Source organism: Arachis hypogaea, chromosome 17 (genome assembly GCF_003086295.3).
Source record: "Arachis hypogaea cultivar Tifrunner chromosome 17, arahy.Tifrunner.gnm2.J5K5, whole genome shotgun sequence".
Lineage (NCBI taxonomy): Eukaryota > Viridiplantae > Streptophyta > Magnoliopsida > Fabales > Fabaceae > Arachis > Arachis hypogaea.
In genome coordinates, this window is record NC_092052.1 from 39,932,278 (window position 1) to 40,004,366 (window position 72,089).

General features: G+C 35.8%; 3 protein-coding genes across 3 annotated transcripts; 1 reads left to right on the top strand and 2 right to left on the bottom strand.

The window, feature by feature from the left end:
- Positions 1-6,085: 6,085 nt before the first annotated feature.
- LOC112765053 (kinesin-like protein KIN-4C) lies at positions 6,086-14,605 on the bottom strand. Its single transcript, XM_025810916.3, has 26 exons — positions 14,131-14,605; positions 13,634-13,780; positions 13,181-13,333; positions 12,849-13,093; positions 12,586-12,725; positions 12,276-12,400; positions 12,136-12,172; positions 11,953-12,044; positions 11,719-11,835; positions 11,518-11,631; positions 11,321-11,404; positions 11,025-11,223; positions 10,575-10,684; positions 10,296-10,394; positions 10,098-10,211; positions 9,909-10,025; positions 9,711-9,791; positions 9,466-9,537; positions 9,272-9,388; positions 9,053-9,138; positions 8,612-8,683; positions 8,293-8,520; positions 7,975-8,119; positions 7,688-7,774; positions 7,026-7,574; positions 6,086-6,802 (listed from the first exon to the last, which is right to left on the bottom strand). The coding sequence occupies exons 1-26, from the start codon at positions 14,248-14,250 to the stop codon at positions 6,380-6,382; spliced, it is 3,873 nt and encodes a 1,290-aa protein (XP_025666701.1). The 5' UTR covers positions 14,251-14,605; the 3' UTR covers positions 6,086-6,379.
- Positions 14,606-17,020: 2,415 nt separating this feature from the next.
- On the bottom strand, positions 17,021-18,791 carry LOC112763187 (RING-H2 finger protein ATL43-like). The gene has a single exon (XM_025808922.3). The coding sequence runs from the start codon at positions 18,648-18,650 to the stop codon at positions 17,238-17,240; it is 1,413 nt and encodes a 470-aa protein (XP_025664707.2). The 5' UTR covers positions 18,651-18,791; the 3' UTR covers positions 17,021-17,237.
- Positions 18,792-42,477: 23,686 nt separating this feature from the next.
- LOC112763189 (uncharacterized mitochondrial protein AtMg00860-like) lies at positions 42,478-43,184 on the top strand. The gene is made up of 2 exons (XM_025808924.1): positions 42,478-42,490; positions 42,598-43,184. The coding sequence occupies exons 1-2, from the start codon at positions 42,478-42,480 to the stop codon at positions 43,182-43,184; spliced, it is 600 nt and encodes a 199-aa protein (XP_025664709.1).
- The last annotated feature ends 28,905 nt before the right edge of the window (positions 43,185-72,089 follow it).

The following is a 72,089-nucleotide window of genomic DNA, read 5'->3' on the forward strand; positions in this document are numbered from 1 at the left end:
GAGAAGTTCGTTGTAGTCTCCAACAATTTATTGTCTCAATTTGTTTGACCTACCAACGATTTAGTAGAGAAGATGAGCCTATAAATACTTATTTAGACGTAACCTGTAGAATAGCAAATACAATGTTTAATAATAAGTTTTTATTTTTTAAACTCTTGTACACCACAAAGGGAAGATAAAAAAAAAAAATTAGAGGGGAATAAGTTTCACAAACAAAGAACGTATTTTTTTATTTGTCAATCAACTAGTTTTGTTGAGTTACAATTTGCAACTAACATAATACAAAGACTTGAAGTGTATAAAATCAAGCGTGTAGAGTAATCATTTTACAAGATCTTTATTGTTATCATGGTAGATTTTGTGAAGGTTTCTTTAGTAAAACAAAAAGTAGTTACACAAATTTATGGAAATTGAGAAGAGTTATACACGAGAAACCAAGATAGGTTCTAAACATGCAGATAACCATGTTCGACAACATTGCAGCGTTAAAGACTTTTCTGGTTAGAGTTGGGATAAGGTTGATGAGTCGTCAGTGCACTTTTACTGTCTTTTTCAACACATGTTGAGACTTTCAAACATTACAAGCTACTCATTAGTATTGATGGGACTCACTTATATGTCAAATTTGAGAGTATATTACATCTAACGATTGTGCAAGATGAAAATTCTAACATCATCCTAGAGGCTTTTACACTTGTTGAGGGAGAATATGTTGAGTAGTAGTTATTTTTTCTATCCAATCTTTGTTAGTATGTGACATCTTAGTAGGATATTCTTATTATATCAGAAAGATCAAAGCACATATCACATAGTAATTAAGCATTTAAGCTAATTGTGATTTCTCAATATCCTAGTTGATAGACATATGTGAGGTCTGTTATATCTTCCCTCGTAAGTATCTTTTTCTTGTCGAAATGTGATCTAATTCAATCAATTGCAATATTTTTCAAATTTCTTGCACTTTTCTAATACTTAATGTGATCTGACTTCAATAATTTATACTCAATCCTACCATGAATGCTATAACTCTTGACATTAAGTATAGCTTCCTTTTTATTTTGGAAGGATTGTCCAATTTAAAACTCAGTTAGAGTTGAAATACCATGCGAATCTCCAGCCTCAAATCCAAATTCTATGTCCGAAAATTCTTGTTATGCCATAAACTCCAAATTTAAAGTCAAAAAATGCATCGAGTATTATTGTGTTTCAAAACTTGAGGAGCCCTCATGTTGAATTGGAATGCTCCTAAAATCTTCGTCGATATCTTAAACAAAACATGATAGGCTCTGTCTTCATCATCGTCTCATGAGAGTACCTCTTCTATAAAATTTGGTTCTGTACTCTTCTATGCAGAAACTAAGATCATATGAGGAGAATCTATCATGACAACCACAAATTTACTAAACAAACGATTATCTTTGAGATTACAAGAAGCATCAACAAGTGTCTCATTATAACCTACAACGAATTTACTAGAGTCGTTCTCATATTAAATCGTTGTGGGCTAAAACATACTATATTAAAATATTGTTTGTTTTTTACTACAACAAATTACAAAGAAATAAAAGAAGACATAAATGTATGTTACCAAATTTCATTTCGGACATTTCAGTAAATTTTGTTGAAAGCATTTTATGTACTTAATTTACCCAAAGTTTGACTTACTATATATATATATATATAATATATATATATAAATTGTGATAATAATTTTGATATTTTAAATTTAATTTAATTAATATCCGAAAAAATGGTTCAAGAGATGTTATTAGTAAATTTTTAAAATCCATAACTTAAATTTTTAAGGTTTTCAAAAGGATAACAAAAACATTGTTTTCTTTTAAATTTTCTTTTAAGTCTATCCCCTTTTTCATTCTAGAGTTTAGTTAATATATGTTGTAAAAACAGATGTAAAATTATTAACTGAATTTTTTTTTATAAACATATAGAGTCTTAAATTTTATTGTGTTTATTACATATTTATTATAAAATTTAAAAACTTTTACTAATATTAACTAAACTCTTTCAAAATATCATATGGACATTTAAAAATTTTAAAAAGTAACCAACGTAATATTAGGCAATATGATAAATATCTTGATTCCTTAATCAATAGAAGAACACTACTAAGAAAATTTTTAAAACTTAAGTAAAAATGAATTAAACTAGTCACATTCTTGATAATAATAGGGCTCGAATAATATTGTTAAATTGGACTTTTAGAAAGTCTATGATAAAGTGAGATGAAACTTTGTGGATATAGTGATACAGAAGATGGGTTTTGGTATTAGATGGAGGACCTGGGTGAAAAAATGTGTGACTACAGCATCTATGTCAATATTGATCAATGGGTCACCAACCAAGCCGTTCAAGATGGAGAGGGGCCTCAGACAAGGCGATCCTCTCTCTCCATTCCTGTTTGTTCTCGTTGTTGACGTTCTGCATAGGATGGTGGGGGAGGCGGTTAGAAATAGCAGAATATCTCCACTGCTGGTGAGAAGGGACAATATAAAATTGTCGCATCTCCAATTTGCAGACGACACCATATTATTTTGTCCTCAGAAAACGGAGAGGCTAGTGAATTACAAGAGGCTCCTGCGTTGTTTTGAGTTAATGTCTGGCCTGAGTATCAACTTTGAAAAATCGAGCCTAATTTCAGTCAACTGTGAGAAGGAATGGGTGACGAATATGTGTGGTCTGTTGGGTTGTGGCGAAGCGGTATTACCTGTCAGGTACTTAGGGATTCCTCTTGGTGCTAATCCTCGATTGGTGAAGACCTGAAAACCAATCATTGACAAGGTTGAAGACAAGCTGAGTTTATGGAAAGCTAGGTCTCTCAACAAAGCGGGTAAGTTGGTCCTTATAAAATCTGTTCTCAATAGCCTGCCGGTTTACTACTTAAACTTATATAAGATGTCAAAGGGGGTTGCAGAAAGGATTATTGGGCTTTAAAGAAGGTTCCTGTGGAGTAAAGAAGATGGGAATAATGGGATACCACTGGTGAAATGGGAGATAGTTCAAGCTCTGAAAAAGCTAGGAGGTTTGGGGGTGGGGGATGCTCTAATTAGGAATGCGGCGCTACTGTTCAAGTGGTGGTGGTGTTTTTCAAAGGAGGACTGCCCGCTTTGGAAGAAGATTGTTTGCTCTTGTAATCAGTTGGACCCAACTGTAATGTTATCAAACCAACCTGTGCCATCAAGAGGGGGGCCGTGGAAAGATATTTGCCAGCTTAATATTAAGGAGCAACAGGCAAGAGATATGATGATCAGGGGTCTGTTGATAGAGGTGGGAAATGGCAGGAACATTCGTTTTTGGGAGGATGCGTGGTTACAAGATGGCTCTTTGAAAGAATATTTTCCAAGACTCTTCTCTATTTCAAATTAACAAGGGGACTGTGGGTTTTGGGATGGGTTAGAGTGGGTATGAGACTTCCAATGGAGGAGGGAACTCTTCCAATGGGAGTTAGAGTTGCTAAATCAATTACACGACCGGTTGAGGGTTGTGAGGTTATCGGTTGATAGATAGGATTCAGTGGTATGGAAATTTGATAAAAATGGAGTGTTTTCTACTAATTCTTTTGTGCAGGTGCTACAAAATGAGACGCTCCCAACCGACATCACAAGTTACAACTTCACAAGCTCCATTTGGAGAGGCTTGGTTCCACCAATTAATCATCATGACAACATTTGTGTTTTGTGTAAAAAGAACATAGAATTTGTACATTATTTATTTTTTACCTGTGAGTTCACGTGGCAGGTGTGGTGTGCATGGCTGACATTTTCTGATAGAGCTTGGGCCATCCCGGGAACCACTAAAGAGTTCTATGAGAGCTGGATCGAAGCAACAGGTAGGAAGTCTGAGCAAAGAAAATGGCTGATAGAATTTTGTGCGGTTATTTAGAACATCTGGTTGAAGTGAAATAGCAGAGTTTTCCAGCAAGTAGAGACAAATGTTGAAGGAGTTAAGATCATGTCCTTCTTGAGTTACAAGGATTAGTGTGGAGTCGATCCGTTCGATTGTTGATGACAATGCCGGAAATGACAACGAATACCAACTTTTCAGTTATGTCTGTGTTTATTTTGGTTGTCCTTGTTCCTCTGCTCTACTTTACTGTGTTGAACTATTTTGTTCAAAAAAAAAAAAAAAGATATTGGAGGAGACGATGAGAGGTGAATTTGATCACAGCTTAGCATGCATTAGCATGAAGACAAGAGTTCCTCCATCATCACATGTTCACATCCTATAATATTTTGTCTTATACGATGATATTGGAACCAATCATTCAATTAGCAATCTACCATCCAATCCACTTGCCAGAGGGTCCTTAATTCCTTATTCGGTCCAATAAACTCTACATGCATATTGAAAGTTTGAAACCCATCCACGAAATGTTTGTGGCTTATTTTGATTTCCTCATCCACATCCACGTGTCACTCACTAATTTAAACCTTTCATAATTGACACGAAAATTATCACTTGTTCCTCCTGTGAAAATAGGAACAAGAAAAGGACTAATATAACCCTAATTTTTTAGGTAAATTGACAGAAAAGGCCAGCTCAAAAACACTATTTGTGGCTCTCGGCTATCATAATTTGTAACATAATTCAACTATTATTCAATGATATATATTTTTTCAATAAAATTTCATATATATGTTTTATTAATATTTAACATTTATTAATATTTACTCATCAACTTATTATCTATTACTCAATTTTATAATTATTTTCACAACACACAAGTGTATAAATGAGATATTTAAAATATAATGATATAGAATGCTTATACAAATATTTTATGATATCCATTTTAATATAGAGTTTTAGATCTACCATTCAACAATGTCAATGGATTATATTAACTACAATACTGATGTTCAAATTTATTTATTGGAACATTTTAGATGCAACCAAAATTAATAGCGGCGAGGTTCATGTTGGTGGAAAAGTATTTAATTCATTTTGTGAAAATACCAAAATATGCTTATAGTGAACTTTTCTTTTAAGAATAATTTGGTTTAACTGTATTATAAACTAAAAATTTAAAAACAAAACGACTAATATACCCTTTAGTTGATTATTACACTAAAATGCTCCTTAAAACATTAACTTTAAAAATGCTATATTAGTATCTCTAAAATTAAATTCAAGTTTATTTAGAATAAAAATGAAACAACTTTAATCTTATAAGGTATATTTTAGTATTTTAAAATAAAACTCAAATTTTCGGCTAATAATTCAACTAAACAACATTAATCTTAAAAAGACATTTTCATTTTTTTAAGATTAACCAACCTTTTAGTTTTGACTTTTTAAGTTCAAATTGAAATGTCTATGACTAGTTTAGTTAAACAATCCTAACCCTAAAAAGTCATTGTTGTCTTTCTAAAATAACTAAAAAGATATTTTAATTTTTTTAATATTAAATTCTAAATTCTAATTTCTAATACAAATTAAACGGTCTTTGTTCTAAAAGATTATTATAATCTTCTTATAATTAATGTTAAAATGAATTTTTGTCTTTCATAATCATCAGAAATACTATTTTAGTCTTTTTATAATCAAATTTTAATTACTAATACAATTAAAGAATCGTAATATTTAAAAAAGACATTTTAGTATTTTATAATTAACAAAAAGGTATATTGGTTTTTCAAAAGTGTTTTGACCTTTTAGTTACCAATACAATTAAAGAATCGTAATAATTAAAAAAATATTTTAGTCTTTTAAAATTTTATCAAATTCATCCTAAATCACCTTGTAATTCACTTGCTAATTAGTATTAGTTAGAAGTCTAATAATTATAAACTATAATAATAAAAATAAACAAATTTATAAAATTAAATAAAAATCATAATAAAGATAGAAAATGAAAAAAAATAATTGAAAAATAAAATGAAAATAATTTGCATGTAAAAAAAATGACAATAAAAAAAAGTTAAAAAATAAAATAAAATAACCGTGTACGTAGAAAAAAAAAGGTAAAAAAGAATAATTGAGAGAATAAATTTTTTAATCAATTCTCAACGGTAAGAATTGAAAGCCAAAGCTACAAAATGTTGCTTCTTGATTCAAATAAACCTACTTTTGAAAGTAAAAATCATGTTTAAAAGAATCATTTAAACAAGTTTGGTCTAGCATTCAAGATTTGTTCATGCTCTAAACCAAACATAAACTACACTTCAGTAGTTAAGATGTGATCATCTGAAGATCAGCAATCTCCAGCATAGAATCGCTTACATGAACTATCTAATCTAATTAAAAAATGAAAAATAAAAAGACAAGTTTTCTATATTTGTCTGCTTAAGACAAAAACAACAATTTGGTACACATTCCTAGTCATTTCATACCCAACCGTGGAGTAAGAAAAAGACAAGATTTAACGACCGTTGTTCTCTTTTTCCAGTGCTCTTTTCTGTTGGATTGGACTTCTGGCATCAAAAGCTTCAGGCTCCTTCTTACTGACAGATTCTTCTTGCTTACTAGCATTCCTGTCACCCAATGGAATGCTGCCACCAATCGAAGGTGCTTGTTTTCGCATGGCCCGTGGTATTCTCAAAGGGATATCTGTCTCAATGAAGTTATTCTCTACCTTGGGGATCACTAAAGCATTTTCAGATCTGAATGAGTGCACTTTCTGTGGTATGTTGTTAGAGGCAATAGCTTCAATAATTACATTATTTTCTTTCTTAATGGCTTCAGAATTATCGGGTTGCATGGATGTTGCCGGAACTGGAACAAGCTGTATTTTGGATTTCCGCCATTTCTTTCTCTGGGTATCCTTTTGTATGTTTGATTTGGCCTGCAAAAGTAACACAGTATTAATTTGTTAATAAGACTATCATTATCATAACCTTTTAGATTCAACAAAAGCGCAAGTAATGGCAGCTATACCAAAAAAACAAAATACTGAAACTAATGGCAGTTTGAAGCAATTTTACATTCAATTACAATCTAATTAATCGGGGAAAAAGAATTAAATGAATTTCCAATGTTGAGAGATTTTTAAAACATAAATCAAGCACCTGTGTGTTTCCAATGTCAGAGAGAGCCTTTCTTGAACCATGACCATTGTTGTTGGTCTCAGTAGGCACATCAGTTAGTGCACCCTGCAGCAATTCAGCACCTTGAGTAGCAAGAATGCGGTCTTTCTCGGATTCCTCAGTACTAGAATCATTTCCAGTCCCTTTAACCAATCCCAAGTATGCCGGTTCTTCCGATGCAACTCTGTTGGCACACTTGCTTGCACGGCAACCACAAGAGCTCCCACAAGAGCTTCCCAGAGTTCTACACTTGCATTTTGATGTCTTGCAAAGTGAATTTTTACTGCACGAGCAGCAAACTTCCGATGCAATGTTGCCAGATGCACCAGATCCTTCTATTGAATCATCTTTAACATCTTCTTGACTGGTATTTGGTGGATTGCTTTCCACACTTCTTTTAGATTTTCTTTTTCTAACATGTAATTTTCCTGACTCTACCCATTCATCATCAGTTGCCTCTACCTCATAGCCATCTGATTCTGATTCTGATATATCCATGTCCTCAAATAAAAAGGTAGATCGTCGATTTTCCTAAATGATAACCAATTGATTAATAACTAAAAACATCCCCATAAAAAATAAATCAGACAACATATAATCCTTTGGAGGTGTCATCGCAGGAGAGTCAAATATGTGAAACTTACCGGCTTGCGCAGGTCATACTTATGTGCTCCAACACCTATGTCAGCATATCCTGACTCTCCTATGGATTCAGAATATCTCTTTGCACTCTGCATAAAGTTTAATTATTATTCATTTGAGAATGGAGATGCAAAGTAACATTAATAGATATATTTCTCCATTTGTTTTTGGTGCATCAAGGAAAATCAACATCCACATCAACATTTTTTATAAAGTACGGTTAAATTTGGAAAAGAAAAAGGTTTCTTAGAAAAAAGGGAAATACATGAGACATCTCAATTATACTAACCAACAAATTCAATCGATGAATGAGCTCAGCCTTCTGCATTTCCATCTGTCTAAGGGAACAACTTAGTCTTACTACTTTTTCTTTCAAGTCTCTTATCTCGATCTCCTTCTCTCTACAGGCAACTTCTTTATCTCTCACTACACATCTGATATAAAGAAAATCAATGAATAAGTCCACTAATATCCTCATTAAATAATTAAGGAAAGTTCAGATAACGCATTTCAGCAAAATGTCCCAAATTTTACTTCTCTAAAAGACATCTTCATCAGACTAAAAATGAGTAAATGACAAATTCCCTCAGCAGATGAGATAAGCTACCTTGACGAAGATGCTATATTGAACAGAAAATTCATTAAATTCTTGGCATCAGCAAGGGTTCGGACATGGTTCCAACGTCCCTTGCCACTAAATACCCGTTCACGCTCTTCGGCCTCTGATAACTGAGATGCCATAGTCACCAGGGTTGTAGAAGACGTTGAAAGCATATTTTCGAGAGCAAAAATCCTAGAATTTCTTGCACCAGGAGACATCGAGATGAGACCATCGCTGCATTAAATACCAGCCAATTAGTTTGCAAAGAAATAAGGAAAAGATGGTTTGTTAATTACATCCAGTATATAACTGAAGCCTTTTTCACCTTGTATTGTTTTGCTTCATCATCTCTGCTTCTTCTCTTAACCTGCTGATCTCCTTTGCCATTTTAGCCCTCCTGAATCAACCATTCAAAGAGTTTGTAAGCAAAGCTCTAATATGAGTAACAAACAGCAGTATATGCACCAGCATTAAAATATTTATATGCACCAAAATTCAAGCTAATATATGCACCAGCAGTTATTCTTAAAATATTTATGCATAACATGATAATTTGTAGAATGATCCAGATTTCTCATATTTTCAGTTCAATTCATACAGAGAAATGTAATCAAAATCTTCTTACATAATAAATAGAAGCTCGGAAAGAATGACTTTGTACACTCTGTCTATTTCATGCATCATTTCTCTATTTCACATACAACCATTAACATGGTATCTACACTTCTGGATTTTAGAAGACACTATAAATAGAAATAACACATACTCTTCTATTTGACGCTCATATTCTGATCGTACTTCGTGTACTCGGACAGTGACTTCCAACTCATGTTCAATTGCCTGCATCAAAGCCTTCAAAGAGAAATAGATATGTTAGAGCAATAATTGCACTGGAAGTCAAGTTAAATAGCCAGCAAAAGAAAGCAATAATTGGTGTTAGGGAGGAACAAAATAAATGAAACATAAACTTGGAATTGGGGAGTACCTGAATTCCAGGACCATTCCCACCTGCGGCTTCACGCATGGAAGTTTTTCGAGATTCCAAAAGTTCTTTTAGCCTTTTTGTAGCCAAGGAAGCTTCTTCTGTCTTTCTTTGCAATACCTGCACGTGAACACAAAATTAGTGGGAATAAACAGCATCCAAATTAGATTACGGCAGCGATTTGAACTGCAACATACCATCTTTTGCCGTTGATTCAATGCCAACAGCTTGTGCATCTCATATTCATTTCTCCTCCCTTCTTTTTTCAGCTGGTCATTTAGGAATTTTTGTATTAGAAGATTCATTTTCATAACTAATTCATTTGTTAAAAACTCCTGAGAGAGTAGTCGCTCTTTATATGGTAGTAAGTTAGCAAATAAACTAAAGTATAAAAAAAGATAAAACTTTAATACCATTACTAAATTCTCCCGTATTACATTACCTGCATAACTTCTTTTTCACGGTTAGCTTTCCATAACCTAAATTGTTCAGATTCTTGTTTAATCTTATGCTGCAGTTGGACCTAAAGAAGAAATAAGCAGTCAGTAATGACCTTTAAGAGGGTGGGGGTAAAACAAAACTGAATCGCTCTGCTTCAAACTAAAAATGCAAGTTTCATAAACAACCAAGACCATTGCACCTTTTGAGATTTGATTCTATGGATCTCATCCTGAAGTCGTTTTGCAGCCTCATCACTTTTCTGTTTTTGCCTCAATAGTTGAGCCTGGGCATCTTGTTTCTTCTTCAGCTCAGAGACCTAAATGCCAAACAATCAGTTCAACGCATTGGATAACAATTAAGAATTAATACATTGAAATAATAATTTCACCTGTGCTTCAAGAGCATTCAACTTTTGGAGATAATCCGCCTTTAACTTTTGAGCACCTTCATCCGAGGTGGATGAAATATTTGCAAGATTGCACCTAAGTTCCTCAATTTCTCTCTACGATAACATAGAAAAGGAATGGAATTATGCAGTAAGTTTCAAATGCAATACAACTAAAATATAATTACAAAAAACAATTACCTGCAGAACTTTCTTCTCTTGCTCCAACTCGAGTACTTTCTTTTCATAATGATGCTTAAGGACCGATGTATCAGCATTATTATAAAGTTTCATTTCAGCCTGCAACAGCGGGAAAAAATTACCCAGTCAAACATCTTACAAGATCAGAATGAAACATGTACTAATTGCATATCACACCTCACATGTGTTCTGAATCAGCTAATTCTAGTAAAGATACTAGCATACAAAAGACAAAATATTTAGTCTATATAGGATAAAAACTATATCCAGCAATTTTACCTCCTTTTGTTCAAGTTTCTTATCCAATTCTTTGAGTTCCCTATCAAACTTCTCTTGAAGAGAAGAGTGTTCTATCTCCTTAGCATGATCTTCCACATCATCTGCATTACCTGTACATGTACCATTTTAGAAACCATCTATTGATATATTTAGGATCAGATATGATTTTCAAAATTAAAATGAAACTGCAAATACAAATTTATAATCAATTTTTTTAAAGTGGTATTAAAAGATCAAAATGCATTGCAAGTCTAGCATTAACAATCAATTGTAATCTTTTAAACTTCAAATGCAGATTTGCCATCCGTGAGTATTAAAATATAAAAATTCTACTGTAAATCTAGCATTAACAATCAATTGTAATATTAAAGATTTGGTGCAACCCTAAACCCAAGATCAATTAAAAATACACCGCATACTGCACAATAATATTTCCATAGTCATTGCTACCTGTTATGTCCGCAGATTTGGCATCATCAGATGAGAACTCATTACCACAAGCAAACGAATTTTTTGATGGGAAACCACTGTCAACCGAATCAACCCACTCAACCAAATGGTTTGGTGTTTTGCTTGAATTTTTCAAACGCAACAATTCACCTTCCAGATCTTGAATCTTTGACACATAAGATTTCACTAGGTCATAGTCCTACGAATAAGTTCAAACCATGAGTGAGTGATGGCTCTACTTCATTAGAAAAGAATAATTGTGCCTCAACAATGACTTGATTTATCGAAGTTCAAACCTGATTTGAATTTGAATCTATCTCATCCCAAGATTTACCATTTCGAAATGATTCTATTTTCATGGCCAACTGGTCTTTTTCCACCTAAAAGCATTCACCACCTTGAGTGAGACCCAACAGCTTGATGCAAAATAAAATACAGTATCGTAATTGTAATATTTTATATGATACTAATAAGTATAGGAATGTAGAAAGACCTGAGCAAGGCAAGCACGTTCAGCTAAACTCTCACAAGTTACTCGACGTTCTTGAAGCTCACGCTGTAGCTCTTTATTGCTTGCTTCAAGGATGGATATCTTGTGTTTAAGAATCTGGGAAGAAAACGACATTGGAACCTATAACTGACATATAAGGGTTCAACCATTTATGCTTTCTAGTTTCTAAGATAAATGAAGTACCTGAAGTTCCTCAAATGGTCTACCAGCATCACCTCGATAAAACAGAAGCTCAGCCTGCAATTGCTCAATCTGGCTTCGCATTGTCTGTAATTGAGCTCCAACTGGATCACGATTAACCTAAAATACAAGAAAATTTCAAAAACACCAAAACATAAGAAATGTGATACAACACCACCCATATGAAAGTAAAAAATTAAACTATATTCATATTAGACAATAATTTAAATCACTTACAACTGCCTTATTTTGAATATTGCGAGCACGGTTTGCATACTTTAAAGTGTTCAACGTCTCTTCGGCATTGGTGTCAGCAGGACTAACACATGCTGCAACATTTCCAACCAAGTTAATTCATACATGTCTTAAGGAAAAGAATTTCAAACTGCAGTCATAACACACTAAGCATGAAGACTTTACCTATCATCACTGTTTTGCTGTTTCCCCCAAGAGAATCCTACATATTATCGACCAATTACTTATCATGATAATATATTATACATTCATGGCATATGCACTTTAGCAGTATTGTTTAAAAGTTAAAATAATGTTGTACAAACCTGAAGTAGCCGAGTTAATTTGCTATCACGATATGGTACGTGACCTCCTTCTTTTCGCTTTCTTTCATCTCCTAATGCACTTATTACATTCCCAAGAGCCAATAAACCCTTGTTGATATGAATACCTAAACCATGAAATACCATAATTAATTAGTAAATAACATAATTCACAACTTACATTTATAGAAATCATCAAGCAGAAACAGAAAGAATTAGCTCAAATTTTGAAATTTTGTTACAGTTTGAGATAAGTTTAAGATATATTTTTGTATAATTGCATATACTGTTAGTAGCAAATGAAACAAAATACCTTCTTTCAAGCGCATGCCATCTGCACCAGTTCTTTTTGCACGTTCAGAGCCAGCAAGGTCCACTAAATGGAGTTTGGCGCATAAGACATCATCGCCACTTTTTTGCTCCATTGTGATTGTGAAAATGGCATGTGATCGACTAGACAAAACACATAAAACCACATTGTCATCATCAACATACTATAATAATATGTTGGATTCAATTTTTATCAAATAAAAGAAACAAGCTTATTCATAAAAAAATCATTTTATGGCCGGTTACCTTGACTGACTGTTCATGTTTGTGCTTCCAGTAGCACGTGACAATGAACCACGTGAGAGATAAGATGACATCTCCTCTTTTGTCTTAACCTCAGCTTCAGTAACACCCGCCAGTGTAATTCCTCCATTCACTGTTTCTCTAATTTGTATGGGAACTCTAGCTGGCACGGTGACCTTGGCAGTGGATGCCACTTCTCCTCTAGATGAATTAATGTCAAGTAAATCAAACACCTCTTCTTTGAATATCTATCATTGTAAACAGTTTAAGTTTTAAAGTTAATTTCTCTTCAGTTAGAAAAATACATTTAAAGTAGAAAACAATAATTTTGTTACCTCAATAAATGACACTCGAATCAAAAACTCGGTTGATTCTTTCATCGTATGAACCCTCTTGAAAATCGTCCCCATCACCTTAGGGATAATTCCACTAGCGCTCTCTTCCCCTGTGTAATTGGTGCCCATTGTATATGTCTTTCCGGATCCAGTCTGAGAACCAAAAAAACCCAATGACAAACTATCAAAACGTATATTAAAGTATAAAATGAAATAAAAACATGAATCATAAAAGCTTGAGTATTGTATTAGATACTAAACAATGGTTATGTATTTAGCATGCCACTTTGCTAAAGAGAGGGCTTGAAGCATAAATTATGCCCAGGTCTATTTTTGAAAATTCTATTTATATTTAGAAAAAATAGGATGATAAGAATCAAATCCTAACAGAAACAAGCTTCTAAATCATCATAGCCACTAATTCAAAACCATCTATAATAATGAAAATTATACCTGACCGTATGCAAGAACTGTTGCATTGTATCCATGGAAGAGGGCATCAACAAGTGGAGCTACACAATCATCATATATTGAAGACGAGGGTGAACCATTGCTACCGTAAACATAATCATAGGTGAAAGCATGAGATCCAATTTGCACCTATCAGTTACAACCATTACAATCAATTTCGATAGAAGATTTCATACCATTTCGCCATATATACATTAACATGAATTCAACACTGTTTAACAAGACACAGTAAACAACATATAAAGATAGATCATTTATACATATATATCTTCACAGATTCGTAAGCTTTCAAACGTAAAGTAAACTAATTATGAATTAAGAATTAAAAATTACAACCCAGCTTCCGAACATTAACCAAACAAAATGGTAAAGCTTCAAATTAGTGAGTATAATACAAATGTTCATAAGAAATCAGAAATTAATCAAATTATCAAAATAATTAGAACTAACAGCAAAAGGACCATCGGCTTTTCATATACCTGAGGCTCTCCGGGAACGACAGTGATGCAATCGGTGCATCCGAGAAGAAGCTCCGACGTGATCAGAGGGCGAATATTTACTGCTACTCTCACACACTGTGTTGAATCTGAATGCTCCATTCCGTAATAGATAGGTAAAAAATCAGTGTTCAAAAGGAAATCAGAAAAAATAAGAACCCTAGAACCCAATAAAAAATACTAGTGTCAACGACTCAGTGAAATTGGTCTTCAGATTCATTCCAATTTCGATCTATTACTGAACGTACTTAACGCAGGAGCTTGGAAGTTTCAAAACAGAATTTTTCGAACGATGTGAGAGAGAGAAAGAGAAAAAGGGGAAGAAGATGAAGAAGAAGGAAAAGAAAATGGAGGAACGAAAGGGTTCTGGCTTCTGAAGTTTGGTGTGTGATTTGAAGAAAGAAAGAGGGTGCGATTTTTCGAATGCGGACTTGAGGAGTTTGGATTAAACTGGATTTAAGAGAAAAGGCGCTCATGTCCGATTTCAAATGAAGGGTATGTCACGGGCGAGTCACGTGCAACAACGAATATTAGTGAAGTTATAACGGTACACTAGGCACATATATGAGGAAAAAATTTGTCCCCACTTGGAAACCCCACCATAGCTAATTTGATTTCATCATTGCTTTTAAAATTTTAATTTAGAATTTCCGCTGATAAACTGGTAAACTTATTATATTTTTATGCCTATGTTTTACTTTGATAAACATTTTTTTTTGTTGTCTAAAAAATTAACAATTTTGATAAACTTTTGATGTAACCTGCAGGCTTTTTCTTATATATGTTAAATTAATTTATTTTGATGAACTTATGATGTTTTTTATTTCTTAGTTTTTTATTAGGCCTTTATTTCTTTGTTAAACAACATTTTTTGATAAAATATTATTTTGATTTTTAAAAGATTCGATTTTTTATATCCAAAAAACACAATAACATTTTGGCTCTTGGTGAACTTGTGTTATATATATATATATATCTTTGTTTTCTTTGTTAGACTGTGTTTTTATAATAAATTATTATTTTGATATTTAAAAGATTCCATTTTGTACAAAATAATATTTTTGGTACAATGCAAAATGCACCAAATAAAAAACACATTTTAAAAAGTTTCTACAAATCAAAATTTGACAGTTTATGTTATGCATGTAGCAAAAAATTAAAAGGAAACTAAAAAGAGTCTAGAGTCTAGATAATTTTATTTCAATTTTTTGATACATACCTTTTAAATAATTGTACGAATATTTTCATAAAATTTTGAATTAAATAAATAAGACATTTGCTACTTATAAAAAAATACCTATGAAAATAGTTATTTTGTCAAATTTAAATCATCTTTTATCAGTCAAGATAGTATTTTTCTTTTAAAAATTATTTTATCCAAAATGAAATATTTTGATCTCAAAATAATAATTTCCTTTTGTCTTTTTTAAATATCCCAAGAGTATTTTTGATGATATCTATTTAATTCAATCAAACGGAAGACATATTGTATTAAAGAATATAGAGAGAAATTAGACTTTTTAATTATATCATGTATATTCATACTATTACATGATATTTTTATTTATAGTATAATTTTTTAATTCGGCTTATAACCCAATCTTAATTTTATTATTATCCTTCCCTTCAAAACAACTTTGCTCTCAAGATTGTAAAAAAAATTATAAATTCAAATTAAAATTGTAAATACAAATTACAATAAATAAAAAATAATTAATCCTAAATTATTATTTTTTATTCTACTGCTTAAAATAAAATATGCCACCAAAATCTTATTGTTTAAAATAATATCCACCAATTAAAAGATAACACACTTATTGGATCTGATCCAAAAACTCAAATAGATAACCCCTTTTTTTTTTTGGGGACAGAAAATAGATAACCCCTTAACAAACTTCAATATACCTTAAACAAAAATTGTCATTGAGTTTTGATCCATTAACAAAAAAATTGTGCTGCCTTTAAGCTAATAGAATTGGGCTTGCCATTGGCTCATTACAGACAACAAGGGTCTTCAATGCATAGCCTCATTAACAAAAAAATTGTGCTGCCTTTACGGGATCATTGTTTATGGGTTTGGGTTTGGTTCGGTTGGTCTCTAAAACTGAACACGTCCAAAAAAAAAAAAAAGAATTACAATTCTTTGCAAACGAGTTATAATTCAAATGGTATAGTCTCTCTTCTCCATCTAAAAATTTCGGATTCGAATCCCACCAGTTGCAACTGATTGAAAAAAACCTTCTAGAGCATCGATGGAGGAGAAAAAACTCTAAAGAGGGGGAGGTGGTGTTGGTGAAATGACTTATACCTGAAAAATAAATACATTTCTTTTATAGTGTTAGACATCCAACCTGATAGTCCCACTTTTAGATATACTATATTAATATTAATTACCTTTAAAATTGTCATTCTCTTCTAATTTTTTCTTCTCTTCACATACTTTTATGTTTGTGGTGTTAAAATATATATATAAGTGACCAATAACTTTTAGCGAACATGTAGCTAATGATTTCATTTTCAACTAAAAAAATGATATTTATATCACCTTTCGTTAAAGACAAAATTTTACTATATACAGTAATACAATCTTCAATCCAAAGAATTTGTCTTTTTCTTAAAGAAGTTGATTTTTTTAGCAAAACTATGTTTTATGTAAAAAAATGTGTAAAAGAGTTTACACAAAAAGTAATGTAAATATAATTTTTCTTTTCACTTTCTACTTTCCATCCTTCAAAAACCGAGAACGATGATACTCATTGGTTTCCTTATGTTAGCTACAAAATTGTCTTATAACGATTCAGATTCCAATCTTTGTGTGTTATGGGTGTCGAGAATCTAAAGAAACAAAGGAATCAATTAGCACAATAGCTCGTCCAAAAATAATAGCATTCTCCATTAGGATTTGATAACAAACAATCCCGACTATAGTTACATGAATTCACCAAGTAGATAGCATACTGAGCATCAATTTGCGCGTTTCATGTATCAGTTTATCTGCGTACCAAAACTTAATATGTATATTTTTCACGTAAAATACTTTACAAACGACGTAACTCGTTTCCATATCAGAACGTATTGGGTTCCTGTAACTATGATCCCGACTGAACATTTGCTTGCGGTCGTTGTGACCTTGAGCTCCAAGCTGACCACCTTGTAGCAACCCCCACACAGTGTTGCTTATCTTGCTCTTCGTGATTGCCATGTTCTCTTCCTTTGCTCCCTCCTAAGAACCTACTCATTCCCGTAACCTCTGAAAAACTCCTCAAATTCTTCAAACCGCCATTATTCTTATTCTCATTGCTAACGATGTGGTTATGAGTTGCTCTTCTTTCCCCAGGTACAGAAGAAGCAGCATCATTGATTATCATCTCAGAAGTCAAGTACAAAAGATCCGATTGTGGAACTTCACTCCATCTATGATGAGGATGTGATGATGATGACTCTCCTTTACCGTTAGATTTAACGAAAGAGGCCACTGGTGAATCAATAATAATTTGGTGCTGCAACCTATGGTGCTCTGCATTACTACCTATGTTGTTATTATTACTAAAATTACCTTCTTGCCTTGCCATTAACGTTTTGTCCTTTCTTGGGCGAACAAAGCCTCCGAAGCTTCTAGAAGAAGTGTGAAATGACCTGGTGCTACTAGAAGACTTCATTTTTTTATTCTTTTTCTCATTTGAATTATGTGTAATAATCTCCAAGAAGCCACCTTCTCTTTCCCCCAACACCGAGGAGTGCCTCCCCGAGACTCTCCGAAAGGTTCCTCTCTCAATATCCTCCACTAATTCATCTCTTTCTCCTTGTTCTTGTAATTGTTCCCTCGGGACGATGTCTTTAAGCTCCACCCTATTGCGACAAAGAGGGCAAGTTGAATGCGCATCGAACCACTTGTCTACACAATCTACATGGAAAGCATGATTGCACTTTGGAAGCAAACGAAGAACATCTGTGTGCTCGAACCTGTTCAAGCAAACTGCACAATCTAACCCTTCTTTTTGTCCTCTTAGCGATCCAAATCGAAAAATCGGTAGCTTTTCCACAACACCACGATCAATGCCAGAGTCATTTCTCTGCAGTGGCTCACCTTCTTGATGGGATTGGTTTTCGTTATTCCTATGGATGCAATGCTTGATGTAAAGAAGGAAAATAAATGTAAGAGAGAACAAGGTGGTTAAGACACCAACCACGATAATCGTGCTTGGCTTTAATGGCTCTGATTTTCTGTTCAAATGGTTGGAGTTTCTTGTCGATATGCCGTTGGTGGATGGTACCCTATTCGTTGAGTTTTGGAAACTGGGGAATGAAGGGGGAGATTCTCTAGAATCGTCGTCGGCGTCGGCAACAATGAAGGGGCCAATGAGGGTAAAGGTGGTGGTAACCGTGACGAGGAAAAAGGAAAATGTGAGGTTGAATATTGGATTGAATGAAAGGGTACCACCCATGTCATGTGCAAGAGTGAAGCTAATGGTTTTTCTAATTATTATTTCTGTTGTTGGCATTAGAAAAGTAGTATAAGATGGTAAAGGGGAAAGAAAAGGCACATTGTTATTGTGAGTGCATATATATGTGGATGAGGAAAACTAGAGGATGGAGGCTATTTGGGGAGAGAATCTATGGTAGGAATTTATGGAAAAATTAAAAAGAGAACATTTCAGAGCTTGAGACAACACAAACACCAAAAACTTGCCAAGCTTTGATTGAATAATGAAAAAGCTTATAATTTGGTACGTAAAATTTGCATTTTGCATTGTGTGACCTTAATTGGTCCCTCAAAATAAAGTTTGTATATGTGTGTGCGCTCTTCGTATTGTTTGTATTAGATAAAAATTTTCACATCTAATCCTACTTCGTCAATGGTAATTTACTAATTTTCCCTTAATATTGCTGACTCTCTCTTTATTAAAAAATGTTCTAAATTCTGAGTGCTTATAGACCACCCACTAAAATAACCCTCGTATCAACAACAATAATGGAACTTTGATATATGTAGAATTCAATTCACAAACTATACCTACTATCTTTGACCATAGTTGTTAAATCCCAATGTTTTGAAAACTGGTTCAAATCGGCCGGTCAAATTACAAATCGACGGAAATTACGGTTCAATCATATGTTAAAACTATAAAAATAAAAAACCTAAGTTGAACCGTTAAACTGGTTAAGAATTGATTGGTCGGACCAAACCAGAACTCGGTCGATTTTCTGAATTTGAAAAAAAATGCTGTCGTTTTGTTAGCTGATTCACTAAGCCCTTAACAATTACCAATCTAGCAACCCTAACTCACTCCAACAGCACAACAGCAACACACACTTCCTCCCTCCCATCACCCTCGAGCTCGTTGTTCCTCTCAATGCCAGCTCACTGACTCCCTCACTTCCAATCAGTCGTTGGACTGCTCCTGCCACCGTCGCAAGTTGGAGATTCGAAGCTCACTCCCTCACTCCTGGTCATGCAACTAACGTTTCAAGAGTGGAACCACAGTCGCCGGGATCGCCTCCTGCCTCCGTCACGAAGCTCTATTCTAGCGTCGTCAGCGCCATCTCTGTTCCACCGTCGTCGGCACCATCTCTGTTCCACCGGTCAGCGCTGCTCCCCCTTTTGCTTACGATCTGCTCTATTCTATGCTTCTAGCTTCTAGGTATTTTTTTCAACAATAATTGTTGAATAATCTGTGAATTTGTTATGGGTTGAATAATTGTTAATTAATCTGTAAGCCTTGCTGTTGTTACTGGGTTGAATAATTGTTGAATAATTCTTCTTAATTAATCTGTGAACCTTGCTGTGGTTACTAGATTGAATAATTGTTGTTAGTTAGTCTATAAATCTTGCTATTGTTACTGGTTTTAGGGTTTTCTATCATATTATCTCTTTATTCTTAATTTACTTTGGTGAAATTGTTAATTATTACAGCATTGTTCTTATTTTTGTGATTTATGTTAATTATAATTTATATTTCTAATTCTTATTATTCTTGAGATTTTGATTTTGTTCATTATAATTTATATTTCTGGATTATTTGTGATTTGATTTTTGTGATTTCTTTAAAATTTTGTGACAAGCTTCAATTCAAGATGGTATGGTATCATTTCTATGAATCAATCTCATTAGGGTTTGGTTTATTGATTCTTTCACTATGCTCCCAGGGGGTGGTGGATTGGTTTATTATTGATAAGATTTTATGACTTGTTCTGGAGATGGTGTTGTGATCAATATGATTGTTGGTGGGGAAGTGGTCGAAACGCAAAGTAATTTCCATTGGTAAAAAGTTTGAATTAGAGAATCTGTATGTTACTTTGTTATCAATTTTCTTTCGATGTGTACTAGTAATTTGTAATTCAAGAAAGGTAGCTTGCTTAGAATCTCCATTAGCCTAGGCACTAATAGCGTTATTCTGTTTCAGTAAACTAGTAATGTCTCTTTTGTAACTGTCTATTGATTCTAAAATTCTTACTTTACAAGAAACTGTAACCAAGATCAAGGAGCTTATTTTGCTGGAAAGTATCAAGAGCAACCCACCAGAAAGTAATCATATTTTTTATGATATAAATTAAATGTTAGAATTCATAGACGAACCTTTTTTTCTTTGAAGTAAATAAAAATAATAATATTTTCTCCACTGTCAAGAATATATTCAAACTTTTAAGGTAAGACTGTTAACTAGAAATATAGCATTGTTGATGCTTATGTTTGTAGTTTTTATGCTTCCGTTCATATGCTGTGATTGTGTTGGTTTGTTTGTTATTTGTGATGGTAATCAGTGGCTAAGAGAAGGGGGGTTGAATCTTAGCCCCTCTTTTTGCTGAATATTACTTTCTGCCTTTTAAGATAGCTTCAGGAGATATTTCTGCTTTTTATCTCATAACAAGTCAAGAGATATTTTCTTTTTGTCTCGTAACCGGTTAGGAGATATTTTTCAACTTTGTCTCCTATGCAACAGAATTAGCAATGGAGTAGATGAGAAAGAGAAAATCACACCCAGAAGTATCCTGGTTCAGCTGCTAAGTGCAATGCAGCCTACATCCAGTCTCCATCACAACAGTGACTGACGTGGCGAAAAATTGCCGATTAAGAAATTAATATAGAAATAACGTTGCGAGTACAGTCCTTAACCGACGAAAACTCCGCTTATCAATTTAGAAAGAATTGTCACAAATTGAGAATAAAAATACTAGGAGTAGAAATCCCAGGTCGTCTCCCAACGAGTTGACAAAAGAGTGCTATTTTATTAGTCAGAAATTTTCGAGAAATTTTAAGAGTTGGAGAACAGAAAATTAAATGATTGTAAATTAAAGCAATGAAAATTAGCAAGAGAATTTATATAATCAAAATAAAAAGCCTTGACTGGGAGAAGATTAATTGGAAGTTCTATCCTTGTTGAATTTCTCCCAAGTGTAATAGCAAGAGGTTGTTGTTTTCACTTAGTTAACCCTTACCGAATAAAGGAAAGTCAAGCAATTGAGCCAAATCTTATTCACAAGTCCTAATCCTCTTCTATGGAAGGATTAGCGTGAGTGACTAGAGAGTCAGCCAACAACTTCCAATTTCTAATTACACTTGAGTATTCCAACTCAAGGGTCTTCTTTTAATTAACTCCCAAGTCAAGTTAAGAGTCTACTCCATTGACATGAATGCCATTTTCATAAACCATAAAAGGGAATAAAAAGAAGACATGGTAAACTAAATAAGATAATAACTGAAAATTAATTAAAAGTAAAAATAATTCTTTGCATTAATAAATCCCAAAATCAAAAGTATCCATACTTAAATCTGAACAGGGTTAATGGTTGATTAAAAGAGTAAAGGAATAAGAAAACAACCTAGAATAATGGAAACTTCAATGGAGGTAGTAACTCTTCAATATCTAAATCAAAAGCATAAAACTCTAAAACTATGAATGTGAAGAAACCTAGAGGAAGTAGTGTTTCTCTCTAAGATTCAAAACTAAAACTAAAAACTATGCGAATGAGAATGTCTGTTGAGTCTCTGCTTGTCTCCTGGCTCTAGTATGTGTTTCTGGGCCAAAAACTGGGTCCAAACTCAGCCCAAAATCGCCCCCAGCGTCTTTTATGGTTTCTGCACGTGGCGCATGTCACGTGTACGCGTCGATGGTCTTCTTCGCGTGTCACGCGTATGCGTCAGGTATGCGCACGCATCGCTGTAAAAATCTCCAAATCACACGCACGCGTGATCCATGCGTGCGCGTCGATCCTTGCTGGTCATCTCCTTTATTTCTTGTGTTTCTTCCATTTTTGCAAGCTTCCTCTCCATCCTTTAAGCCATTCCTGCCCTATAAAGCCTGAGAACACTTAACACATAGATCACGGCATCAAATGGTATAAAAGTTCATTAAAAATACACAATTTAAAGGCTTAGGAAGCAAGTTTTCAACCATAGAACAAAATTGGGAAGGAAATGTAAAATCATGCAAATTGTATGAATAAGTATGCAAAGACTTGATAAAAACCACTCAAATTAGCACAAGATAAACCATAAAATAGTGGTTTATTAGTGACGGAATTTCACTATAATCAACAGATTACATATACCAATTCTTCCCTAGGAACTACCCATTCCTATCTGGAACAAGTCCAGAATCTATCCCCAAAACTAAACTTGACTTGGACAACTACCAAGCTTTCAACCGCAAAGTGCTAACCCAACTTGCAAGGGAACAAGTCCAGATTCTACCCCAACCTAAACTTGACTAGACCTCAATCTAGCTTTCAACCACAAAGTGCTAACCCAACTTGCAAGAGAATCCCCTCAGGATCATTACAACAAAACAGAAATACATACAAAGAATTTTTGAGATAATAATGGCTTTTTCTTTAACTCTCTGCCTTTTTTCACTCATTGGCTTTTTCTTACAAAACCTCACATTTTGCCTTTTACCAATGAAACACAGACAGACTCACTGAGAAAAAGAAATATTCAATGAAAGCCATGAAGGAGAAGAATAAACAACTCAAAGAGCTATAGAAACTCAAACGTGTGCTCTAACTCCTTGCTTCAACCCTTGACTGTTCACCCTTATTATAGAAGAGGAAGCTTCCAAGGTTGAAACCGGTTCAACCAAACCACCAACATTTTCTTCTTCAACACACAATCGGTTTGGACAGAGAGAAGAGAGAGGCAAACCGAAAGCAAATCAACATGCATGTACCTCTCTCTCATCCCTTCTCATCAAGCTTTATCAATCTGAGCCTTCCATCTTGACTTTGTCCCCAAGAAAGAATTCTGACCCTTGATGAACTCTTGATCCTTGACAGCTCTATCTGTTCCATTTTTGCTTTTTCCTCCACGTAGCTACAATAGCTACCTTTTGTCTTGGATGAACAAAAAGTGAAAATGAGCTTCACCATAGAGATCTTCTTCTCTGACTGAGGCCGATTGTTTCTACTTTAGGCATGAAGATCTTGAAGCTTCTTCTTCACATCTTGCCTTTAGTGGCAACAATCTTAGCCACTACATGCTTCGGATCTTCTTTCTTCAGAGGCCATCATCAAACTAGCTTTTTTCTTCTTCATAGCTTCACTATTTTTCTTTGAACTTCTCTTTTCTTTGATAACTTGTTCACTCTTCTTTCTTGAGTGAAGTGACAACCGAAACAACAAAGAGAGAGAAGAGAGAGTAGAAACAAAGCATTGAATGTTAGATTAAATAAAATTGAAATCCCACTAACAATCCCCAATGCAACGTGTGGTGTAAGAACCGCGACTAATCAACCGGTTAATTAAGTAATTAATATTACCCAAATTAGGCTTCAAAAAGTTAGAGAGAGAATTTGAGGATTTAAAGGTAATTTTCAGACTCAGTGGGTTTTTCTGAGTCAGAAAATGTGCTTTCTGCAAAAAACCGTAAAAAATCGTGAATCGGTAGTTGAACCGGTTGAACCGGTTCAAGTCTGCCCGGTACCGCAAGAGAAAAAGTGAAAACCGGCAAAAACCTTAGAAAAATGTTAGAAATGAAAAAACCGGGCATTAATTTTAAAGGTTTGGCCCGAAGTTGGGCCAAACGGACTAAAAACGCTAACGGGTCGGACCGGGCCCAAGTTGGGCCCAAGCCCAACATATAAAAGGCTTGTTAAATGAACCAAATCAGCCACAACACTAAACACACTCACACATGCTGAATTGAAGAGAGGAAGAAGAAACCCTTTTGGGCACTATTCATCTCAATCTTCCAAAGCTCATATCTTGAGTTAGAGAGCTCTGATCACCGCACTGTTTGCGGCTACGCGTTCCTTGTGAAGAGCTCTACAAAACTCATTTAAAAAACTGGTAAGGAAAGCTTGAATCCCTCTCAGTTTCTCTCCTCAAAATTTCGGGTTTATAGGATTTTTGATTAAATGAGTTTTTGTGATTCTTGGTGTTTAGGTTTGCTCTAATCCTTGCTTAGCCTTGGATTCTTGCTAGTAAATCTGTTGGAGAAGGTAAGAGCCACTAAAACCTTGTGAATTAATGTTTAATTGGAACCCTAGATTGATTTGAGGTGAATTGTATGTATATAGTTTGATTATTGTGGCTTTGGGAGCTCTTGGAACTTAATTGTGCTTATTGAAGTGGAAGTGAAAGCTTGGTTTGTGGTTGGGAGCTTGCTTGGGGTAAATTAAAGTTTTGGTGCATAAAGGGAATCGGCCAAGGTATGGTTTCGGTTTCCACTATGTAGTATATAATATTCATGGACACATAGGCTAGTGACCAATAAGATAGGTTGAACTAAAATGATGGTTGGTGTGTTAAATGTTGATGAATTGATAAATGTTGGGTTAATTTGTGATGAATTTTAATGATATGATGTTGTTGAATGATTGTATGGATTGGAAGTTGGTTCCTTATCAAACTTTAGAGGATCCAAATCCGGGTTTGATGGTGATTTTGATCATAAGTGTTATATAGTTGATGTTGGAATTGAGAGTAATGAAATGAGAAGGAGAATATGGTAAGGTTGGTGTATTATAATACAACAGGTATATTTTGATGAAAAATGGAGTTTTGGATGTTTTGGTATGATTTGGAATGTGTATGGTAAGGAATTGTGTACATGGTGAAAATTGGTAAATTTGGGATTTTGATGAACTTTGTACGATCATAACTTTGACCTCGTTTTCAAAATTAATTAAAATTTATTTATAATTAAAGATTTTTTAAAACTCTTTAAATTGATATAAAATTTGTGAAAATTGGAATTTTGTAGAGGAAGTTATGATCCTTCAAAGTTGGTGTTAAAAATTTGAAATTCTGCAAAGTTGCAGAATTTCATGATTTCTGATATGTGCGGGCGCACACCCTCGTGCGGACGCCCCCTGCAAATATTTTGACCTGTGCGGACGCACACACTTATGCGCACACACAGATAGGGAAGTGCGTTCTGTTCGCAGCGCCAGCACGGCTTGTGCGCGCACATATCCAAGGAAAAACTTCAACCTGTGCGGACACATAGGTCTGTGCGGACGCACACGTCGGGAAGGTCAATCTGTTGGGGGCGCTGGCACAGGTTGTGCGAGGGAACAGATTTTAGAAATTTTGTTACCTGTGTATACTCACACCCCTATGCGTACGCACACATCTTAAAACTTCCTGGGCGTGCGCACGCACACACCCCTCTACGGCTGCACACGTCCTGTTTCTTAAATTTTTCTTGTTTTTCAACTATTCTACCTTCCTAACAAGGTTGTAAGCTTCTAAAACACCATTTTAAGAGTTTTGGGCTTAATTTTGAGTATTAGAACATGGGATATAACTTAAGGGTTCTAGAGCATGGTTTTATGATAAATTAGAAAACGGAGGCTTAGGTTTCTGGCATGTTGAGAATGATTTGACTTTGGGTGGAGGATGATTGATATATGAGATAAGGAATGATGAACTTTTGACATTGGAAACTGAGTTATGAATGGACAGTGGCTGAGCTGATTCGAGCACTCGGATTGAGACAATGGATCTCTGTATACTGAAAATGTTTTTCTGAAAACCACTAAAATATTGTTTTTACTGAGAATATGAGACGCTGTGCGTCCGGCAGGGACGGCGGTTGGATCCCGCCTGTCGAGGTAGCGGCAGCGATGTAAGGGCAGTGGTTCATCCCGCTTGCATTGAGATGTGAGGTCTGAGGCAAGAGTATCTTGCTCGCATCCCTTCGAATCTATAGGCGAGCAGGCGCCGGTACCTGGACAGTGATCCAGGCACTATATCTCGGGGTTCCCATATGAGAAATTCGTAGGGCGACGTTTCCATGGAGATGTGTCGGGTTGGCAGTTGAACCGACAATGTGATATCACAGCCAGTAGGGCAGGCATTCATCATATGCATTTTCTACCTGTTTGCTTGCTTTGCCGACTTAAATTTGTATGTCCAATTGAATAACATGTCTAATTGCTTACCTGATCTACTTGCCTTGTATGCCTTTACTTGTGAATTACTTGCATTGTTACTAATTATGTTTTCTACTAGGATTGAGGAGGTTCGGAAGGCGGTGGCGATGGGATCGCATGGAGGATAGGTTGGTGAAGGCTGTGGGACAGCGGTGTTTGGTTAGAATAGAAATCCCTTAAGATAGATCACCCGGTTTAATTATGATAAGGTTTATATTATACTTATTTGTTTTAGAATGTTTTAAGCTTGAATCTTGTGATGGATATGGAGTTTAGGATTGTCTTTGGCGTCCTGGGGTCTTATATCCTACATCACTGGGCACTGTTACCATACTAAGAACCTCCGGTTCTCATACCATATCTTTGTTGTGTTTTTCAGATGCAGGTTACAACCCACCTCGGTGAGTTTCTTGGGATGGTAACAGAAGCAGAGGATCCTGGACTATTTTGGAGTCTTTTTGGTTTATCTGTTTATACATCTCTCTTTTGTATTTCGTTTTGCCTAGAGGCATATTTATGAGAGAAAAACTTGTATAAGCTGTTTCAAACTATCAGTTTTCTATATGGTTCTGTATACTTGTATATGGCTAGCCGGCTTAAACTTCGCGAGTCGTGGCTAGTTTCCTATGATATTATATACTTATCTTTTGATATATCTTATTTGTTTCTTGTGCCTCAAGCTAGTAGCTTTGTTAGTACGTTTTGTGCTTTTGAAATACTATTTTTGAGCTATATCCTTCATCGGGCTTCTAGATTATAATATTTCTTCTATATATTATACGTATGAGCTTTAGAACTGTTGTAATCTCTGATTAACATTTGCTTTACGGTGCCAGGTAAGACTTAGGGTAATTAGGGTGTTACATTTAGTGGTATCAGAGCGGTTCGTCCTCGTGAACCTGAGGGATGGACCGATTGTGCTTCGTTGCATACTCTGTGTGTCTTTTCTTTGATGCTATTAGGTTATCTACTTGATATATACATAGCATGCTTGTTTGTGAGTGCCTGTTTAGGATAATTGAAGCACTAGGCTTTTGATATTGAGACTGATCACCTTGATATCGATTGTTTGGTGTAGACAGGAACCCTACATGGCCACTCGCGGGCGAGGTCGAACACGTACACGGGAAAGTAGGAATGAGCAACTAGCTGATAACCATGCCGAGTTCATGGCGGCCATGGCTAACTTAGCGAACACCATGGAAGCAAATGCTACTGCGACTCTGCAAGCTATGCAGAGGTTAGGCCAACCAGCGGGGAATGGCAATGGGAACGGAGAAGGAAATGCCAATGATAATGCTGAGGGAAATGGCGATAATACGGGAGTAGTTCCGATGACCTTGGCGACGTTCCTCAAGGTTCATCCGTCAATTTTTTGAGGGTCCACAAATCCTATTGAAGCGGACCACTGGTTCCAGGCTATGGAGCGTGCTTTACAGGCGCAGCATGTTCCCCTCAATCAATATGTAGAGTTTGCCGCTTATCAACTAGCAGGAGAGGCCCAGCCCTGGTGGCAAGCTGAGTATTATTTGCTACAGCTTCAGAATGCCGACATTCCATGGGAGGTGTTCCAAACGGCTTTCTACAAGAAATACTTCCCTGAGTCTGCAAGGGAAGCGAAGGAGATAGAGCTAATGCAGCTGAAGCAAGGTTCCATGTCTGTAGCTGAGTACACCAACAAGTTCGAAGAGCTTTGTAGGTTTTCTCGGGTGTGTCAGGGTAACCCGGAGACTTTCGAGAGCTGTAGGTGCATTAAGTACCAAAGGGGCTTGAAGGACAACATTATGACTGCTGTGGCTCCTATAGAGATCCGTGTCTTCTCCGACTTGGTGAATAAGGTTAGAGTAGTGGAGGAGTATGCCAAGACTGTGGCAGTATCTAAGGACACTCATGGAGGGAGTTCTAGTGGTGGGCGTGGCAAGTATTTTCATCCGAGAGGACAAAGCTTCAAGAGAGGAGGATATACGCCTCAAGGCCAAGGGGGCTTTAGAAAGAACAATAAGAATCAGTTTTAGTATGCTAGGGTAAGAGGAAATCAGAGTAAGAGTTCTCCGGATTTAGCTTGTAATCGTTGTGGACGTTTTCACCCTTATGACTCATGCAAGATTGGTTTAGGTGGTTGCTTCAAGTGTGGGTTGCCTGGCCACATTACGAAGGATTGCCCTCGTGGGGGGAATCAGAATGCAGGCCAGAGTCAGCATCAAGGTCGAGTCTTTGCTGTGAATGCCAAGAATGCTTCTAAGGTGGATCCGTCGTGAGAGGTATATGTCTAATTGGTGATAAGCCCTTAGTTACATTATATGATACTAGAGCTTTGCATTCATTTATTTCATTTGCTAAAGTTGAGGAATTAGGTTTGAAAGTGTCAGAATTACCTTTTGATCTGCATGTACATACTCCGCATCAGACAGTTATGACTAGGTCAGGTTGTAGACAAGTAGGTTTCAAGCTTGAGAGTAGAGATTTTGTGCATGATTTGATCTGTTTACCAATGGTGGGGCTTGAAATGATTTTGGGGTTTGATTGGTTGTCGAAGAATCGGATTTTGTTGGACTGTTCTGAGCGGACCATTCGGTTTATGCCGGAAGGAGAGAATGGAGTGGTGGTAGCTACGGGATATTACCTGAATTCTGTAATGGTGCACTGTAGTGGGGAGGAGTGTCAGGGTTATATTCTGTTGGCTGCTAATGCGTTGGATGATGCCCAGAACTTAGATCAGATACCAGTGGTTAAAGATTTTCCAAAAGTGTTCCCAGAAGATATCCCTGAGTTCCCACCTCAGAGGGAAATTGAATTTGCGATCGAATTGGTGCTGGGAGCCGGACCAGTATCGATTACACCTTATAGGATGGCTCCGATAGAGCTGGCAGAGTTAAAGACTTAGTTGGAAGAGCTTCTGAACAAGAGGTTTATTCGACCGAGTGTATCATCGTGGGGAGCGCCAGTTTTATTGGTAAAGAAGAAGGATGGAGGGATGAGATTGTGTGTGGATTACCGACAATTGAACAAAGTGACTGTGAAGAACAAGTACCCGCTGCCAAGGATAGATGATTTGATGGATCAATTGCAAGGAGCTGGAGTGTTTTCCAAAATCAATTTGAGATCCGGTTACTGATAAACCACTATTTTATGGTTTATATTGTGTTTAATTGTGTGGTTTTATCATGATCCTTACCCACTTATTCATTAAATTAGCATGAAATTATAATCCCTTCCTGAATTTATAACATGTTTGAAAACTGCTTCCTAGAAACTTTAATTATGTATTTTTAATTCTCCTTTATTCCATTCGATGCCGTGATCTGTGTGTTGAGTGTTTCAGACTTTATAGGGCATGAATGAGTTGGAGATTGGAAAGGAAGCTAGCAAAAATAGAAGGAACACAAGAATTTGAGGAGATAACCAGCAAGAAGTGACGCGGTCGCATGGCTCACGCGACCGCGCGAAGGAGCGCAAATCGCAGTGACGCGGCCGCATGGCTCACGCGGCCGCGCGGATTGGAAAAGCTCAGGCGACGCGGTAGCGTGGACGACGCGAACGCGTGGCAAGGAAAAGCGCGAATGACGCGTCCGCATGGATGACGCGATCGCGTGACATGTGCGATCTGCATAATCTGCAGACTTCACTGGGGGCAATTTTGGACCTTATTTCGACCCAGTTTTCGGCCCGGAACAGCAGACTAGAGCCAGAGAATATGCAGAAACAAAAGAGAACATTCATTCTACACAGTTGACAGTTTTAGATCTAGTTTTTCCTTCTCTAGGTTTTTCTCTCTAGGTTTTAGAATTTTAATTTTGGGAATTGATCTTAGCATTGGAACATTGAGAAGAGTTATTTTTCCTCATCAAGACCTCGTCATTCTAGTTCGTTCTCTTAACTTGGTTTTATTCTTCCATGTTCTTTGCTTTGTTCAATTTTGTCATTTGAATACTTTCATGATTATTTGATACAAGGATTATTTCTTCCATTTTAATTTATTTTTCCATTCCAATAATCATGTCTTCTTTTAATTCCCTTTCATGTGTTATGGATTTATTATTTACAATGAGTGAGTAGTTCCCTTACTTGATGGGGAGTTGATTGAAAGGAACTCTTGAGTTGGAAGGATTGAAAGAAAAATTGTAATTGGGTTAACTATTGGATTGTTATCTAATCACTAACACCAATCCCTTTGAACTAAGTGGGTTGCAACTCGTGAACAAATCTAGCATTCCAACTTGTTTGATTTTCCTTTACCTAGTAAAGGATAACTAAACGGAACAACCATTAATTATAAATTAATCTTGAAATCATCCCATCAATAATAGAGATTCCAACTAATCAACTCCCAGTCAAGGCTTTTATTCATATTATTTAAATTTCCTCTTTTTAATTTTCCCTCTACTTAACTCAACTTCTTGGAACATCTGATTAATAAAATAGCACACTTTTCTACAACTCGTTGGGAGACGACCTGGGACTCCAACTCCCAGTAATTTTTAATTTAAACTCTTTGTGACATATTTCTAAATTGATAGGCAGATTTTTGGTGAGTTAAGAACTATACTTGCAACGTAACTATTTTAATAATTTTTAATTCACCAACTTCTGCGCCTCATCAATTTTTGGCGCCGTTGCCGGGGAGTTGCAATAGAGTGCTAAAGTTATTAATTAGAATTTATTTATTTGCATTTTATTTTATTTTGCTACTATGAGCTGCATGTTTCTTCCGTCAAATGACGTGTTCACTTCCTGATCCGCGCTTGCTAATATTCGATCCTGAAATTGAAAGGACTATTTCACGAATAAGGCGAGAACAGCGTCGGTTAGTCCACTCTAAGGGCGGATCTAAGAGTGAACTTGAGGAAGAAACCAGCCCCCGTTCTACTGATTCGGTTGTTTTACGTGCAGAAGACATGGCAGCTAGGAGAGTTACCATCCAGGAGGAAGGAGCCCCTGATTTTACAATGCAACCGTTTCAAGCGCATCATCTAGCGGTAGCTACAGAGATTTCCAGAGCCTATCAAGCACTTGAGAGATTTCCAGGCAGCCTGTTCTACTGTCAGGCATGATGGTACTGATGAAACTTCAATTTTGCTGAAAGCTTTCCCGTTTTCTCTCGAGGGAAAAGCAAGAGACTAGTATTACACTCAACCTCTGGCAAATGTATCCAACTGGGATACACTCAGAAAGGAGTTTTTGGAAAAATTCTTTCCATTTGAAGTTACTGATAAACTGAGGAAGGATATTTCCACAATTGTTCAGGATGACAATGAAACTCTCTTTGAATACTGGGAGCGCTTCAATAATCTTCTGGAAGCATGCCCCCACCACATGATCGACAAGATAGTGTTGCTTAGCTATATTACACAGGGCATGAGGCCCCAAGATAAGACCACATTGGAAAGTGCTAGCAATGGGTCTATGAAGAAGTACAAGACCACTGATGAGGCTTGGCAATTGATCAGTGATTTAGCTGAATCTACTAGGAACCACAGACAAAGGCAAGACCGTTCAAAAGCCGTTGCAGAAGTATCCTCTAACAGAGAGACTGCTGCTCTAACTCAAAGTATATGTGAGATGACCAACTTGCTGAAGCAGATGCAATTGAATCAACAACAAGCTCAGCAAGCTCAACCTCCTTCGCCACAGCAAAACCAACAATTAGTCCCGCAAAGAATTTGTGGAATCTGTGCTGATTACAGCCATTACACTGATGAATGCCCGCAGCTCCAACAAGAAGACAACATGGTGGCATCCACTCATAACTTCTATGACCGCCCCAACCAAGGGTACAATCAAAGTGGAAATAATAACCATGGATGGCAGGACAATTCTAACCAGAATTGGAGGGACAACAATAACAGAGGAGGCAGAGATAATCAGGGAAATCAGAGGTGGAATAATAACAACAACAACAGGCAGCAGAATCAACCTTACAAAGCACCTCACCTGAGGCAAAACCAAGGACCACAGAACAATCAACAGCAGACATCTCAATTTACTCATTCTTCTTTATCTCCTAATGAAGAGCTACTACAATCTTTTGAGCAAAGACAACAGACCATGGAAAATAACATGAATAGTATTAACGCCAGTCTGAATGGTCTCACTTTTACTTTGCAAGCTCTTATGTCACAGCTTGGATCAACGCAAAATTCCAGTAACCAACCTTCAAGCTCCACTGGAATCCCCTCTCAACCATTACCCAATCCAAAGGGAGGCATTAATGCCATCACCCTAAGGTCTGGAACCACACTGCAGGAGGGGAGTCAGGAGGAACCAAGCCCACCAGAACACACCTCAGCTGAAGAGGTAGTAGAAATAGAAGATGTTGAAGAGGAAGAGGACATACAGGACATAGCTGAAGAAGAAATAGCTCAACCACAGGAGGAAGCACCAAAAGGCGCAGACACCACAGAAGAAACCACTCCTATTCCATTTCCACAACTTGCAAGGAAGCCCAGGAAGCAGCTGGAACCCGACCCCAAAATAGTAGAAATATTCAAAAAGGTTGAGGTAACTGTTCCTCTTTTTGATGTTATTCAGCAGGTACCTAAATATGCAAAGTTTCTAAAAGACTTATGTATCCATAAAGACAAAATTAATGAATTAGAAACTATTCCTTTAGGTAGTTCTATATCTGCTTTAATGGGAGGATTACCTGAAAAATGTAGTGATCCAGGTCCTTGTATAGTTAGCTGTACTATTGGTGGTGTAGTAATTTATGATTGCATGTATGATTTAGGAGCATGTGTCAGTATAATGCCTTTGTCTATATATGATATTTTGAGGCTCCCTCCCTTAAGAAGGTCGGCAGCTCGTTTTGTGTTAGCAGATAAAAGCATTATTACAGTGGCTGGAATTGCTGAAGATGTTTTGGTGAACATTAAAGGACTTACATTTTCCACTGATTTTTATATCTTGGAGATGCCCCATAATGATTCAGATAAGCCATCATCAATCCTACTCGGAAGACCATTCCTGAAGACATCAAAATTCAAATTGGATGCCTTTTCAGGAACATACTCCTTTGAAATAGATGGCCGCATAGTAATCTTCAATCTGAATGGAGTCATTGACAAAAGCCCAGAAGATCGTTCCATCTTCCAGTGTGATGTCATAAATGAAAGTGTAGCTAAATTTCACAAGGAAGAGTTTGAAGAGAGGCACACTGGACAAGGTCCAAGAGTGGGGACCCTCTTAACTGACAATGAGGGCACTTCGTCATTTTCACAAGCTCCAGATAATCCAGAGCCTGCCCATGATCAAAAGTTAGAATTGAAACCCCTCCCTCCACATCTCAAATATGCCTATCTCGAAGATGAGCAGAGGTTTCCAGTTATCATTGCAAGGGAACTTACTTCTCAACAAGAAGAGCAGTTACTTGATGTGCTGAGAAAGCATAAGAAGGCAATTGGGTGGAGCTTGGCAGACATAGTAGGCATCAACCCTCAAGTATGTGAGCACAGAATATTTTTAGAAGAGGAAGCAAGACCTGTCCGTCAACCCCAAAGAAGATTGAATCCCACCATCTTGGAAGTTGTCAAAAAGGAAGTGACCAGACTGTTGGAAGTAGGTATCATATATCCCATTTCAGACAGTGAATGGGTAATCCCAGTACAACTGGTGCCCAAGAAGTCTGGAGTCACTACAGTGAAGAATGAGCATGGAGAGTTCATAGCAACTAGAGTTCAGAATGCTTGGAGAGTCTGCATTGATTACAGGCGTCTCAACCAAGCTACCCGTAAGGATCACTACCCACTTCCATTCATTGATCAAATGCTGGATCGCCTGTCAGGTAAATCACATTATTACTTTTTAGATGGTTACACAGGTTATTTCCAGATTCATATAGCTCCTGAGGATCAGGAAAAGACTACTTTTACATGTCCTTTTGGGACTTATGCTTATAAGAGAATGCCCTTTGGCTTGTACAATGCACCAGCTACTTTCCAAAGGTGCATGATGAGTCTTTTCTCTGATCTTATTGAGGACTGTATGGAAGTTTTTATAGATGATTTTATGGTGATTTTTTTAGCCTTTGCTTAGATGGATTATCTAGAGTATTAGATAGATGTGTTAATACAAACCTTGTATTAAATTTCGAAAAATGTCACTTTATGGTAAAACAAGGAATTGTATTAGGACATGTGGTATCTAATAATGGCATTTCTGTAGACCCAGCAAAGGTGAATGTTATTTCTAGTTTACCTTACCCCTCTTTTGTGAGGGAAGTCTGTTCGTTCCTTGGCCATGCAGGTTTTTACAGGAGATTTATTAAGGACTTTAGTAAGGTCTCACTTTCCTTATCCAGATTACTGCAGAAGGATATTGAGTTCGAGCTCAGTGAGGATTGCAAATAAGCGTTTGATAAGCTGAAGACTGCTCTGACTCAAGCTCCAATTGTGAGAGGACCAGACTGGAGCCAGCCATTTGAAATCATGTGCGATGCTTCCAACCATGCAGTAGGAGTAGCGCTAGCTCAGCGTGAAGGTAAGGATCCTTTCGTTATTGCTTATGCGTCTAAGACTTTAGACACTGCCCAGGCCAATTATACTACTACTGAGAAAGAGCTTCTTGCTATTGTTTTTACTCTGGATAAATTCCGAGCTTATTTACTTGGTACTAGAGTAGTAGTGTATTCGGACCATGCAGCTTTAAAGTATCTATTAGCTAAAAAGGAGTCCAAACCAAGACTTATACGTTGGATACTGCTGTTACAAGAATTTGATTTAGAAATAAAGGATAGGAGTGGTAATCAAAATTTAGTGGCAGACCACTTGAGTCACCTTGAGCATATTAAGGATGATTCTACTCCTATAGATGATAATTTTCCTTTTGATAACCTGCAAGCCTGAGGTAGTCCCTTGGTATGCACCTGTTGCTAATTATTTAGTTAGCCGCACATTTCCTCCGAATTTCTCTAAGCATCAAAGAGATAAGCTGAAAAGCGAGTCTAAATATTATATATGGGATGACCCATATTTATGGAGATGTGGCGCTGATCAAGTAATTAGACGTTGTGTGCCTCAATCAGAATTCTAGTCCATTTTAGAGGCCTGTCACTCATCTAAGAGTGGAGGACATTTTGGTCCTCAAAGGACAGCTAGAAAGATCTTAGACTGTGGATTCTGGTGGCCTACCCTTTTTAGAGACGCTACTGAGTTTTGTAAATCTTGTCTCCCATGCCAGAAATTTGGTAATATATCCAGGAGGGATGAGATGCCTCAACAAATTATGCTTTTCTATGAAATTTTTGATGTTTGGGGCATTGACTTCATGGGTCCATTTCCAAATTCTAATGGATATTTTTATATATTGTTAGTTGTGGATTATGTTTTCAAATGGGTGGAAGCAATTTTTACCCGTATTGATGATGCTAACACTGTTGTTTCCTTTGTGAGAAACCATATTATATGTCGCTTCGGATCACCACGAGCAATCGTGAGCGATCAATGCACCCATTTTTGTAACAAGAGACTGACGGGATTAATGAAGAAGCATGGGATAATTCATAAAGTTGCAACAGCTTACCATCCCCAAACTAATGGGCAAGCCGAGGTGTCAAACAGAGAAATTAAGCATATCTTGCAAAAGATAGTAAAGCCTCATAGAAAAGACTGGAGCACCAGGCTACAAGATGCACTCTGGGCATACAGAACAGCATACAAGACACCCATTGGGATGAGTCCTTTCCGCTTGGTTTATGGAAAAGCTTGTCATCTCCCAATTGAAGTAGAACACAGAGCCTTTTGGGCAGTTAAGGAGTGCAACATGGGAATTGAGAAAGCTGGAGCTGAAAGGAAGTTGCAACTGTAAGAACTGGAGAACCTTCGCCTAGAAGCTTATGAAAACTCCAGAATATACAAGGAAAAGATGAAGGCTGTACATGATCAAAACATCAAGAAGAAAGAGTTCCAACCTAGGGATTTAGTCCTCCTTTACAAATCTCGACTAAGGCTCATGCCAAGCAAGTTGAGATCAAGATGGGAAGGTCCATACAGAGTAGAGAAGGCCGAACCGTACGGAGTTTATCACCTAAGCCATCCTTCAAGCTCTGAACTTATTAAGGTTATTGGACAACGCCTGAAGCTATACCATGGCGAGAAGGTATAGAGAAACAAGGAGTTTGAGATCTTCCTCTTGGAAGATCCTCACATAGCAGAGGATTGAGCTAGTGGAGCGTCCAACTTACGGACGTTAAAGCAAAGTGCTAGGTGGGAGACAACCCACCATGGTATGATCGTTCTTTTCTTTATTTTTAGTTTTTCCTATTCAATAACTCTTCTCTTTATTAGTACTTTCGTGCATCTGCATTTACATGTTTTATTTCTTTCAAAAAAAAAATTTTTCTTTTTTCGCTACGCGACGCGATCGCTTCAGCGACGCGTCTGCGTCACAGGGAGAGTAAAGAAAAATAAAAATGAACAGAAAGTCACACTGGAGTGTGGCTAGAGGCATGCCAATGGCACAAATCCTTCCACGCGACTGCGTCGCTGACGCGTTCGCGTCGCATGGGAATCATGGCCTCCCACACGACCGCGTGCCCCACGCGGCCGCATGCCCTGAAGTTTTCGACGTAAAAGGGTGCACAATGAAATATTGTGCGAAAGTGATGCTGGATTGGTGCTGGAAGCACAATCCTTATCACGCGACCGTATCGCTGACGCGGCCACATCATCCATTTTCTGGCGCAAACTCACGCGATCGCGTGCCCCACGCGATCGCGCCGTCCCAATTTTGGCAAATAAATTAATTTGAACAGAGAGTTGTGCTGGTGCGAGGCTGCACTCGCGCCAGAGGCATAATATGGGTCACGCGACCGCGTGACCAACGCGATCGCGTCACCTTACTTGAAGCGCATTCACGCGAACGCGTGCCCCACGCGGCCGCGTCGCGTGCACCGCACAGCTCAACCTAAATTGCCAAATTATCTTATCTTTCTCCCCTCCAAATCCTAGTTTTTCTTTTCCCCCCTTATTTCTTCCTTCCCCCTTCCCCCTTCTATCTCACCTTTCACTCTCTATCTCTCTCACCTCCATTAACAAGGTTCTATTTTCTTCTTCCCTCTTTCTTTTTCTATCATTCTTATTATTTTATATGTATCTTCTTTTCTTTTCTTTTTCTTTTCATTATTCATATTTTCTTTCTTTTTTCTTTTCCTTTTTACATGGTGTTAGAAATTTTTTGAGTCATTATCCCTCATTATATGCTTGTGGATTGTTGCAAATTGTTTGACAATTATTTTTATTCTATTTAAGGGATTGCTTGCATGTTCCCCTTCATATTTTCTATACCTTTTTCACCATGCATGCTATGTGTTTGTGAAAAAGCTCAAATGGCATTATGCACTTCTCTATGTTGTTATACTATTCAATGCTTGCTTTTCACAACCTTCCTTTACTATTATTTTAATTGAATTTAATTGTCAATACAAACGTGATGGTTTGTTACAAAGTATTGCTTGGTCTATGCTACTCATGCCCTTTGTCGGCATGCCAATAAACACCTTGCATTCACTTGTCTTTACATGCACTAGCTATTTCCCATTGTTGGCTTTTCACATGTACTCGCGAGCATGTGATAATGTCAGTATATCTTAATGTGCATCCATCACCCTCTTTTCCGTTTCCTTCCTTGCTGTATATCTTTTTGAATTTAATTTACTTTCTCTTCCCTTCTTTCAGGATGGCCTCCAAGAAAGGAAAAGAGAAAGCTACTTCCAAACCACCAGCAAGAAGAGGAACTAAAAGAGCATTAGTGGCAGAGCCTTCTTCAACCGCAGTCAAGCCCTCAACAAAAAGAGTTAAGAGGATAATAAAGGTTGATGAAAAGGAAAAAGCCTTTCCAGCAAAGGACACTGCGCGATTTCCCAATCGCTACTGTGAGCAGATGTTCCCTATCCTGGCAGAAAGAAACTATAACAATGAATACCTTCTTATCCTCCCGTCCAACATTGCTACCTTTGTTGAGCCGCAAATTGAACGAAGACAATGGGGTTTCCTACGGAGACAGCCAAGGCAAGTCAATCTTTCTTGGGTAGTTGAGTTCTACTCTAACTTCTACATGCCATCCCTGCCGTCTGTTTATGTCTGGCAGAAGCAAGTCCCCATCACAGAAAAGGCCATTCAGCAAGCTCTGAGTCTTACCCCTATTCCAGAAGGAATGGACGCCTTCCAAGAAGCCGCACTTAAGCGCTAGAGGTACCAATTTAACTGGGACTCCGTTCTCGGAGTTATTGCATTACCTGGCAGCCGTTGGATCTACGGATACCACCGTACCCGCCCTAAGAGAATCTACTTACCTTGGAGGCTCGCGTATGGGCACAGATTATGTCCCATTACATCTTTTCGAGCACTCATGAGTCCTCCTTCACTGCGGACATGACCGTTCTACTATGGTGCATCCTTACAGACCAACCTCTGAATCTCGCAAGACATATCCGGAATGCTATGGGACATGTACAAATTGCGGGCAACTTACCTTTCCCCGCCTTGGTCTCAGATCTTGTCTTAGCAGCAGGAGTCTCCTACAGAGCTGGGGACACCAAAGCCGTGCTTCCACGGGATGATTAGTATGTCCCTAACGGAAAATACCTCAGACTTCCAGCAGCCACTACAAGTCTTCCTACTGCTCTAGTTGAAGATAATCTTTCTTCAACACCACAAGCACCTACAACTGATGAATTGCTCAAGCAGATAATCGAAAGGTTGGATCGGCAAGAACACAAAGCTAAGTTGAGAGAGCGCCGTAACGAGTGCCGATTCAAACACCTCAAGGAGCTACTTAAGGGACACTTTAGGGACTCAGATACCCCGGACTCCACTTTTTTTACCAGCACAGGGAGCCATGACGGTCCCGATTGTGGAGATACTGCTACCAGCCCACCTCTGTTCCTGACGGATGGCACCGAGGATGGTGCAAAGCCTTAAGTGTGGGGAAGTCGGTCAGTACCTGACTTCCGGAGGTAATTTCTTTTCCCTAGCACCAATAATTAGGATACTTTAGTTAGATTTTCTTTCTTTTATAGAATAGAATAAATTGCATAGGTTAGGATAGTTGCATGCATGTTCTACTTGATTGAAAAGACAATAAGTTTCTTTTAAGACTCTATCTTTGGAACAAAATTTCACTAATTTTTCAAAATTTTTATGATAAATTTGCTTGAGTTGTATTTGGAACATGATATTTGAGCTAAAGAACACACAACCTGTGAAAGATTTGAGCCTTTATGTATGGTTACACTATTTAACCATAATTATTTCATTCTTGTGTGTTTACTTCTTTATGATTGTGATCTATATTTTGTTTTATCTTATATGTCCAATATTTATTATATTTGCATGTCTGCACATGATTGAGGCCATTATTTGTTTAAACTCACTTATCCAAATTAAGCCTACCCTTTTCAATTACCTTTGTTAACCACTTTGAGCCTTTAAATCCCATTTGTTCTATATTTTACCACATTACTAACCTTAAGCTGAAAAACAATTGTATATCCCAAATTGAATCTTTGGTTAACTTAAGATAGAATTGTGTGTGCTAGTTAAGTATGGAAAATTATGGGAACAAAAGTTGTTAAGGAAATGTGTCATGAGAATTTAATGGGAATTTGGATACCTACTCATGTGAAACTATAAGAATTAAAAATCTATGTGCATTGATAAGCTATATTTATTTTAATGTCAAATATATATATATATATATATATATATATATATATATATATATATATAAATAATTAAAGGGGACAAAAATTACCCCAATGTTAAATTCAGAATTCAAAGATCAATGCACATATGATAGAATCAAATATAAAGTTGATACATGAGTATGAATAGAAAAAGGGAATTCTGGGTAGCTAGGTATGAACTTTAAGATTACATTAAAAATATATAGGTTGGGTTGAAGCTTGGGTTAATTAAAGATTCAATTTATTAGCTCACTTAACCATATGTATACCCCTACCTGTACCTTAGCCCCATTACAACCTTGAAAAGACCTCATGATGTTTGCATTGGTATATTAACTGTTGTTGATTGGTTAGGAGAAGAACAAAAGTTAGAAAGCATGATTAGAGAAAGATAGAGTGATTACCCTATACACTAGAGATTAGAGCGTACATACATTATCAGTGAGGGTTCAATGCTTGAATTTTCATGTTCCCTGCTTTCATCAGCTATCTTCTTGCACCTTTATCTGTTTTATTGTATAATGATAGAATTAGTGGAATTTGATTTGTAATTGTTTTGAAGAGCTTATTTACTTTTGATCAAGTAGGCAAGAATCATATAGTTGTATTTATTTATATATATATATATAGGCTTGCATTGCATTTCATGAGTTTCTACATGTTCATACTTATTTCCTTATCTCCTTCAATTAAGCATGAGGACATGCTAATGTTTAAGTGTAGGGAGATTGATAAACCACTATTTTATGGTTTATATTGTGTTTAATTGTGTGGTTTTATCATGATCCTTACCCACTTATTCATTAAATTAGCATGAAATTATAATCCCTTCCTGAATTTATAACATGTTTGAAAACTGCTTCCTAGAAACTTTAATTATGTATTTTTAATTCTCCTTTATTCCATTCGATGCCGTGATCTGTGTGTTGAGTGTTTCAGACTTTATAGGGCATGAATGAGTTGGAAATTGGAAAGGAAGCTAGCAAAAATGGAAGGAACACAAGAATTTGAGGAGATAACCAGCGAGAAGTGACGCGGTCGCATGGCTCACACGACCGCGTGAAGGAGAGCAAATCGCAGTGACACGGCCGCATGGCTCACGCGGCCACGCGGATTGGAAAAGCTCAGGTGACGCGGTAGCGTGGACGACGCGAACGCGTGGCAAGGAAAAGCGCGAATGACGCGTCCGCATGGATGACGCGATCGCATGACATGTGCGATCTGCATAATCTGCAGACTTCGCTGGGGGCGATTTTGGACCTTATTTCGACCCAGTTTTCGGTCCGGAACAGCAGACTAGAGCCAGAGAATATGCAGAAACAAAAGAGAACATTCATTCTACACAGTTGACAGTTTTAGATCTAGTTTTTCCTCCTCTAGGTTTTTCTCTCTAGGTTTTAGAATTTTAATTTTGGGAATTGATCTTAGCATTGGAACATTGAGAAGAGTTATTTTTCCTCATCAAGACCTCGTCATTCTAGTTCGTTCTCTTAACTTGGTTTTATTCTTTCATGTTCTTTGCTTTGTTTAATTTTGTCATTTGAATACTTTCATGATTATTTGATACAAGGATTATTTCTTCCATTTTAATTTATTTTTCCATTCCAATAATCATGTCTTCTTTTAATTCCCTTTCATGTGTTATGGATTTATTATTTACAATGAGTGAGTAGTTCCCTTACTTGATGGGGAGTTGATTGAAAGGAACTCTTGAGTTGGAAGGATTGAAAGAAAAATTGTAATTGGGTTAACTATTGGATTGTTATCTAATCACTAACACCAATCCCTTTGAACTAAGTGAGTTGCAACTCGTGAACAGATCTAGCATTCCAACTTGTTTGATTTTCCTTTACCTAGTAAAGGATAACTAAACGGAACAACCATTAATTATAAATTAATCTTGAAATCATCCCATCAATAATAGAGATTCCAACTAATCAACTCCCAGTCAAGGCTTTTATTCATATTATTTAAATTTCCTCTTTTTAATTTTCCCTCTACTTAACTCAACTTCTTGGAACATCTGATTAATAAAATAGCACACTTTTCTGCAACTCGTTGGGAGACGACCTGGGACTCCAACTCCCAGTAATTTTTAATTTAAACTCTCTGTGACATATTTCTAAATTGATAGGCAAATTTTTGGTGAGTTAAGAACTATACTTGCAACGTAACTATTTTAATAATTTTTAATTTACCAACTTCTGCGCCTCATCAGTTACCATCAGATAAGTGTGAAGGAAGATGATATCCCTAAGACTATGTTTAGAACACGCTATGGACACTACGAGTTTGCGGTAATATCTTTTGGGTTAACGAATGCACCTGCTGTTTCATGGATTACATGAATAGAGTGTTTCATCCCTTTTTGGACAATTTCGTGGTGGTTTTTCATAGATGACATCTTAGTTTACTCTAAGACGACAAGAGAGCATGAGGAACACTTGAAGATTGTGCTACAAATCTTGAAGGAGCGGAAGTTGTACACTAAGTTGCCAAAGTGCAAGTTCTGGAAGGAGGAAGTAAAGTTCTTAGGCCACGTGGTGAGTAAAGGAGGAATAGTTGTAGATCCTTCTAAGGTAGAAGCGGTGATGGAGTGGGAAAGACCGACGACGGTGACGGAAGTTAGGAGCTTCGTGGGCTTAGCAAGATATTACCGAAGATTCATTGAAGGATTTTCCCGGATTGCATTACCGATAACGAAGTTAACAAGGAAAGAAGTGCCATTCATGTGGACGTCGGAGTGTGAAGAGAGTTTCCAGACCTTGAAGCAGAAGTTAACTTCAGCACCTGTTCTAATCTTACCGGAACTGCATGAACCGTTTGAAGTATATTGTGATGCGTCACTGAAAGGTTTAGATTGCGTGTTGATGCAACACCGGAACGTGGTGGCTTACGCGTCGCGTCAGCTAAGACCGCATGAGGTGAATTACCCCACTCATGACTTGGAATTAGCGGCGATTGTGTTTGCATTGAAGATTTAGAGATACCACTTTTATGGAGTGAGATTTAGCATCTTTTCGGATCATAAGAGCCTGAAGTACATCTTTGATCAGAAAGAGCTAAATATGCACCAGAGAAGGTGGATGGAGTTGCTTAAAGATTATGATTTCAAGTTGAGTTATCACCCTGGAATGGCGAACGTGGTAGCAGACGCTTTGAGTCGGAAATCTCTAACAATAGCTTGGATGAGAATCAAGGAAGAAGAGCTAGTGGATAAGTTTGTAGATCTTAAGCTGGATATTAGTGAAGTTGCCAGGAGAGATTGTTTGAACCAGCTACAAATCTCAAGCACGTTTAAATCAAAAATACAAAGGGCTCAGCAAGATGAGCAGAAGCTTCAACAAATGTTCCAACTAGTTGGTGATAAGAGGCATGAAGAATTCAATAAGGATGATAAAGGGTTATGGAGATACAAGGGAAGAATTTGCATACCGGATGTTGGGAGTTTAAGACAAGATTTATTGTTAGAAGCTCACAACAGTGGATTTTCTATTCATCCCAGAAGTACGAAGATGTATTATGACTTAAAAAAGATGTTCTGGTGGCCGGGGATGAAGGGTGATGTAGCAATAGTAATATCCAAGTGTTTAACTTGTTAGAAAGTGAAGATAGAGCATCAGAAACCGTCAGGAATGCTATAACCACTTGATATTCCTCAATGGAAGTGGGAAGGAATTGAAATGAATTTTGTGACCAGTTTACCGAGGACTAGGTAAGGATTTGATGCAATTTGGGTGATCGTGGATCGTTTAACCAAATCTGCTCACTTTCTGCCTATCCGATTAAACTGTTCTATGGAGGAGTTAGCAAGATTGTACATAAAGGAGATAGTAAGGTTGCATGGTGTGCCGTCGAGCATAGTATCAGACCGTGATCCTCGATTCACTTCAAGGTTTTGGGGAGCCTTCCAAAGGTCTTTCGGTACGAAGCTATGTCTCAGTATCGCATATCATCCGCAAACCGATGGACAGTCGGAAAGGACTATTCAAACGTTGGAGTATATGCTAAGAACGTGTGTTTTGGATTAACCTGGAAGTTGGAACTATTACATGCCATTGGTGGAGTTTGCATACAACAACAGCTTTCATGCGAGCATTGGGATGGCTTCGTATGAGGCTCTGTATGGACGGAAGTACCAGTCTCTACTTTGTTGGTATGAATATGGTGAAGCAAGTGTATTAGGTCCAGATGTGGTAGCAGAGACTACTGAAAAGATTAAGAGAATACGAGAAAGGATTTTGACTGCTCAGAGTCGACAAAAGAATTATGTGGATCAGAGAAGGAAACCGTTAGATCTAGAGTTTGAAGTAGGAGAACATGTATTCCTTAGGGTTACACTGACAACTGGGATTGGGAGAGCAATCAAGACCAAGAAGTTGAACCCAAGATACATATGATTGTTTGAGATTCTGAAGAGATTCGGGCCGGTGGCGTATCAAGTCGCTTTGCCACCTCATCTGTCTAACTTGCATGACGTATTCCACGTGTCATAGCTATGCAAGTACACGTCGGATGCGGCTCATGTGTTGGAGCCTGAATCGGTCGAGTTGGAAGAGAACTTGACTTTCCAAGTAACGCCAGTGAGGATCGATGACACTAGTGTGAAAAAGCTGCGAGGAAAGGATGTCTCATTGGTTAAAGTTGTTTGCGAGCGAGCAGGAGTAGAAGAGCATACTTGGGAATTGGAGTCTGAGATGCGAAAGGATTATCCTGAACTTTTCTCAGGTAATTCAAATTTTGAGGGCAAAATTTCTTATTTGGTGGGGAGAATGTAAGAACCGCGACTAATCAACCGGTTAATTAAGTAATTAATATTGCCCAAATTAGGCTTCAAAAAGTTAGAGAGAGAATTTGAGGATTTAAAGGTGATTTCAGACTCAGTGGGTTTTTCTGAGTCAGAAAATGTGCTTTCTGCGAAAAATCATGAAAAACCACAAACCGGCAGTTGAACCGGTTGAACCGGTTCAAGTCTGCCCGGTACCACAAAAAAAAAGTGAAAACCAGCAAAAACCTTAGAAAAATGTTAGAAATGGAAAAACCGGGCGTTAATTTTAAAGGTTTGGCCAGAAGTTGGGCCAAACGGGCTAAAAACGCTAACGGGTTAGATCGGGCCCAAGTTGGGCCCAACCCAACATATAAAAGGCTCATTAAATGAACCAAATTAGCCACAACAGTAAACACACTCACACTCATGCTGAATTGAAGAGAGGAAGAAGAAACCCTTTTGGGCACTATTCATCTCAATCTTCCAAAGCTCATATCTTGAGTTAGAGAGCTCCGATCACCCCACCGTTTACGGCTACACATTCCTTGTGAAAAACTCTACAAAACCCATGTAAGAAACTGGTAAGAAAAGGTCGAATCCCTCTCAGTTTCTCTATAGGGTTTTTGATTAAATGAGTTTTTGTGATTCTTAGTGTTTAGGTTTGCTCTAATCCTTGCTTAGCCTTGAATTCTTGCTAGTAAATCTATTGGAGAAGGTAAGAGCCACTAAACCCTTGTGAATTTATGTTTAATTGGAACCCTAGGTTGATTTGAGGTGAATTGTATGTATATAGTTTGATTATTGTGGCTTTGGGAGCTTTTAGAACTTAATTGTGCTTATTGGAGTGGAAGTGAAAGCATGGTTTGTTGTTGGGATCTTGTTTGGGCTAAATTGAAGTTTTGGTGCATAAAGGGAATCGGTCAAGGTATGATTTTAGTTTCCTTTATGTAGTATATAATATTCATGGACACATAGGCTAGTGACCAATAAGATAGGTTGAAATAAAATGATGGTTGGTGTGTTAAATGTTGATGAATTGATGAATGTTGGATTAATTTGTGATGAATTTTAATGATATGATGTTGTTGAATGATTGTATGGATTGGAAGTTGGTTCCTTATGATAATTGTAGTGTTGTGATTTATGAAATGGTGGGTTTGATGGTAATTTTGATTATAAGTGTTATATAGTTGATGTTGGAATTGAGAGTGATGAAATGAGAAGGAGAATATGGTAAGTTTGGTGTATTGTAATAAAACAGGTATATTTTGATGAAAAATGGAGTTTTGGATGTTTTGGTATGATTTGGAATGTGTATGGTAAGGAATTGTGTAAATGGTGAAAATTGGTAAATTTGGGATTTTGATGAACTTTGTACGATCATAACTTTGGCCTCGGTTTTCGAAATTGATTGAAATTTGTTTATAATTAAATATTTTTTAAAACTCTTTAAATCAATATAAAATTTGTGAAAATTAGAATTTTGTAGAGGAAGTTATGATCCTTCAAAGTTGGTGTTAAAAATATGAAATTCTGCAAAGTTGCAGAATTTCATGATTTCTGATATGTGCGGGCGCACACCCTCGTGCGGACACACCCCCTGCAAATATTTTGACCTGTGCGGATACACACACTTGTGTGCACGCACAGGTAGGGAAGTGCGTTCTGTTCGTAGCACCAGCACAGCTTGTGCGCGCACCATGGTTCTGAAATCCGAACCGGACCGGCCGGTTTAATCGGAATAACCGGGAACCGGTCACCTAGCCGGTTCGGGTAACGTCAAAAACCGATTGGAAGAGAATCGGTGAAAAAACCGGTCAAACCGGCGGTTAAGCGGTGAACCAGGAGAACCGTCCAGTTTTTTGGCAGTTTTATGGTTTGCATCCTGAGAGGCCAAACGACGTCGTTTTGTTTTTTTTTTTTTTTAAAAAAAAGGAGAAAGGCGTAACACTCAGTGCACCCACTAACCCTAATCAGTTTCCCCTTTCCCCTTTCCAAGTGCATTCAGCAGCCATTCACCCACCATTGCCACCAAGCTCTAGATTCGAGAAACCACCGAGCCACCCACAGCCATCCATAGCAGCCGCGACCACCACCGCGTTCTGCACCCACCATTGACACCAAGCTCCATATTCAAGAAACCACCGAGCCACCCACAGCCATCCACAGCAGCCACGACTACCACCGCGTTCTGCACCCACCATTGCCACCAATCTCTAGATTCGAGAAACCACCGAGCCACCCATAGCCATCCACAGCAGCCACGACCACCACCACGTTCTGCTTCTAGCTGAGCCCGCCTCGTCGTCGCCGAGCTCGCGGAGCCCGCCTCCTCGTCGCCGAAAGTCGCCGACACCGCGTCTTCACTCGCCGTTGGTAAGACTTTGTTCTTGACTTCTTATCTTCTTGATTTATTTGCTGCCTTCTGGGCTTCTGGGTTCTGATTATGATTTATGAGCTCGCCTGCTCTATGGATGAACTTGCTTCCTTATGAATTCTGATGATGATTTATGAGTTCTATGCTTCTTGATTTTGATTTTCTAATCTTGCCTCCCTCTGAACTTGCTGCCTTCTGATTATGAGTTCTGTGCTTGAATATGTTTTGCTGCTTCACGATGAATATGTTTGCTGAATATAATTTTTTATTTTGAATGCTGTATGAATTGATATAATCTTCTAGGTTCTGAATTGTTATCATTTTGAATTTTGCTATAATTGTTGGATGTAATTTGTAATTTGGATTTCTAGATTTTGGATTTGGATTCGCTTCTGAAGTCATGACAAATTCCTCGCCCAATTCAATCAATCATGTCATTCACAAATCCCTTGCCCAATTCAATCAATCATGGCATTCACGGACATGTTCCTGCATTGAAGTATTTTTTTTGTTAATCTATGTAAGGCAGAGGTGTGCGTGCTCTGGGTCACAAAGGGTGTTGAACAGAACTTTGGAAAGGAGATTAAGGAAATGATGAGTGGGCACTCGAAAGAGAAGGTTATAGTTCATGACACTGCTGTGCTTGGCAGGTCAAACGTGTCTGAGATGAGTGTCAATGCTGACAACAACTTTGGTGCTCAAGTCGTCATTGTCACAAGCAATCCTCAAGGAAGCAGAGATGTTGTTAATGCATGCAAAGCTAATGGAATTGCAGCCTTTGGTCCCATTTGGGATTCCTAGTTCTTCCATCTCTAATATATTGCTTCTTAATTTTGTTTAATATATTGTCGGTATGTGTTCTTGGTATGCATTGAAGTATTTTTTTTGTTAATCTCTTTATATGTTGTGTTCTCCTTGGCTACATAAAATCATTCTTGGTATGGTAGAAATTTCTAGAATTAGGTAATTATTGAGAATATAGTTTAGAAGGTTTTTTATTTTTATTGGTACCATTTGTTTCTAAATAATGGATATCCTATCTTAATTATTATGAATGTATTATCTCTATTAGTGTTTTTACTGAGCATCTTAATGTATTCAGGGTTGGTATTTTTAAGAAACCTGTTAATATCTAATTTTGAGGTATAACACTTTTAGTCTCATGTTGAGGTATAACTTTAAAATTATTTCCATATTAAAATTTTTAGATTTAGAAATTATTAAATTTAAATATTGAAAATTATATATTATTGTTAATAATTTTATTTATATTTAATTAAACCGGTTGAACCCCGATCGAACCAGTGAACCAATTGCCTCACCAGTTCATTGACCGGTCCGGTTCTCGCAACCTTGGCGCGCACATATCCAAGGAAAAACTTCAACCTGTGCGGACACACAGGTATGTGCGGACGCACACGTCGGGAAGGTCAATCTGTTGGGGGCGCTGGCACAGGTTGTGCGAGGGAACAGATTTTAGAAATTTTGTTACCTGTGTGTACGCACACCCCTATGCGTACGCACACATCTTAAAACTTCCTGGGCGTGAGCACGCACACACCCCTGTTCGGCCGCACACATCCTGTTTCTTAAATTTTTCTTATTTTTCAACTATTCTACCTTCCCAACAAGGTTGTAAGCTTCTAAAACACCATTTTAAGAGTTTTGGGCTTAATTTTGAGTGTTAGAACATGGGATATAACTTAAGGGTTCTAGAGCATGGTTTTATGATAAATTAGAAAACGGAGGCTTAGGTTTCTGGCATGTTGAGAATGATTTGACTTTGGGTGGAGGATGATTGATATATGAGATAAGAAATGATGAACTTTTGACATTGGAAACTGAGTTATGAATGGACAGTGGTTAAGCTGATTCGAGCACTCGGATTGAGACGATGGATCTCTGTATACTGAAAATGTTTTTCTGAAAACCACTGAAATATTGTTTTTACTGAGAATATGAAACGCTATGCGCTCAGCAGGGATGGCGGTTGGATACCGCCTGTCGAGGTAGCGGCGACGGCGTAAGGGCGGTGGTTCGTCCTGCTTGCGTTGAGATGTGAGGTCTGAGGCAAGAGTATCCCGCTCGCATCCCTTCGGATCTATAGGCGAGCAGGCGCCGGTAGCTGGACAGTGATCCAAGTACTATATCTCGGGGGTTCCCATATGAGAAATCTGACGTCTCCATAGAGATGTGTCAGGTTGGCAGTTGAACCGACAATGTGATATCACAGCCAGTAGGGCAGGCATTTATCGTATGCATTTTCTACCTTTTTGCTTGCTTTACCGACTTGAATTTGTATGTCCAATTGAATAACATGTCTAATTGCTTACCTGATCTACTTGCCTTGTATGTTTTTACTTGTGAATTACTTGCATTGTTATTAATTGTGTTTTCTACTGGGATTGAGGAGGTTCGGAAGGCGGTGGCGATGGGATCGCATGGAGGATAGGTTGGTGAAGGCTGTGGGACATCGGTACTTAGTTAGAATAGAAATCCCTTAAGATAGATCACCCGGTTTAATTATGATAAGGTTTATATTATGCTTATTTGTTTTAGAATGCTTTAAGCTTGAATATTGTGATGGATATGGAGCTTAGGATTGCCTTTGGCATCCCGGGGTCTTATATCCTACATCACTGGGCACTGTTACCATACTAAGAACCTCCGGTTCTCATACCATATATTTGTTGTATTTTTCAGATGTTGGTCGCAACCCACCTCGGTGAGTTGCTTGGGATGCTGACAGAAGCGGAGGATCCTGGACTATTTTGGAGTCTTTTTGGTTTATCTGTTTATACATCTCTCTTTTGTATTTCGTTTTGCCTAGAGGCATGTTTATGAGAGAAAAACTTGTATAAGCTGTTTCAAACTGTCAGTTTTCTATATGGTTCTGTATAGTTGTATATGGCTAGCCGGCTTAAACTCCGCGAGTCGTGGCTAGTTTCCTATGATATTATATATTTATCTTTTGATATATCTTATTTGTTTCTTGTGCCTCAAGCTAGTAGCTTCGTTAGTACGTTTTGCGCTTTTGAAATACTGTTTTTGAGCTATATCCTTCATCGGGCTTCTAGATTATAATATTTCTTCTATATATTATACGTATGAGCTTTAGAACTATCGTAATCTCTGATTAACCTTTGCTTTACAGCACGAGGTAAGGCTTAGGGTAATTAGGGTGTCACATTTAGAGCATTTACTATAATTAAATCAAATTTAATTTTCACTTCTTGTTACCAATACATGGAGTCACGTATGGCTTTTGGTTACTTAAGAATGAGCTTAATTGAGTTGCAATATAAAGTCCATTAACCATGAGAGCTTCGGTTACCAAAGAATATAATTAATTGAATTGGAATTTGGATTCTAGTAGGTAACCGAAGCATGCCTTGATCCACTTCTTTCTTCTTCTAATTTGGATCAATAATGATGTTGGACCAAAAGAAGAGTTTATTTGGGCTTTTTATTAGTTTCTTGGGCCAACTTTATATTTCTTTCTTTTTAATATTTGAATTAATTTTGTCCAAGGATGAATTTGTTCAATGATCAAATTGGACTTATTTAACTTTTGGCCCAATATGGAATTAAATTGCTTGCTTGCACACTTGAACAAAAATCATCAAACAACCTATTGAAAATTATTAAATAAAATACTTAATAATAATTTTAATAATTTTCTAATTTATATTTTAATAATGTTTGATCATCATTTTAGTTTTCCAAACTCAACAATTTGACTTTTGAGTTTGTATTTGAATGAGATTATAACATTATGGTTTATGTAGTACTTTTAATTTGGATGATATTTTGAAGTTTATATTAGATTATAATTATATTTATTATTTTATTATAAAATAGTTTTTTGGTTGAACTATGGTGGAACCGATTGAACCAATAAATCAATAAACCAATAACTAGAACGGTTCGATGACCGGTTGCGTTTTCAGAACCTTGTTAAATCCACATGGCTGCATTCAAATCGGTCAAACTCAAAAAATCAGTTCAATTTAGTATTTCGATCAATTCGCATGTTGCTATATGTCAGCCTGCGGTTTTTTAGTTGATTATCAAAAAATGGCTCCCTCTCAACTCTTGGATTCGAACAAGGAACTCCTAATTGCGTACCGGCTTGACCAAGGTAGTTAGAATCGCGTTTTAACTTGTACAAATGCACAATTTTACGCTTTTTCTCTATCTTTCTATTGCGCTTCTGCTTATCATCCAAAACCAAGCTGTACCGTGCGGAATCGCCGCTAAAAAATGCAGAGCCGCCGAAATCATTCCTTCTACTGTGATGTTGCGTTCCAGGTTGAAGAAGCTCTTTTCTTGGCCTTGATTGCAGCCCAACCCAACACAATGGCCCAATCTGAATAGAAGACCATGGAAGAGGATCCCTAGCAGACTAACAGGCCCTAATCTTTTAATATCCCCACGTTTACAGTTTATCTCCAATTCTCCATGGCTAAAATTTCAAATTTTTACCTCTCTCAAGTCTCAATCTATGACTCTCTCTGACTCTATCTCTCTATCCCTCTGAAATTTGAATTTCGCGTGACCGGAATCCCTAGTTTGGAGCGACGTCGACTCGTTGTGAGGTTTGCCGCTGGTGTTGTCGAATCGGACTGGTGGTGGCTAGACTACGTGAGCATCACTTTGAGATTGCGACTTGCGAGACTCTTTGGTCCTCTGACTCCGCCTCTCTAACTCTAGAATCTGGATCGTTGCTCTTCTCCTCCCCTTTGCTGCTAGTTCATCAGGTAAATTAAGACCTCTTTATCCTCTTTAGTCTTTAGTCTTCAATATTCAATCTACTACTTATTAATCAAACTTCAATTGAAAAGTAAATATGTTCAATTTACTAATCGAATCTTTTCAATTGAAAAGTCTAATTGATTAAACTTTAAAGTAAATATTTCTACTACTTATTGCAAGCAAGAGCATTGAACAGGATTCAAAGCCTCTCCATTTTTTCTGCCTTTGTCACACCTTTTGTCACCCACTGTTAACAATTATTTTTATTTTTATTTTGGCAAAAATTGCTATTATTTTGATTTATTATTTTAGATGTTAATTATTGTGAATCTTTGTTTTATCTTCTCCTTCTATGTTTATACATGCTTAATCTCTGAGCATCATGTCTTACCTTAATATATTATGCTCAATGATGTTTAACACAAAATGTATTGAGATAGTAGTTGTCTATGATTGAAAATTTCAGAATCTTGTTGGGATGGAGGCTTTGGTGCACACCGTACCATTAGTTTAGTAACTGTATATGAGCATTAAAATTTTATAAGCCATGAGATCTGAGGGCACTCTACATTTTTACCCGCTTATACTTAGAACTTTATGTGACAAGATTTATTAGTTTTGATATGATGTTGTGACTTAAATAGTACTTTAGTTATCTTAGTGGCTTAAATTTGTTTTACTCTATTTTGTTCTAAATTACTTAAAAAGTTAAAATATTTTATTGAAATTTTTTAGTTGAATTTCTTTTAACTGAATGGTTGAATTGTTGTTGTGGCATTGAATATAATTCTTGAATTTTTGTTATGCTGGTATTTTTTGTTCAAATTGGATTCTTAAACTTTTATTGTTGAACTTGGATGGTTGTAATTGGCATTAAACACAATTCTGTAATTTTTGCTAAATTATTGAATTTTTGCTATGATATTGAACTAATTTATTGAATATTTATTGTTTTAATTTTTTCTAAATTAAAATGGCATCGAGTTAAGCTAATGCAAGTGAAAATCAGACTAACATTCCAACTTCTCAGCTAAAAAATACAGCTGGAATTACTAGTAAAAGAAAAGTTGCTAAGAATACTCTTAGAAGTAGAACTGATATAGGATGGGAGCACGAAATATTTGTTGGAGAAGATGAAAAGAAGATACAATATAAATACTGTAAAAAAATTTTTATGGAGAGTTTATAGATTGAAACATCACTTAACAGAAACTTAAAAAGATGTTAGGGCTTGTATAACTGTAGTGATGAAGTTAAGAAGCAAATGTGGGATGTTGTTAGTGGGTTGCAAGTAAATTTGATGAAGCAAACAAGCATGGGTGGGGCAAGTCAGGTGAAGCTACTAAAGAAGGTGACATTACCGGTAAAAAAGAAAGGAAAAAGAATTATATGGCAACATATTCAAGAAAACACATATTAGTACTCAAACAACAATCAACAATATATTTAAGAATAATTTGAAAGAGGAAGTATGTTTAGATATTAGTTCTTTATTTACAACAATGGTATCTCTTTTAATGTATCAAGGAGCGAGGAATACAATGGAATGTTTAAGAAAGCTATAAGATATGGATAAGGATTCAAGCCACCATCCTACCATGAATTAAGGGTGTCTCTTTTGAAGAAACACGTGGAGCTTGTTCAACAATCACTAGAGGAACATAGAGCATATTAGAATCAAGTTGGTTGTATAATAATGACTGATGGTTGGACAGATAAGAGAAGACGGATTATCCTAAATTTTTTTGTTAATAGTCCTAAAGGGACTATTTTTTTTAAAATCTATTGATGTCTCTCATATTAATAATACAGTTGATAAGATTTTTAAAATAATAGATGATGTGGTTGAAGATGTTGGTGAAAAAAATGTCATCCAAGTTGTCACTGACAATGCGGCTAACTACAAAATTGCCAGAGAAATGCTAATGAAAAAGAGAAAAATGTTGTTTTTGAATGCCTTGTATGCGCAGCACATTGCATTGATTTAATATTAGAATACTTGGAAAAGAAAAGTAACATTTCACAATGATACAATTTATAAAGGTAAAAAAATTACTACTTACATAAATGCTAGAACTGCTTTTATTGCACTACTACACATTCACACCAAGGAAAAAGATTTGGTGATGCTGGTTTGATCCATTTTGTAACTTTTTACCTTACTTTATCTTGGGATGCCTCAATGATAACAAAATTTCTTTAATAAGAATGTTTCTTTCTGATCAATGGACTTTTAGTAAATTTGCAAAGACAAAAGATGAAAAGATAATTGCAAGTGTGGTATTGAATAAGATGTTTTGAAAAGAAGTGGTAATTTGCTTGAGGTGTGCCTACCCTCTTCTTCATGTGCTTCGTATGGTGGATTCAGAAGAAAAGCCAGCAACGGGGTTTATTTATGAAAAAATGAAAAGTACAAAGGAGAAAATACGAGATGCATTTCAAGAAGTTGAGACAAGGTAAATTTCTTAATTATTTTTTAATTAATGCATGAAAATATTTTTTATTTTGTAACTAATTAATTTATTTTTCTATGTTTTAATTATATACCTATTTGCAAGGTTGTCAAACTCGCGAGTCTAAGTAAACTCGTGGAGCTGACCTAGACTCGACTCACGAGTTAACTCGTAGACTCGTACGAGTTCACCTGTTATGAAGTTTATATATATCATACATAATGTATATTTTACTCAATTCTAACCCTTCAAAATTAATAATATCAATCTTAAAGCACATAATAAATTAAAATAATAGCATACATTATAACAAATACTTTAAAATATACATTCAAATCCTCTATAATTATTCTTATACAAATACAACATAGAACACACAAAATTAAAAATTCTAAATATGTAATACTAAATCTTAAATTGAACATTGAACGATATCAAATAATCAAATTAACTCTAATAAAAATAATTAATTACTAATCAGCCATGAATGGATAAACCATCTGGCCATCTAACATAAATGATAAGCAATAGGCTAAAATTAGAAGTAATAAAATTTAAAAAGAAAAAAAACTAAATCAAGAAGCAAAGGCTCAAAGAAAGGGCAAAAAGCATACAAAAAATAGAGGATACAGAAGAAAAGAAGGGGCAAACTAGAGTAGAGATAGGACTGTAGGAGAAATAGTCAAACTCGTGAACGGTGATAGCACGATGGAGTTGCGGATAGTGGAGATGTGAAGAAATATAAAGCAGAGGGCAACATAGGTAAAATTCACAAAGACAATGGCGCAAATCAGGGTAGAGGTAGCAGACGCCGCAAGCGAACAACGGCAGCTCGACGGGGAACGGCGACTACGGCAGAACATGTAAAAAGTGAGACTTGAGAGAAATGACGCAGACGAGTGAGTTGTGAGTGAGTTTTCTTTCTTTCTTTGGGAGTGTTATCGTAATCCTAATAAAAAAATATTTTTTTGGTTTCAAAATGACACTTTTTTTAGCAAAAATGAAGAAAAATACAAACTCGCTAACTCGGTCCTAGACTCACAAGTTTGTCCGAGTTTGACCGAGTCTAGCCGAGTTTACTCAGGATAGAGTCTATGCCCGAGTCAACTCGATTCCATATCTAAATTCGTAAACTCGTACAAGTTTACAAGTTAACTCGAGAGTTTGACAACAATGCCTATTTAGGATATTATTGATGCAAGATGGGGCAACTAACTTCATAGGCCATTGCATGCTACAGGCTATTTTTTGAATCCTCAAATTTATTATAGTTCTGGTTTTAAAATTGCTTGTGAGCTTAAAAAGCAGTTTTATGCTTGTTGAAAGGATGACAAAAAATCCAGATTTAATTATTAAGATGGATGTTCAACTTGAAGATTTTAAGACTTAAAAATAGTTTTTTGGTAGTAAAGTAGCTCAGAATACAATTTCTATTAAAACTCTGGCTCAATGGTGGGATTCTTATGGAGATTAGCATTCAGAACTCCAACAATTTGCAATTCATGTCTTAAATTTGACATGTAGCTCATCCGAATGTGAACACAATTGGAGCATTTTGGAGATGGTTAGTAATTAAATGTAATTTGCATTTTACTTCTATAAATTTAGTTGTTAATTCTTCAATTTTATCTTATTATTTGACTAATATTTTTTCTATACTTTTAAAAAGTTCACACAAAAAGGAAAAACATTTGAAGGCTAAAACCATGAATGATGTTATGTTTGTGATGACAAACTCAAGATGGACAAAAAAAAACTAGAAAAAGTCTTGATTATGACTATAATCTTGATGAGTTGGACTCTGATGAATAGTGAATTGTTGCTGACAAAGATAAAGAAGAAGAAGATTTAGATGCTCTAATTCTAGATCCTGATTTAAATGATGGAGTAAGTGGTAATAGAGTTGTTGGTACCTCTAAGGATTCTTTGGCAATTCCTTATCTTGATGATGATGATGAGTTTGAAGAACTTATTCAAGGACCTCTTCCTCCTGCTCCTGATAATAAAGATGGTAATGCAAAATCTTATGAATGATTATTAAATGACTTGTTTAGATTTTAGTTAATTAGTTGTTCAAAGTTATGAATTTGTATTGAAATGTGACTTTTAACTTGAAATTATATATATATATATATATATATATATATATATTAATTATAATACTATGGGTAATTTAGTATATTTGAGATTTATTTTATTATCTGTGAAATTATTTTTTGTTATCAAATTTTTTTAAACTTTTATATTTTACAAATTATGTTTATGTTCCATTTTACGATTTAACGAATTACATTTTTAAATTAGCTTAACGAAGCAAAAACTATGATTTTACTATCTTAAACTTGACATTCACTCAAACAACTAGCTTTTCATTATATAATATGATTTTCAATAAATATATTTCATTCGAAGACCTACTTGCTATATATATAAAATTGAAACCTTCAATTCAATTTTATTTTTATATTTTTATATAATATTAAAAAATTAAACAAAAATATTTTTAATAATAATAATAATAATATATTTTGTCTTGTTATAGTTATTATATAATACTTATTAATATTAGTTTTTAATAAATATTTAAAAAATATAATAAATATAAATTAATTAATGAACTATTGAAATACAAAAATAATAATTACTTTAATACCAAAATAAAATAAAAATTACTTGTCATAAGAGAAATATAAAGTTTTATATAAATATTTAATTATGAGTGAGTCAATAATTCAATTAGTCATCTAAAAATTAAATGAATAATCTATTAACCTATTATCTGTTCAATTATGATAATTATGTTCTTGACACTAGTAACAAATAGACCCTCCCCTTTTATAGGGGGTATTCAAATTTAAGGGGAAAGACAATAGTTGAAAGCACTAAATAAAATTATTTACATTAAAATGTATGTGCAACCAAAACTTATAAAGCACACAAATATAAAATGCAATAGAAATATATTATAACAAAAGACCAGTTGAGATATGTGATACAAAAAGAATGATAGAAATAATTATTTTATCAAATGGTAATTTATTTAACCAATTATAGTAAATTTTGGGATATTTTTTGGAAAATATCTTGAGGACATGAAATAAAAGATGGGTTATGTTACGTGTATACTAAAATCAGCCACCAAAGTCAGCCACCAGTATAAAATACATGTTAGAATACAAATATAATATTAAAAATAAATTAAATCACACATGTATTTATACACAAATACATTAATGGCTTATTTTAGTGGGTGATTTTGGTGTGTAAATAACATTTTTTTATAAAAAAGAAATAAAAAATAAAACACAATTTTTTTATGTTTTCAGCTAGGAACTCAAATTCTTTTTTTTTCCCTCAAAGAACTCGAGTTACTTATTTTGTTTTAACTTGTCTTTTTGGATAAGGCGGACAAAAGTCATTAACACAAACAAAACTAAAACCCTTAAATATAGCAATTTTATGGACAATTTAATCTTTAGAATGCTGGGAGAATTAAGAAAAAAGTGATGACACCTAGTGGAATTGGATTAGAAAAAAATAACGATTAAAATATAAGATTTGGTCGAAATTTGTCACAAAAATAGTTAGCTAGCTTTTCTTATTTTTAACAAAATACGTAGTTGATATACACAATGGTGTAATTTCTCATGCATTCCCTACTGGCAATTTATCTTTAGATAAGTCTACCCTTTTCAAACAAAGTGACTTCACCAAATAGTGTTTCTTTGAATAAGCACTTTTTCTCTGATCTCGGACGTTATCCTCGTGCAGTTTAACAAGTACTTAGCGACCCAGGTTATGGTACGGGCCTGTCGAGCATCCAGCACGGGGGAATCCACCACCAACAAGATGGTTCGTATAAATGAATTGTGTTACTTATTATTTGCTTTATTTTTTATAAATATGATATATAATGACTTTGAGATTTTTTTTTTTTTGGACTTGGACTTTGACATTTTCTAAAATGTATGGATAGGAGAGAAATTAAGTTGGGTCTCAAAGGAGTTATTTGAGAGAACGCACACTAAGAAGGATAACCGCTCGCAGTAGGTCGACAGCCCCACTCAAGATACTGCTGTGAGTTTTTCATACCCTAAGGGTGTGTGGGGTTCAAGTATTACTTTGTTACAAAAATTTTATTTTTATGGGAATCAAATATACCCAGGAGAAAGGTGGAAATTAAAATTATGATATTTTAATTCTCTGGAATCAAATTTGGTTAGAAATAGCTTTTCAAACTTTGAAACAAACATAAGCATATGATATTCCCATCTTAAAATTTCTAGAAATTATTTATAATTCTCCCATCCACACACACCATAAGAATTATTCAATATTATGGTTCATATTTAAATGATGTTAAACTTTCTTGAATATAAAAGCAACGCCTATTTGAGGAGATTGTTGCGAAGGCTCATGAAGACTGTACTCATTTTTCTAATGATAAGTCCACTGTTAGCGGACTGGTCGATACAATTGACACAGCTCTTGGAGCGAGAGTTGTAGCAATAAAAGACGAGAAATGTAAAGGTGGAGGCCCGCTACCAGCAAGAATGGGAAGAGTGTAGGCGTGCTCATCAAAAGTATGAGAGGGAGATCACCCCCTCCAGCAGATTGTCAACACCAACTCTTTCATCTCGACATGTACTCCTTCATGCATCAAATCTTGAGCGGTTCATCCAGTGGTGAGCCAGCCATACCTCCTCTACCTCTACCTCCACCTCGATATTTACAGCTTCGGCTGTCGACGCTGCCACCACCACCACCCTAGCTGCGAGATGACGGGTCATTAGGAGTGATGATGACAGGCTCATCTCGGAGGATTATGTGTAGGATAAATTTTATTTTTTATGGTATTTTTTAGTTTTGATGACTTTTTTGTTTTTATTTTGATGGTTTGTTATATGATGAGCAAAAGTTGAAGTTTACGGATACCCATAAATGCATTGGATCGTTCAAATAATATCACGATAAGTAAATATCGTTCTCACGAGAATTAAAGAATTATATAAGTAAATATCGGATTAAAAGCCTAATTAGATTAATAAAACCTAATTGATGAGGAGGGTAAGAGTATATTTTACCGAGAATCTTGAATGCTTGAATGATGATTTGAGAAAAAATAATGATGGTGAGTGTCAAGGGCTTTGGAGATGTTTATGATTTTAGAGAAATCAAACCTTATTTACTTATCTTAAAGTTTGCAAAGATCTTTTACGATAAAATCTTTAGTAACTGATTTCTAATTCCTTGGTTCTTCAGTTTCTCAAGCATTAATTAGTTATCAATTAATTAATCAAAGAGATTAAGTACAAAAACTTATTTTAGATTCAAATAAGATTTAAAAGTAGTCCTTAAGTCGAATTATATATCACGTATTCAAGTTAGTCCTGTTCAGTTAAATCTTAAAAGAAAACACAATTTTCAAAAGTTATTCTAATCCGAATTATATGTCACTTATTCAAAATTAGAGTGATTAAAAATCATGTATGTATCGTACACTAATTGAACCACTATTACTAGCCGAATTAAAAAAGTCATGTGAAAAAGTTTTCAAGTTTTAATTCAAATATCAAAATTTTCAATTATAATAAAAGAATTCAAAAGAAATTATCAAATCTTTCGATACTACTAATTCGAATTAAGAATGAATACTCAATCATGAAATAGATTAATGTGAAACTTCAAAATAAAATAAATGTAGATTAATAACCCATAGAAAATATAAACAAAACTCATAACCCTTTCACAAAGGATTAGTTATCCATGAAAAAATAAAAGAAAATAAAACAAAAGAAAAAAGAAAGAGAGACACGTGAGAAATTCGAAGATCCTTCCCCCAGATGCCTTCTCTTGCACTTATTTATGTCCTAAATTCTAGAATTCAAATTCAAAACTAATCCTAATCTTATTCTTCGTAGAGAAAGATAAGATAACTACTTATTTCAAATTCAAATCATAATCATAATTCAAATCTAATCTAGAAACAAATCCTAACAATTAAATCTTTTATGTTTCTAGAGAGAATTAAAAACTAGTCTTATGGAATCTTCAATATTTTGGATGTGATTAAGGCTTCTAATGACGTAGATAATTAAGTTTGGACTTTAATTTTTGCTTCCTGGGTGTTGTAATTGTCTTTAAGCCGAGCTTGCATTTTGAGTTGTTTGGGAGCGCTGTTTTTTCGTATTCCAAAGATGATGGTCGTGCATGGCCCAAACCAACCATCCACTATAGACATATGCATATCATTCTGAAGTTCTGGACATTAGCTTTCTAATACAATTAAAACAGTCTCATTTGAACTTTTGTAGCTCAAGTTTTCATCACTTGAGTATGAAGAAGTAAGGGCTCAGAACTAGTACACCCGGCATGGAAGGAGGCCGCTAGGAATGCATCACCTCTGCCAGGCGTGGATCAAGGCCACCGGGCGTGCTGCTCCATGGAAGGGGTCCCACCAGACGTGAAGTCCTTCCGCTAGGCATGCTCGTTTCCTTGTTCCCTAGGGCACATTTCTGTTTCTTAGGCCATGCTTTTGTTGATTTTGAGTTTTTCTTTTGATTCTTGATTGTTTTTGGATAAAAAACTCTTGAAAACACGAAAACACTAACACAACTTCAAACATTTGATTATTTTATTAAATTCTATTAGAAAATATAAGAAATTGAATTAAAACTTATGAAAATGAATAAGAAAAAGACCTTAAAAATCGCTTAAGATGACGTGTCATCACAACACCAAACTTAAAACTTTGCTTGTCCTCAAGCAGAAAGAAAGATAAACGGAGTTTAGCTTAATGAAAAAGAATAGAAAGACTTTTAAGATTTGGAAACAAAAGTGACATTTATGACAATCCTTGTGGTATATTCGGCTTCTCTTATCCTCCATGAATCTTGCATACTTAGATACATTTAGAAATTTTCAAAAACCGAAATTCGAATTATATTATGAGAATTATTTTTGAATTTATATAACTTGAAGGCAGTTTACTTCTTATTTGGATTAGGGAAAACATTTTTTGCGGGCTTTCGACTCTTAGTGCTTTGTCATAAGGCAGCTCTTATCAGACTTTCAATCGATAATTCCGGGCCAGTTGGTCCAAGTTATCGGGTGATAAGGCACCCTTCGGATCTAATTATCTAAGCATCTCCTTGACACAATTAACCACAAGCACATAATTAGGGTTTCGACCAAGACAACGATGTCCAGAGCCTCTTTAGACTTCTTAATATTTTGTCTTAAGGAAACTCTTTAAGTGGACTTTCAATATCTCAGTCCAGTTGGCCCAAGTTATCGGGTGATAAAGCACCCCTCAAATTTACTAGCCCAAGTCTATCCTTAAAACAAAAATATCATAGGCACATAACTGGGTTTTAATTATTGGTGCTTAGAGCCTTGGAATTTTTTTATTTCTTTGATCTTTCCACACTTTCTCTTTTTTTTTTTTGAATTTAAATTTGAAACTGCTTCAAGTAATTAATGATAATCGAATTCTCATAATACTTATTTAAATTTTTGTTTTTGAATCTTTTTTTTCCATTTTTTTAAGATTCAAGATTTTTAAATTCATCAAATATAACTACCTCTTTTAAGCATCAATACTTTCGTCTGAATTTATTAGTCAAACTTTTCATTAAGATATTCTCATATAAAATAATTGCTAAAGAAACAAACATTCAAATTTTAAGTAAAAAAAAAAAAAGCAAAACAGAATATGCAATGCATACATGAAAAGGAAAAAAAAATAGACAAAAAAGAAAAACAAGAAAAAAATAAAGAAAAAAAATTGCTAACCACCAGAATATAGAATTCATCTTACCCTAATTTTATCTATTACTTGTTCATTATCACTGTCTTTTTTATTTTTTATTATCTAGAAGCTCATGGTGTTATCGACACCAAACTTAAGAGATTACACCAAATTTAAAATTTAACAAAGTTTAGCAATAGATGGTGTAAGTCATATAAAGAAGCATACGTGCATGGGAAAGAAAGGAATAAGATAAATGCAACTATCAGTGGAGAAATAAGCAAAAAAAAAAATTTGAACGCAAAAGAAAAGAAAATTAAAGAAAAAAAAAAAACAGAAGTAGAAATCTTTAAAGAAAACATAAGAAAATAGAAAAAAGGAAAAAGTGAAAACTGATTTTTGAATTTTGAAATTTTTGGATATTCCTTTTTCTTTTTTTTTTTAAGTTTAAAAATTAAGAACAGAAATTAAGAATTAAAAATTATAATTTAAAATCGTTTTGAAGAGGATCCATGTGATGACTATTTTAAAGAAAATGTTTATTAAGTTGAAATTAAAAGACAAAAAATAGGATTAAAAAGAATTTTTTAAAGAACTTTTATGAAAAAAACAAGAAGAAGAAGAATGCAAATATGAGATATTTAATTAGAACAGAAAAGATAAACTTTTTTTTCTCCAATTAATCAAAAGAAAATACTTAAATAGAAAAGAAAAGGAAAAGATACTCATTTAATTGATTAGATTTTTTTCCATAACTTGATTATCTCTTTGTAAACAACTTCTTTTGTTGGATTAAGTCTTCTTTGTGTTTGTACTACAGATTTAGACTCTTCTTCCAGTGAGATTTTATACAGGCACATAGTAAGACTTATTCCCTTAGTGTTATTTGAGAATGTTTTATCTCTTGAACAAGTGTCTGCCCGCTTTTTTTTCTTTTTCTTCCTTGATTTGTTAGGGCGAATTAGTTAGAGTTATTTTATTGGGCACTTCTTGACTTAATGGATTAACCAAATTGCTCCTTACAGCTTCTTCTGAATTGCAAAGATATGGCCCTTCACACGAATTCCTTTGCATTTTTTTTGGAGGATTTTATCTTTTTGCTAGGAACTTGGCAACATGTTCTACTTGTATCTCTAAGTTTCTAATGGAGATTTTTTAGTTTTTGAGGTGTGTTCTTATTTCTTGCATAAAATTTTGGATTTGTTGAGATAGTCTTTCCACAGTGAGTTCAAGAGATGAAAGTTCTTGAAGGATTTGATATTCAACATTAAAATTTTTTTGTTTGTTTGGCATATTGAAATATCCTTGTCTTTGATTCTCCCGTCAGAAATTGGATAATCCCTCCATTTAGGGAAAGATAAGTAATTGAAGGAGTATTCCAAGTGCTTACATTGTGTTTGTTCCACTTGTCTTATGAAGAAGGAAATTAGTGCATTATACATTTATTATTTGCTAGAATTCTTTTTATGATATACAACTCCATCATTTCTTGTATACATAAACAAAAAAATCAAGCATATCTTGTGGAATAAAAAAAACTATAAGAGTAAAACTTTAATCCAACTAAAAAAATATAAATAAAAATAAAAAAGAATTTAGTTTTAGACAAAAATTAGACAAGAAAATAGAAAGGAAGAGAAACTCAAGAAGAAAAAATAACGTGGAATAGAATATCAAAAAAACTAATAAAGGAAAATAACGTAAACAGGAAAATTTTTTTAATATTTTTATCTTTAATTTTTTTCAAAATTAAGATAAACGTACGTAAATAAAAAAATTCTAAATATGAAAGAAAACAAGAAACGCGAAACAGAAAGCAAGAATAAAGAAAATAAAAGGAAAGAAAAAATAGAACGGGAAAGAATCTTGAAGGTCACGGATACCAGCAAGTACAACGGATCATTCAAGTAATATCATGATGAATTGATTTCGTTCCCAAAAGGATTAAAGGATTGAAAAAGAAAATATCAAATTAAAAGTCTAATTAGATTAATAAAACCTGATTGATGAGGAGGGCGAGAACGTATCTTGCTGAGAATCTTGAATGCTTGAATGCCACAGACAATAAGCTTGATCGATGATTTGAGAAAAGATAATAATGGTAAGAGTCAAGAGTTTCAGAGATGTTTATGCTTTTAGATAAATCAAACCTTGTTTCTTATATTGAAATTTGTAAAGATCTTTCACGACAAAACCTTTAGTAACTGTTTTCCAATTCTTTGGCTCCTCAGTTTCTCAAGTATTAATTAGTTGTCAATTAATTACTCAAGAGATTAACACAACTAGAAAATTGCTTAATACAAACAGATTTACAGACAAATTTGGTCTTCATTACAGACGGATTTTTTGTTACCGACGAAATTACCGATGGATTTTGTCCCTCTGTAAAAGCCTCGTCGAAAATTATTTACCGACAGATTTTTTTCCGTCGGTAATTTACCAACAGATTTTTACTAGTTACCGATAGATTTTTCCTTGGTAAATTCTCCCCTCAATTTCCCTTGTGCATCAAACTTTCCGACGGATTTTCCGTCGGTAATTAGAGACAGATTTTTTGACGGATTTTTCGTCGGTAATTAGAGACAGAATTTCAGACAGATTTTCCATCGGTAAGTAGAGACAGATTTTCTGACGGATTTTTCGTCGGTAATTAGAGACAGATTTTCTAACAGATTTTATGTTGGTAATTAGAGACAGATTTCTGATAGATTTTTCATTAGTAATTTGAGTCTTGAAATACCATTCCAAACTTTGAATACAAACAGAAAATCTGTCTGTAAATCCGTCAGTAAGATAAAATAGAATTTTTTTAAAAATTTTTCATTGCAAACCTATTTTCATATAAAATAAATATAAATTTAATAATTACAACTTTTTATCTAATTTTTATTCGAATATTTATAATATTACAAAAAATAAACAAATTCATCGTATTATAAAACTAAAAGAAAAGTATTATAAACAAGCAAGTCAATATAATTCAAAACATAAACAAAGTGTATTATCAACTATAATTCTCAGTATATTATTCAACCATACTAAATTTATCAGCTATAGTACTCAGTGTCATCTTCATCCCCATCATCATCATAATCTTCATCCGAAGAGATTGAAGGTGGCGGCGGTGGCGGTGGCGGTGGCAGTGGAGCAGTAACATGGGTATAGTAGGTGAATGGCGAGTCATCTTTCTTTTGACTAACATCATTTAGTGACCTGACATTTGTTGCCTTCTTGTTGTCTTATTCTCCTTCGTTGACCCACAAGTTGTGGTCTTCTTTGATGTTGTAGCTGGGCTCTTCTTGCAAGTGGTTGTCATACTCCTGTGCCTCAACGCGAGCAGAGTTTACACTTTTTGTCATTTCCTCCAGGAGCCTCGTTTGAGTAGCCACCATCTGAGTAAGTTCTTTAATCTACTCAATCTGAGTTTCGAGAATACTAGTGAGTTGGATTATCTTGAAATGTACTATTCCATTATATATTGTAGGCTTGTCCAGAATGATTTTCTCCAATTGCCGCCTAGAAGAATACTAGTGAGTCAGACAAGATATCAATTAATCTAATGCTCAAAATCAACGACATCCGATGTCAATGGTTCCAACAAAGATATAGCCTCACTGAGACTCATGCCCGCACAGAGCCAGAGGAAAACAAGTTCATAACAAGTGATAATAAGAAGAAAGGAAAGTACTAACCTGCTCTAGATCAGAGTAGAGCACAAACCCTAATGCTAGAACTGCAGTCCTCCTGACATCATCACTAACATCAGACACAGCAAAGTGCAGCAACTGCCGAATGGCCTTATTGTTTACGGTTCCCCTATAAGCCAAGGCCAATGCATACATGCCACCATAGAACTTTTACCTAATAATAATATGCATGTTTCGAAATAGATTAGGGTAGAAAAGAATAGCAGTAGATAAGGATTTGTGATTACATGCAATGCAAGGAAAGCCAGTAGTTGGGCAAATCCATTTTATCTACACCATATCATACTATAAGATTAAGAAACATTTTATGATACTATATTATATTACTTATCTAAATATTATAGGCACCTAGCTAGGGAGACTATTATACTAGAGAAGCAATTAAGAAAGTCTCAAATGGAGTGAAGGAATAAATATTCTTACATTTGGAAGTGGAAGAGTTTTCAGGAGCTGAGATGAGCTGCAAACAAAACAAACTCATATTCTGGAAATCACAGGTTTCCTTACATAAGTTACTACTCAAACTCAGCCATGCATTTTATGCTTAATTTTTAATTGAGAAACAAGATAAGCATTAGCCAGAGGAGGGGTAAAAAATTATCAAAAAATTAAGACATCATATAATGTTAGAAGAAGTGAATCAACTTTATTACCAAATTTAATTATAAATGAGTCATTGACTTTGGAGATTTGATACATTGAATTGTTCTATATGGACATAAATAGAAGAAACTATTAGCCCCTAAAACTGCTTAGAACTTAACACTAGATTAAGAAATACTCATAATTAAAAGCAGAAACTACCTAGTCAGCAATCATTCCAAGTCCCGTGCTTTGCATTAAAGACTTTACACCCACGCCATCACCAAGTTTTTTATTAGCTGCTCGGAACTCTTCCATAGATTTCTTAGGGTTTATCTGCCCTAAAAAAATTCAATAGATCGCGAGAAATGGATTACAAATAGAAACATATGAGCACTATTAGTTTAATGTTCAATTCTGTTTCAATCAAAATGAGTACCTCGAGAGCATATAATGGCGACTCCACTCCTTCAACCAGAACAAGCCTACCACCTGTCAAATCCTAACGAGATTGTAGCATTACACTTTTGAAGTTTTATCCATATTGAAGAACTACTAAACTAAACAATCAAGAGATTTTTCTTGGTCTCGTTAGGTACCAGAGCAAAAGAGTCGCTTAAGGAGTGAGCAGGGTCAGTTGAAACCACCATAGTGGGGTGCCAATGATTTGCAAATATCACTGCAAGGGAGGCAACACAACTTGTTTTTCCCACACCCCCTTTTCCACTAAGCATGTAATACTTCCTCTCCTTCTCTGTCACCATCTCGTCAAATCCACAAACACCTTCTGTGCAAGATCCTAGTAACCTCACTACATTACTAAATATAGTGTGCAATCTTAGCCACTGATCAAAATAACAATCATTGTAATAATAATCGAGCACATTATCCCATATTTATCATCCATCATGCAAGTGTAATAATAATAATTGTAATAATAACAATAAAGAAAGTTATGAACAAAGAAATAATGTTGAATCATTAAAAAAAAACTAACCATTCCATGATCTTTTAGCCACTCTTCTAAAGGTCTATTAGTATTCTGAGGATCATAGGGTTCACCATAAAATAAGTCCAGAACAACCACATAGTAATCAGAAGCTGCAATCTTGTCTGTAAGCTTCCTAAATAATAGAAGATGAACAATGTTATTTAGGACAGGAACACATTGAGATGGAAACAGAGATAATTTACAATAAGAGCAGATTGAATCAGATTAGCCTCCTGCTTCTATTGGTGGTAAAATTTATCAAAACCTTTAAAAATTTTAAGTGAAAGATAGCAAGGCTTTAATCCTAGCAAATAATCTCAAACAAGCAAGTAACTCTAACAAACAAGTAATCTCAAACAAGAAAAGTGTATACCTTCCCTTCTTGTCAATTTTTGTTCAGTCAACTGTCAAACAAGAACACATTCAAATAATTAGAATAAAGCAACAAAATTTGGAGAGAAGAATGTTAGAGAGAGGAAAACTTAACTCAAAAGGTAGGGAAATTTGGAGCCACCTTCAAGCATTTCTATCCCACGTTGTACATTGGTGCACAAATTGTGAATCACACTTTTCACAACGCGTACCACTAACTAGCAAGTGCACTGGATCGTCCAAGTAATACCTTACGTGAGTAAGGGTCGAATCCCACGAAGATTGTTGGTTTGAAGCAATCTATGGTTATCTTGTAATTCTTAGTCAGGAAGTCAATTATATTTATCAGTTGAATTGTGAATAAACAAGAGAGCATAGATTAAAGGTTACTTGTTGTGCAGTAATAGAGAATATGTTGGAGTTTTGGAGATGCTTTGTGTTCTGAATCTCTGCTTTCCTCTGTCTTCTGATTCATGCATGCATGTCCTCCTATGGCAAGCTGTGTGTTGGTGGATCACCGTTGTCAATGGCTACCATCCATCCTTCCAGTGAAAATGGTCCGGGTGCGCTGTCACCGCACGGCTAATCATCTGCAGGTTCTCAATCATACCGGAATAGGATTTACTATCCTTTTGCGTTTGTCACTACGCCCAGCACTCACGAGTTTGAAGCACGTCACAGTCATTCAATCCCAGAGTCCTACTCGGAATACCACAGACAAGGTTTAGACTTTCCGGACTCTCATGAATGCCGCCATCAATCTAGCTTATACCACGAAGATTCTGGTTAAGAAATCTAAGAGATACTCATTCAATCTAAAATAGAACGGAAGTGGTTGTCAGGCACGCGTTCATAGGGAATGATGATGATTGTCACGTTCATCACATTCAGGTTGAAGTGCGAATGAATATCTTAGATAGGAACACGCATGTTGAATAGAAAACAGAAATACTTGCATTAATTCATCGAGGCACAGCAGAGCTCCTCACCCCCAACAATGGAGTTTAGAGACTCATGCCGTCAAAGAGTACAAAGTTTAGATCTAAAATGTCATGAGATGTAAAATAAGTCTCTAAAAGTTGTTTAAATACTAAACTAGTAGCCTAGGTTTACAAAAAATGAGTAAATTATAATGGATAGTGCAGAGGTCCACTTCTGGGGCCCACTTGGTGTGTGCTGGGGCTGAGATGTAAGCAATTCACGTGCATAAAGCTGTTTTGGGCATTCAACGCCAGGTTTGGATCCATTTCTGGCGTTGAACTCCAACTTTTGATCCTTTTCTGGCGTTGGACGCCAGAATTGGGCAGAGAACTGGTGTTGAATGCCAGTTTACGTCATCTATCCTTAAGCAAAGTATAGACTATTATATATTACTGGAAAGCCCTGTATGTCTACTTTCCAACGAAATTGGAAGTGCACCATTTCGAGTTCTGTAGCTCCAGAAAATCTACTTTGAGTGCAGGGAGGTCAGAATCCAACTGCATCAGTAGTCCTTTTTCAGCCTGAATCAGATTTTTGCTCAGCTCCCTCAATTTCAGCCAGAAAAATACTTGAAATTACAGAAAAACACACAACTCATAGTAAAGTCCAGAAATATGAATTTTTCCTAAAAACTAATGGATATAAACTAAAAACTAACTAAAACATACTAAAAACTATATGAAATTAACCCCAAAAAGTGTATAAAATATCCGCTCATCACAACACCAAACTTAAACTGTTGCTTGTCCTCAAGCAACTAGACAAATAAAATAGAAGGCTAATAGGTTGAGAAGCAATAGTATCTCAGAGTTTTTGGTGAAGCTCAGATTCTAATTAGATGAGCGGGACTAGTAGCTTTTTGCTTCTGAACAGTTTTGGCTTCTCACTTTATCCATTGAAGCTCAGAGTGATTGGCATCTATAGGAACTTAGAATTCAGATAGTGTTATTGATTTTTCTATTTCAGTGTGATGATTCTTGAACACAGCTATTTTGTGAGTCTTGGCCGTGGCCCTAAGCACTTTGTTTTCCAGTATTACCACCGGATACATAAATGCCACAGACACATAATTGGGTGAACCTTTTTAGATTGTGACTCAGCTTTGCTAAAGTCCCAAATTAGAGGTGTCCAGAGTTCTTAAGCACACTCTTCTTTTTGCTTTGGACCTTGACTTTAACCGCTCAGTCTCAAGTTTTCACTTGACACCTTCACGCCACAAGCACATGGTTAGGGACAGCTTGGTTTAGCCGCTTAGGCCAGGATTTTATTCCCTTAGGCCCTCCTATCCACTGATGCTCAAAGCCTTGGGATCCTTTTTATTACCCTTGCCTTTTGGTTTTAAGGGCTATTGGCTTTTTGCTCTTGCCTTTTGGTTTTAAGAGCTTTGGCTTTTTCTGCTTGCTTTCTCTTTTTCTTTCTCTATTTTTTTTTCTGCAAGCTTTGTTCTTTGCTGCTTTTTCTTGCTTCAAGAATCATTTTTATGATTTTTCAGATTATCAATAACATGTCTCATGTTCATCATTCTTTCAAGAGCCAACATATTTAACAGTCTTAAGCAACAAATTCAAAAGACATATGCACTTGTTCAAGCATTCATTCAGAAGACAGAAAGCATTGCCACCACATGTAACTAATTAGAATTTCTCTTATTAAAAACTCGAAATTTTATTGCCTCTTATTCAAAAGATCTACTATTTTATTCATGTTTGCTGATGATGAGAAAAATAAACTATAGCTTAATTGGAGATAAAATCAAAATAGATATTAATTACTACTGTCTGACTCCTAAGGTAAAACTAAAATAAGAACAGTTATCACAGAGTTAAGGCTAAGATTAGAACTCAACAACCTTGAGGTTTGGGAAGTGGATGTTCCTCTAGTCTGTGAGGTGCTTGGTCCTTCAAGAGAGAATTTCTAGCGCTTCAGTTCCTTTAAGTCACGCCCTTGCTCCTCTTGTTCCCTGAGCAGTTTGCAGAGCATGCTGTTTTGATTTTGCTCTTGGATCTCCGGATATTCATCTTCTTTCAGATCGAATTTAACTTCCGGGATCACTGATCTTAGACCCATTATTTTGTAGTAATGGTATGAATGTTCCTTGGTTAAGAACTTCCCTTGATTCCAAAGTGGTTTTGGAATACTCTCTTTCTTGCCTCTTGGAGTGGGTTGTTTTCCTTTAGGGGCCATGATCTTAGTGATCACGGATAAGCACACCAAACTTAGAGGTTTGCTTGTCCTCAAGCAAAAGAAAAGAAAGGAGATGGGTAGAAGGAGAGCTTGTGTCCAGTGGTGGATGAGAGGAGGGAGGGTGGGATTTTCGAAAAAATTAAAAAGATAAGATAGAAGATATGATTTTTAAAAAGATATGATATGAAAAGATGTGAATTAAGATTGAAAAGATAAGAAAGATTTTTGAAAAAGATAGATCTAGATTTTGAAAAAGATAATGTGGAGATTTGAAAAAGATTTTGATTAGTTGAAAAGATTTTAGAGTGAAAAAGATAGATTTGCTTTTAGAAAAGGTTTGAAAAGAGTTGGATTGAATTTTCAAAAGAGGATTTGTGCTTATGGATTAAGATACATTTGATATTTTTAAAGAGGGATTTTAGAAATCAAGGTTCTTAACATGTTTATGCAAGAAATCATGAATTGAAAACATGGAATTTTTAAAATTAGAATGAAAAAAATATGAAGAAAAATGATTTTACCTCCTCCCCACCATCCTGGCATTTGAAAGCCCAAACACTGCCTGTTTTGGGCGTTCAACGCCCAAATGCTGCACTCCTGGGCGTTCAACGCCTAGTTGTTGCCCTTTTCTGGCGTTGAACGCCAGATTGCTATCCTTACTGGCGTTCAGCGCCCACTGGATGCCCCTTTTGGGCGCTGAACGCCCAAAATGGGCTCTTACTGGCATTTTCTCGCCAGTGAGCTCTTTTTCTCTGTTTTGTGTGCAGATTCCTTCTGTAACCCTGTGAATTTATAAAATTGATTCTTTACCTTAGTATTAATGAACTTTATATAAACAAATAAAAATAAAAATAGGGCAAAATGCTTAGAGGATTGATGCCCCATGGCTGGGTTGCCTCCCAGCAAGAGCTTCTTTATTATCTTTAGCTGGAACTTGCTGAGCTTTTAATCTAGCTTCAGCCTTGAGCA

Bases quoted from the DNA above. Each gene is read 5' to 3' on its own strand.
- LOC112765053 (XM_025810916.3), bottom strand. From the start codon at position 14,250: ATGGAGCATTCAGATTCAACACAGTGTGTGAGAGTAGCAGTAAATATT. The intron at 10,212-10,295 runs GTAATTGTTTTT...ATGTTATCGTAG, and splicing joins AAGAGAAGAAAGTTCTGCAG to AGAGAAATTGAGGAACTTAG. The intron at 9,389-9,465 runs GTATGTTGCAGT...GTTCACGTGCAG, and splicing joins TGAATCAACGGCAAAAGATG to GTATTGCAAAGAAAGACAGA.
- LOC112763187 (XM_025808922.3), bottom strand. From the start codon at position 18,650: ATGCCAACAACAGAAATAATAATTAGAAAAACCATTAGCTTCACTCTT.